Raw genomic sequence first — 72,089 nt, forward strand, 5'->3', positions numbered from 1 at the left:
CAGTGTTTGTTTAGGAATTGAAATAGTTTTTAGCAACGGAGATGGGAAGTAAAAGTATTGTTCTTACTTTTGGTAGCCCAAACCCCAATTTTCTTTAAACAAGAAGACAAACAAATCCTTCATGGCAAAATTTTTTTGCTGGTTTCTCAAACATTAAGCCATTTGAACTACTGCCCCTTTCTTTTTATTCTGTTTCATTTTGCAGTGTCTTTAAACATAGATACTTTGGTGAAATAGGTTGTGTGTGTGTGAAAGAAACAATCTGCTGCTAAAAGTATGCCATGACAAGACCTATGCAACTGTTCTTTTGTTTTGGTTTAGGTTTGTTTTTTTTCCCCTGTTAATATAGCACTAATACAGGGATGTTAGATTAGAAAGCCAACAAAAGAGGATATCTGAAAGCCCTAAACCCAACACTTTCCTAAACCAGAAGTATTTTATACGTTTTTCCTATGTTAGATAATTTCCAAATAAAGTGTAAAAAACAACACAATCAATAGAGACAAAGCAAAATGCTGAAATGCTGTAGAGAAGGAGATATCTTCAGCAGAAATTTTCAGGCCCAAGAGAACAATATAGGCTTACAGAAATAACATATATAAACCAATAATAGCTGAAATGATCCTGCCTAAGGGGCTTAAACTGTACGAGAATTAACTGTGGCTGTTGTGACTTCAGAAGCTCCAAAGGAAGGACGACAGCTGTTTCTAGCAGAGAAGCAGTGGCTGGATGTGAGAAAGAAGTATTCCCTGCTCCAGACACTGCCAGAGGAACAGAGATGCTGGCAGGTCTTGAGAGCTAAGGGACCAACAGTCACCTTCCTCCAACAGACTCAGCTGTCTGTGTCCCCAGGCTGGGTTAGGTACATTACAGCCCTGTGACCTTGTCTCAGTGTTGCTGGGAAACTGGTTTTAAAGCATGAGAAAGTATGTGATCTACAGCCATACAAAATAAGAAAAGTAAAACCCCAGAAGTGTCATTGCTGAAACATTATGAGCGGCTCACTTTCAAAAGGGAAAATACTGACATGAAAAGTTATAAACCCCTTGGAGCGGCATTTGAGAAACAAGACAAGGAGTAAGAAGATAGTACTTCAGCAATATCAAGGATCTCCAAGTAGCAACAGAGGCTGGTGATTGATGGCTGACTGGTCAACAGACACTCATCAAGTCTTCCATCAAAGCCGGTGAGCCTATTAATACTTAGCCTAGTAACTTCTCCATCAAGGTTATCTACTCTGTATTTGTTACACAATAAATAATTGTGCTTCACTCCCACACTGTGCATATATTTTCAAATTGCCTGACCTAAGTGACCCAGAGAAAGAGTGGAAAGGAGGGTTACTGAATGCAGGACTAGAAAGGGACCTGAGGCAGTGCTGGCTGCAGGCAGGAGAAAGTTGTGCCCATTCCCTTAATGCAACTGAGATCGAAGCATCAGCTTTAGAAAGAAAATTAGCATTTGGCCTAAGACATACTTTCATGTTCCAGCTTATTTTATTTAATGTAAAATCATGATATAAAAGAAATTCATTATTGAAAATTCATAAGTATGAAAATCTCAGGACTGGTAATAGTGTTCTCTCCCTTCCAAAGAGACTTTATAAAAATAAATGTAATGCGAGTGTCGAGAAGAAAGAGGAAGAATAATTAAGAAAGGGAAAAGAAGAACGGGATGAAAGGGAAAAGATAAGCAGCAGTAGCAAAAAGGGGGAAATAGAAAAAGAAATAGGCAGTAGAAGAAAGGATATATTACAAGGAAAAATAATAATGTTGAAAATGAATATTTTTACATTTTTGGTTGTTGGCTGCTATACTGTTATATCACTCTTTCGTTCACTGTAGGGTTTCAAAATCACATTCTCTGAATATTTTGCAGTACAGAAGATTTTAATGCATAAAAAAAATTAATGGCAGCTATCTGCAATTTACTGAGGCTTATGAATTCTGACAAATGACTCAATAGTAATCATACAAATGAGTGCTCTAAAAAGATTCATCTCTAGGAATTCCATGAAAATGTATTTCAGACATGAAAGCTTATCCTGTTGTGCTTATGGAACCCTTTTCTAAAACTTCCTTCAGAACAATCTTGTTCCTGTATTATTTATCATTCTATTGTCTCTGATCTATAATTCAAAAAGAAAAATCCCTTGGTTAATATATGTATGCAATATATTTCCAAACCAGTGATGAAAATTTCAGCTGATTCCTTTATTGTTATCAGACACAGAAATTTAAAGGTGGGGAATACTGATCAGGTAATTCTGTCCAAATTCCTGCCAATAAAGGACATACTCCGCCTATTTTAACTGCTGTTATCATAAAATAACAAGGAATGCAAGAATTGCTGTATTTTCTTACTACACAGCTCTAACTACTGAAATTAAAAGTCATACTCTCCCTCTGTAAACTTGTCCTGTCCTGCCTGAAACATGAATTATATCACAATTTGCTCCAGGGTCAGTCTCCAATCAGGTAGTTCTTTCAGTCTTCTCTGTGATTACATCCATCCATTAAATTACAAAAATTCCATAAAAATGAAGATAAGTATTCGTAAGTATACTACTGATGAGTTGAGCTCTAACATTCTAATAGGTATCATTATATTAGATTATGATATATTGCCTCATGTTTCTCATTAAGATTTCATTGCAAGTTTCTAATTATAATGGTGCTCCTTAATGCTACTAAAGTAAAGCATGTGCTACAGCTAAAAAGCTAAGTTTCTATAGGGGAAAAAATTGCAGTCACAGATGTGCTTAATTTGCTTTGAAATTCAGGAAGACTTAGCCACCTAACTGCTATTTGTCCCTTAGGAACATAACTAAGGTGTAAATATTCTTTGCAGTTGAGCATTTTGGGGGTTGGGGGGGTTATTTTCCTTAAAAAAAGAAAAAAATAAAGAAAAACAAATCCCTGAAATTTATATGACAGTAGGCAATGGCATAGTAATAACTCATTTTCTAATTACAAAACAGAGAATTTTTCCCTTCATTGCAATTCTAGCTTCATATATGTATGCAAACTGTATATGTTTGGGAATCTATGTTTATCTATATAGACATAATTGTGTATACGTATGTATCTACATACATGGACACATAACTATGAAATAGGTCTATTAAGAAACATGCCTGACTCATATTCCTCATATGGTAGCTGAAGCTTTCTTCTACACAACAATCTAGAAAAAAAAGGCTTATATCTCTTCAGCTGTGTTGCTCTTAACCCACATTACTCTTAAAATGGGGAGGGTGAAAAAAATCTGTTCTGTAGGGATGAGGGATATAAAAAGAAGATGCTAATGCATGGCTGATTGATAGGAAGATCCTGAGGACTGTACTTTCCCTGTAAGATAAAAATAATTAAAAGAGGGGATGGGGTGAGAAGCACGTAAGATTATGTAAACATTATCCTGTCATAAAACATGGCAAGTAGGAAGTGATAAGGAGAAATAACAAAATGGTAGGGGGGCTTAAAATCAAGGGCAAATATAAACTTTGGCCTTGTTTGGCCAAAAAGTCACATGAGGCATGTGGGATGACAGCTGTGTGACAGCAGCACAATAGCAATGGTCATTGTGTGCCACAGTATAAAGCTGTGACACAAACACTCTAACCTGGACACCCTGGGAAATATTGATGTTTTCCTCTCTCCTGTAAGGGTAGTTTAAAAAGGAATAGAATAGTCTTGTCTTCTTGCACAAAGGACATAGCTTATATTTCAGCCTTGAATTTCTCTTCCTTTTCTGTCCATAGACACTCTCTTACTTTTGTTTCATATGTATGTGATGATTTCTATCAAGTTAGAAAATCTGGATAATTTTTCAGGATAAAATCAGACAGAGAGTAATGCATGCTGCTACTGAATTATATCCTACAGGCTTCTGGGGAGTAAGAGAAAAATGTAAGTCCTTTAACAAAGAACTGGGAAAAATATTATGAATTTAATCTCCTGTATTTTAGAGATATTATGTGCTCAATTATTATTTTTTATGCTTTAATATTAAACCTTTTGCAATTACCTAAGGCTGTTTTTCAAGTGTTCTTCTAGATGATGTGAGACAATTCCTTTTCACTTTGCATTATCCACCTTTCTTCAGCTAGAGAAAAACAGCAGAAAAATAGCTTCATCAGTTTTGCACAGCATGTACATTTGCTTCATTTCTACCAGTATTTCACTATATAACTGACAGGAAAGTGATGACAAATTAGAAATCTTATGCCCACAAATGCATTTCTTTCTAAAATACAACAGCCAATATACTTGTTAAAAATACTAATGAATGATCACACGGCTTTTGCCCAAAATAAGAGTTTTAAGCATATGCATGTAGTATATATGCTATATAGTATAATATATAGTACACATATAGCACACATATAGCATACCTGATGTCCCAGTGGAATCCGGTTCACTAAGAAAAGTAGTTTTATCATTTAAAATAATTTATCATGGCTTTTTTTTCCTAAGTATGTAATCAAATATTAAAATCATGGGTATCCTCAAATACTGGAAAAAAATCAGGATATTTTATATGTATGTGAAGTTATTCACATGAACGTATATATTTAGGCAGCTGCATGAAAAACTGTTGCTGCTATCGAAGTCACAACTTTTACTGATAACAACAATCTGATATCTGAGGGGGGAAAAATGTACTAACTTTTATTGCAGTGCACTTCAAAATATTTTCCAACATTTTATTGCTACATAATCATAGAATTAGAAGTTTGTGATAAATATCCTTATATGATGTAGATGGGGGTGGTGGCAATATTTTAGATTGGATACTTATCTTTAAAAGCATCTTAAAAATTACAGGGTGTAACAGTAACCATCCTAACTTGAAGTACATACACTGGTAGATTCTTCAGTGCAGACTAATGGAATTTCTTTTCAGTTCTCTTTGTGCTGAAATTTCTGAAGATTTTTAGGAAAAGCTTTCAGAGGGGATAATGCTAAGTTGTGAATGTGTATCATGGTAATAAATCAAATTAAATGAAAAAAAAGATATAATTTGGCCTAGTTTTTGTTGTTGTTGTTGTTTTAAAGCATATGTCATGCCACAGTCTTTAATTATTTTGCTTCAGAGAGGCATCACAGTTTATTAAACAAGTGACTGATTGATGACTCATGAGATCTTTAATCTAGTCCTCTTATTACTTCTGGATGACCTTAGGCAGTCAGTGCACCTCTCTGTGTTTTAATTACTGACAAAACACGGTGGAACAGTCAAACACTGTTGAAGCAGTATCCTAGCAAAACTCTTGGCTTAGGTGCTTTGTTGTACTTTCTCTGGATAATGTTCACACCATGCAAAGATCCCTGTTTGTTACAGCAACACTTCCTGAAGGAAGCTTGCTTGGGGTCTACCAGCAGAGGCAATGGGGTTGTGCTATAGCTTTCTCTCTGCACCTTGTCCTTTGGGGATCATCCTGCAAAGAAAGGAGAGAGCACAGAGGTGTCTGAGCCAGAATACCTCCACGTGAAGTGAGCAGCTGCAGCAGAAGCTGTAAAAGGTATAAGAAAGAGATGGCATTGGCAATCCCAAAAGGATAAATACAAAAAGTAGGTGAAAGTAGTGATGTGCATGTGGGGTTGTGGTCAGCTGTTTTCTGGTGTACAGCCTTCCCATACTTTTGGGGGAATAGATAGACACGCACCTTTGTGACAGTCTAGGTACTATAGTCTGAGTTCTTCTGTACCTACATAAATGATTTTTTAATTAATTGGATGGTTATACCATGCTCAAAATCTGTCTTAAGATGAAATTGGTGTAACGTTGAGGATAGCTTAAGTAGGAATTCATCTCTCTGCAGGTAGCTACATCTCAACCTGTAGTTCCCGTTATATTCTGATATATTTTAGGCTTCAGTTTCACAATTTCCACAATTGCCTTTTTTCTTACCACAGACCTTAAAGAGAGCAGGGGTGGCTAGCTGAATAGTAGATTCCTATCATTCCTGACATGAATTCTGTGTACCTAGGAAGCACTTTTAACAGTGATCCCTGAACATGGGTGCTGTGCTCTAACATAACAGTGTGAATGCTCTCTCAGTTTATGTCACAGCTCACCAAATATAATTTTGTTTAAAGGTACATGAACATGTAGTCCAAAATATAATTTAGGTTTTTTGACTCTTAAGACAGCATAGATGACAACTGAAGAGCATCAGACTTTTAAACCAGCACTTTCACAAACCCGTTCATTCCTATTAGAGATAAGGCCTTTCTATTCAGAAGCAAAAAGCATAGATTTGGAATAAGAAAGAAGATTAACAGCTTGCCAATACAGCAGCTAAGGTAGAGGACTGAGTAAGGTATATATGAAAACATAAAATATATATGATTGTCTGCACTGTAAGAACAAAATGAATAAACAGAAAAACACAAATCAAAGTGATATTTTTACCACAACATTTATCTTAATATTTTTCTCAAAGCTTTTCCTCACATGAAAAAAACTTTCTCTTTCTCAAAGATCACAGTAATTAAGAAGACAGCCAAAACAAGCAGCAAAAAGAAGCAACATTTGTGAAATAAAATTTTTTTGGAAGATACTACAATATGTTTCCCAATTACATTTAGCTGCAGTCTTCCTTGCTTGTGTGTTCCCATGAGTTCAAATCTGCTGGATGTTTTAAAATCCAAGGTAAGAATCCACAGGTTTTTATATTCCTATTTCTTCAGCTAATATAATAAAAACTTGTAAATCCAAACCAACATTAAGGAGACAGATTGATAACATAATTAATTATACACACTGCCATCATTAAGTTAGATTAATTGTGTTCAGATGCAAATTCTGTCAGAAGAATACTCATGGGAGCTGTGCTAACACATACAGCAGGAGAAATTTGTTCTTTGGAAGAGAACTATTTTATCTCTCTATTTATGTGTATTTAAATGTATTTATGTGAAGCACACTGTTGCTACAATCTCAGGTGGTCTTTGAGATAAACGATTATTGTCCAAGATATCCTGTTCCCTATCCCCATATTTAAAGACTATTGACTAATTGTGGTGGGTTGACCCCCAAGCCAGGTGTCCACAAAAGCCACTCTGTTATTCCCTTCCTCAGCTGGACAGGGGAGAGAAAATATAATGAAAGGCTCATGGGTCGAGATAAGAACAGGGAGAGGTCACTCACCAATTACTATCATGAGACAAATAGACTCAACTTAGGGAAATTAATTTAATTTATTACCAATCAAATCAGAGCAGGATAATCAGAAATATAATGAGAAACTAAATCTTGAAACACCTTCCCCCAACCCATCCCTTCTTCCTGGACTCAACTTTATTCCCAAATTCTCTATCTCCTTCCCCCAGGCAGCGCAGTGGGGTGCTGAATGAGGGTTGCAGTCAGTTCATCACACATTGTCGCTGACGCTCCTTCTTCCACAGTGGGAGGACTCCTCACACTCTTCCCCTGCTCCAGCATGGGGTCTGTCCCCCGGGAGACAGTCCTCCGTGAACTTCTCCACTGTGAGTCCTACCCACAGGCTGCTATTCTTCATGAACTGCTCCAGTGTGGGTCCCTTCCATGGAGTGCAGTCCTTGAGGAACAGCCTGCTCCAGTGTGGGTCCCCTGCAAGGCCACAAGTCCTGCCAGCAAACCTGCTCCTGCCTGGGTTCCTCTCTCCATAGGGCCACTGGTCCTGCCAGGAGCCTGCTGCAGCATGTACTTCCTGGAGGGTCCCAGCCTCCTTTGGGCATCAACTTGTTCCAGCATGGGGTCCTTCACGGGCTACAGGTGGATATCTTCTCCACTGTTAATCGCCATGGGCTGCAGGGGAACAGCCTGCCTCACCGTGGGCTTCATGACGGGCTGCAGACAAAACTTTTTTCCAGTGCCTGGAGCAACTCATACCCCTCCTTCTTTACTAACCTCGGTGTCTGAAGAGTTGTTTCTCTCACATATTCTCACTCCTTTGTCTCCTGACTGTTGCTGGTGTTGCACAAGGTTTTTTCCCCCTTCTTAAATAAATTATTCCAGAGGCACTGCCACTGTGGCTGATGGGCTTGGCCTTGGCCAGCAGTAGATCTGTCTTGGAGCCAGCTGGTATTTGCTCTATCAGACATGGGGGAAGCTTCTAGGAGCTTCTCACAGAAGCCACCCCTGCAGCCCCTCTACTACCAAAAGTTTGCTGCCAAACCAAATGCACGGATATATAGGACAGTCTTGAGTCCAAGGCATCTATAAAAGTATAATTAATAAAAGAGGTAGAGATGGATGAGTTATAATAAAATTTTGAGATCTTCAGGCTTTAGACAGTAAGATTAACTTTTTTTAAGTTAAACCAAGATTACCTGTAGAAAAATGGAAAATATATATACAAAATCATAACAAATATTGAAGTCAATATACAACAACGAAAGCAATAGTATGGCTACAAATGCAATATTAAATATTTAGGAACAGTGTGCATGCAATACATAGAAGTCTGTTTCACAAGTATGATTATTTTTCTAAAATAAGCTTGATGCAAAAAGCAGGATTAAGATTATTTCTCAAAAGAAAAAATATGTTCAACTGAAGCACATAACTGAACAAAAAGCACATGTTCACAGAGGCATCATTCTAAATCAAATAAGAATGTCTAAATTGTAATGGAAAAAAGTGCATAGAAAGAGTGGAGATACAGACACACTTCACTATAACTTAGTTTTTTACCAGAGATCAGAAAGAAAGAAATGAAAGGACTAAGGGACCAGTTTATTTTCTGAAACCAGAAAATCAAAGCAAAACAAACTTTTGAAGGCAAAATGCACTAAATTAAACACTTAGAATATTTTTTTTTCTTCTGGAGAATGATATAATTCTGAAAAAAAAGAAGGTATTTTTGAAGTGAAAAATATTGTTGGGTTTTAAAAAATATATACTATTGAGTAAGTATCAGATTAATGTAAAGGACATATATTGTGCAAAAAAACCCTAACTGTTCCAAATTGACTTTTAAATAAGAACAATAAAAAAGAATATTTTATGTTTAGAAAAGAACTTTTAGAAAGAAAAAAATCTGTAAAAAAATCAAAAGTTTGAAAAGGTTTGAAAACTTGTCAAAATCAACTCTGAAATATGTTTTCACAAATCAACAATTTCAAAGGAAATTTTGTCCCTTCCATAGTTTTCTACTGTAAGGTCTCTAAGGCAAGAGATTCAGGAATTGTGATTTTACAAAATTACCAGACTTAAATAACCTGTCATGAAACCTCTAGACACTAAAGGAGTATACAGACTGTTTTTAGTATGCTATTTGTTAGAATTATTTAAAACAAGAAATATCTAAATTTAAAAAATGGAAAATATTTAATTTCATGTATACAGGACATTGTTCAACTTCGGCTTTTAGGTACATGTATATGAAGTGGAAGCAATTTCATTAGTGGATTGCTTCAAGATAGCCTTGACCAATATTCCAGGTTAGGTAAGAGCCCAGTGTACTGGCTATGATGTGTATTAACTAGACTCGAAAATAAAACAAGTAGCAAATAACTAATTTCAGAAACACAAAAGCAGAGTCAATCTCATCTTCAATTACATGGGTTAAGTTAATAAAAAAATAGAGGAGAGAGGCTGGAGAAAAAAAAAAAAAAAAGAAAGAATATTTTGTGTTGTGGTCAAAAGCAGATTGCAGATTTTTCCAGATTAATACCTAACATCTCATACTTATATGCTCTGTCAAAAGACCCTGTGATCACATTTTTTTTTCCTAAAGCATAATCACAAGGAGTTGTTTCAGATTTATTTCACTTTGACAAGGACTGCTGTCCTAACACTGCAGAAATTTTGAAGAACTTTGAAAAATAATTAAGATACAAGGTACAAGCAGCATCACAATAACTGACAAAAGGAAACAAGGTGCTTCAGCTATAAAATACTGAAGAAGTGCATGAGATGACCTAAATATGCCAGTAAAGTCTTCCATTATAGTTTTTTTCAGGAAGTGATGATTTTATACATGATTCACATTCTAAAGATATTCACAAAGTACTGGGAAGTAGCGCAGCTAGAATTGCATTGCCAATGATCTTCAGAAAGCGAACCATGGCAGTTGGGATCCATATTTAGCTTTACTGAACTTGCTTTTATCACAAGAATAGACTTTTCAGCTCATTTGGAAGAAGAGCTAGAAATCTTGCTCAAAAATACTTATTACTGTTAGAATCTGTGATGACTGAAAGCACAAATCTCTTCCTATGGCATTGAATATGGCTTTGCCAGCAGTTTGAACAGTTAATTTTTACAGCTTTTGTTAGCTTGAAGGAAAATCTCTAAAGAGAGGGAGAATTGCTTACCACAATTCATATAACTTCTACACAATTCAAAATCTTGCACAAGATTTTAAAACCAAATATTTCTAGAGCATAGGAAGGTAATGCTCATAGTCAGAAGTCTGCTTAGGGGCAACATTCAGCAGTTCATTGAAAAAAGACTGAGCCAATATTGCTGTTTTGTTGTTTGCTAATATTTTCCAACTATTCAACAAGATGATTGTCACATACAGGTTTTGCCTTTCTGACAGATGGAAGTGTTACTACTCTGTAGGTTACATAGTCACTAATGAAAAATGGGGAAAAAAAGCCAACCCTGGCAAGCAAAACGAAACTTATCCTTAAGCAGTTTATCTGAGAAGTTACCACCAGAACAGCAGGAGGCTTGAATGTGTTCTGCCAAATCTGCAACTCCTTAAACTCTGTTTCTTTAATTAGTGGCAGGGAAATAAAATTAAAATTAAAATTAAAAAAATTAAAAAAAAAAAAAAGGAAAACCAGCTAATAATATGTCAAAATTAGACTTTTTATGAGACACAATGACAGGACAGGAAAAAATTGCAATACACAGGAATATAAACAAGTATAAAAATAAACATTTGAAGAATAAATATATTATTCTAAAAGCAGACAAAGAAAGCCTAGTGGAGATGTCTTCAGAAGTAAAGGGTTGCTGAAATTAGGAATGACAACCTTATGGTTAAAGTAAACATACATATGGACTTTTGGTTTAAAATCTTTATCTTTTTAATTATTTTTACATATTAAACTATTATTTAATGCAGATCTACAAATAGGTCATTGACTTCTGTGGAGAAAACCATGTGCAACAAGCTCATTCTAACTTGCTGCTTAAGATTTATTGGTGCAAAGTGTCCACTACTTCAGTGAAGTCATAAAGCCTGGCTTGTAAGAGAATGAATTTTATGAAAATAGAAAGAGGGAGGCTCTTTGAAGAGTTCTAAGTTGCTGGGTTTTCTTGTTAAACTACACCATGTTTTGAAGAACAGAAATGAATGCCTAGGAAATTATTTATATGAAACAAATATTTTCTTATGAAGTGAAACCATGAAACTACTGACACATAAAAACATGAAATAAAAGATACTTTAAGATGTATATCAGCTTCTTTGCAGAAGAGAAAGCATGATCTGCCAACGAAGTGTGAAACATTATTTTTATTTTTTCTGTGTTTTAACTATATATATTCTTATTTATACCTGGTGCACCCCCTACATTTGACGTTTTTATGTATTTCAAGAATTTTAAGGTGCTACTGGTTTCAGAGGTGAAGGTTTCACTTAGAAAAACAGGTAATATGAGGCATGTGCTTACTGAAAGTACAGTACAGTCTTGATACACAACTATAAAGTTTATATACACATCTTTTCTAAACTATAGACTGTCTTTGAAACTTCTGGCCATTTCCATTCAATAGTATTTATGAAATTTTAATTAAAGTGTGTGTGTGGGGGAGTATGACCCTATTCAATAGATTATAATGTACACTTTAATGAATCTAAAATAGTAATTATATACATGTTAATAATTCACAAATCTAAGATTTTGACAGGACTATCAATGTACGCTGTACCAATGAGTCCACATACTTAGAAGCTTTTAATATAGAAATTGAACTGTTTTCATCTAAATCATATTAAAAATAAAATAGAAAACTACTTTTCCAGCCACTGTGAAAAATGGAAATGGTTCTGACAATCATTTATGAAGTTTTTCACTAGCTGAAAAAAATAATTTCTTGAACTATTTTTTTTTTTTTAGAGCACAGTAATTGTGTACTTTTCTTACAATACAACTATGGTTTCAATATACCAAGAAAGATTCAAAAAGAGTTCATACATACATTTTGGGTTTAAAACTTTAAAGGATTCTTAAAGGAAATTTAACACACAATCTTTGACGCAATGTAACATATTTATTAAAGCACGGAAATCTGAAATTACTATAAAAGTGAAACTTTGTAATTATTGTGAATGTTCCCTCTGTAGCAATGCCAAATGAAGTTTTAAGACAGAATATATCAGACTAAACTGAAATTAAAGAAGGGCCAAGTAATAATTAGTCATTTGTAAGATTCAACTCTGCTTTTTATCTTGAAGAAAATAAAAATGTGAAGTTATTATTTATATTTTTTAATCAAGGAATTACTTGTACACAATGAAACTTCATAAAGAATTTGTTATCCTTTATGTATGAACATTCTTCAAGTTCTGACAGAAAAAAATGAGCAACAGATGCTGGTCTTGGGAAAGCCTCCACAAAACCATTGATTCAAAAATCGTTCATTTCAAAAAACATTTGTATAACCCAAATTATCTAATTCATATATTAACCAATGTTAAATATGATCCCATGATGTATATGTATCATATTCCTTTGGATACTTATATTTACATGATTTCTGCAATAATAACATATTTGTATCCCATTAAAATGTTTGTAGTTAAAATGGTGCCTTAAGTGTCTTTTCAAGTTGTCCTTATTACACAAAGCTAAAATATACTCACTATCATGTATCTAAATATATCCAATCCCCTAAATACACACATTTCAAGGTTCACTGCCCATGATAAAAATAATAATAATAATAAAACCAATCACTCTTCTGCCTCAAAGGCAGCTAATTCCTATTCACATATCTGTTGTTCCAACCAAAAATGCTTTTATTATTCCCTTCTGGGAACCAGTTCCCTTCTCTGTCCACCACTGCAACTTTCTGCAATCAAAATATGTCATAGATTTTAATATAGAACAAGCTGAATTCCCTCAAATTGTTCTTGGTAAAAATGTGCCCCATGCTGTAGAGTTCACAATGTTATTATCATTGCTGTTATTTAACAGTTTAACAGCTGTGGCAGTAGCAGCCTGCAGTGGAAAATACCACTGTCACCAACCACAGATCCTGGTTCTGTGCCACGCTAAATATTACTTGAAAGTGTTTTTTGCACCAGAAGCATTGGCTGACAAGGGGGTTGGGAATGCTCATATGAGCCAAATACATTGGCGTTTGTGGACTAACTGCTAGCATGAATTGAACTTTGTTTGTTAACTGCATTACACCTTCTGTCATCTCTCTGAAGTATGCACTGCAGTGATGTATACCTTGACTAATATATTTGTTTCAGTGTCAGAAGTTCTAATGATAATGGAACATAGCTTTGGAGATATAAATCAGAATATATTTCATATGTAATGTATGATTCACAATGTAAAGTTTAATGAATCAAAGATTACTTTTGTTATTCAGAGATAAATGGTCATCTCCTTTCAACATCAAAACATCTTACCTGTCTCTTAAATCTAGGCAAAATGATAATGATGCTTTAATTCTAAAACTGTTTTTTTTTCAATATGAATTTAATCCAGAAATATATTTAAATAGACAAAAAAGGAAAGAAAAGCTCTGCAATATCTTAGTGAGAAAATCTTTTTTGTCAGAAAGGAAAATCACCTCATTTTATATAACATGTTGACTGCAACTGCTGAAACTAGAAATGACTATTTGAATATCTGGATCAATCCAAACAGAATACACATAAGTCTTGAAAAATTTCATATGCAATACTCTACACCTGTCTCATGGCAAATAATTTCTATCTAGAGCATAAGGAATCATTTGCAGAGGAAAGTATTCCCTGTATATAAAAGTTTGGGGTTTTGCTGTTGTGTTGTTTTGTTTGTTTGTTTTCTTTTCACAGAGTTGCTTCTCTACAGTCATCATCTTCAGCTTTTACGTTTTTGTCTTCCAATGCCCTTTTAAATCACCAATGTGCTTTGCTGCTTGGCAGATGACCTTCTGCTGTGCCTGGCATGCACACTCTTAAAGTTCTTCCCTTAGGCTACTTACTTCAGCTACTTATTGTGATTAGCCCCTGGCCATTCACCCCTCCTGACCCAAGCTCTTTTATCAACGATACCCCTTGTCTTGCCTCCTGCCCTTGTTCCCCAAGTGCTGATTCAAAATCTTTTCCAAAATGGCTGTAACCACAAGGTATTTACATGTCAACTCACGTGAACAGCCTCTAGTTTTTGTCTAACTTCATTACAGCATCTGTGGTGAATTATAAACTAAATATAAATCCGAGGAATTATAATTCAGCCATAAATCCAGGAGGGTTTTTTCTTAACTGTAGATTCTTTGTTTTCAAAAACAGCCATATAAAAATAGTGGTAGCTGGTAAATATTATGAGGTAAGAAAATAACTATAGAAATAAATTGATTCATGAACCCAAATGATGTGTAGATTGCTTTCTGTTTGTTTGTTTTTAAAGTGTGTGTGGGTTATTTCTTTTGTTTTCAAATGAAAATGACCTACAAACAAGTGCAGAACACATAATGTTTTGTCAAATACATGCAAAAAGGAACCATTGGAAATCAATTTAAGATGCCTAGTCATTTGCAAAAACATTTCTGCTGCCTGACAAACTTCTAAGTGAATTTCAGTATCCTGAAATCTATAAAAAATTGTCATGTTAACTTTGCTTCATCATTTCTCAATCTGTCCCAATATTCTTAAACTTATTTTCATCAAAGAGAATATTTAAAGGTTTCTGTGCCTCATGTGGTTTCCTTCTCCTATGTATTGTCAGAATCAAGAGAAAATATATGATAACAGAAAAACTGCTTATTATTCAGCTCTTAGAACAAGAATTGTAAGAAGAATTTACAAAGAAAAACATTTCTGTCATTTCATTTATTTCCAAAAATTACTAAGAAAAACACTCTATGTCTGAAATGAGAACAAAATCTGATTGAAAAACAGCATCTTATTAATGTAAACTGGAGGTAGAAAGGAGATGATCTAATCTGAGCTATTTAAGAGCTAGACTTGTGGTCAAAGCTAGTTCTTAGGTTAACTAGTGACTAGCCTAAGGCATCCTCTATGGTAAATGGGGAGATACCCTTTTCAGTTCAGCAGCCTACTGTAGCTGGAACAGAATATAAGTTGCAGATGCCCTCCTAAATACAGAAGAAGCCTGGATGACACAACTAGCTATAAACTGATAGTGAGAGGTGAGATGAAGTGAAATTATGACACCAAAGTCTATAAAGTAATTAATTCATATAGTGCAACTTCAGGATATCTTTCTTATAGATTTTGTCACCTTTTTACTCTGAATTTTTTACTTATATAAATATGAAGTGTTTGCTGATGTTATTTAAATTCAGTACTTTGGGAAAAAAAATGAAAGATGTGAGCCTACGGTCATTATTTTCTGTGGCATTTTTTAATAAATATGCCTATTAAGTACAAATTATTCATGCTTAACAAGAGTGATATGGCAGGTTTTCAGTGTACTTTCCTGTCATAGCAGATAGAATTCAAGGTCCTCAGATGCTTATACAAAACATGTTTGAAGAAATATGTATTTAGTTGTCAGGTATCAGTACATTGCATTATGCCTGGCTATTTAAAGAAGACAGGTTTTTACTGTTTCAGTTAATGTCTGACTGATTGTCCAACCTGACAGACAAGTTACTGTATCATTTACTGTACTTGTGTGGTAGCAAAATTAAACCTTATCTTTGTGTATAGCAAAATCTGAAATACCTTTAAAACAGTACATTAAGCTTTTCTTAAGGGTTTTTGAGACAGAAGGAGTAGATATCTGGTTTTCATACTTTGTTTCTAAGATTTACATGAATTAAAAAATATGCTGGATTTAGCTGAGGTAACAATTGAAGATATAGTTAAAATCTTTAAATTGTTTCATTCTTCTAATAAATACATCAACATAACCATTAACATTAAATTCTAGGATAGACAATTGAGTAGCAAGGGTTATAGAAGGGCCATAGTGAAATGTAAATGCATGATTTCTGATTTCCTACTACCATATAAATTGAAGCTCTTCTGCATACACTTGAAAACAAGTAGTCTCTGGGATCATTCCTAGTAATATAGAATTAAATATTCTTTTATTATACAATAAATAAAACTGTAAATACTTCTAGGACAATCTTCCTGAATGGCTACCAAGAAACAACCAAATATCTTTTGAAACCTTTGTTTAGAATATGAATTTTTAAGAAAAGGAATGTTGAATACCTGTTTGAAAATATTAAATATTTCTTCACTTCCATTGGTGTAGAAGATGTTATTTTAATGCTAATTGCAACAGGAGAGTTCAATGCTATCTATGAGGACATGAAGGGCAAATCTGCAGCCAGGTACACAAGTAAGAGCAGCTGCTTTGTTCTGGTGTCTGTTTAGGAGTACAAGACGAACAGATAATTATAATGATATATAAACTCACCACAACAACATCAAGAAAAAAGGAAATGCAAAATTGACCTTAGTACTGTAAAAACACAATAACAGAAAAGTCACGCTTATGCCTCTGTGTTTTTCTTTTTGCCCTGTTTGGAGCTCTGATTCTTCTTCAGCCTCGTAGACATTATCAGACTGACAGTGCTGCTTGACAGTACTTCTAGAAGTTCTGTGTCTCTTATTATGAAATACATAAGAAGTCATATAAAAGTAGACTTATGTTTACCATTAGCATCATACTTTTAACAAAATACTCCGGTGCTTGATGACTCATTGTAAACTGCTTTCAACTTTTGTTCTCTTCCAACTTATTGAGGAAAACTATGTCAATCTTAGGATCTAGATGAACATCAGAAGGATGAACATAACACCCAAGAGAAGATAAAGACACTACAAAATTAATGTATAGCAACATTAGGAATGTTATGGGGATTTTAAGTGTGCAATGGGGATTTTCTGTAACAATTACATGATCTGGGCTTTGACCATTCAATGCTAGCATCCTTGTAACTAGAGTAGTAATAGTAACTTTCTTGCATTTTGATTATCCTGTTAAAACATTAATCATACTAAAAATCGATTCCAGACATATAGCATGTGTTGTCTTTTTGCTTATAGTAAGATTTCTAGTGAAGTATTTGTCATACCAATGCTTTCCAGTTCTTTTTGTGTAACTTTTGCTAAAGAACTTCCATTGTACAACTGGAAAGATGATACTGAATTATCTTTTACTAATAGCTAAAATACCGTTTTGATAAGAAATGAAGCTTTATGTGTTACATGTATTGGATAAGTAATGGGTCAGAACCTTGCCCCACATGTTTCCCCTTGCATACATCTATTCTACAACACATATCTGCATCAGTGATGTCTCACCTAGGATATATGCAAGGTGCATTTAGAATGAGTTTTGTTTAATCCATCCACCGCATTCCTGGCCTGTAGTTCCAAAGAATTCTTTCTTGTGCCATATGTTAGTGGGAATGCTATTAACTTTGAGGGTTCATAGACAAGACCAGCCTGAATGCAAGAAATTATTCATTCTTCTACTGTTTTGGGTTTAAGACATACATACAGTTTCTTATAAAAATTGTTATAATAGAAATAGAGAAGCGTGTATGTGCACATTCACATGCAGACATGTTCACATATTTGTATGTATTTCATAACTGCAAAAAAGGATTCTGCTATGCTTTCAATTGCCTGTGGAACTGTCATACTGCACCAACAACCTTAATATTGACTTATGTAGTTGACTTATTGACTTATTCCTGCAGCAGTTCTTTTTCTAGCAAGATCTTGTTTCTTTCAGATTCTTTTACATTACATTTCAAAAATAGCCTGATGTGGGGAATCAAGTCAGCAGAAACCATTTTTGGACATGCAACTTAACATATGCAGTATGTATCACTATTATATATTTACACACACACACACACACACACACACATGAATTTTCATATAACTTTTACACACTTACTGGAAAGAAATCACTGCTTATGACAGAATTGATATGTCATGTGAAGGGTGAACAGAGGTATACAATCTAAAATCTGTAACATTACAATGAAAAAGTCAATTACTTTCTTTTCTTTTAGATTAATTTTGAATACTACTAACCTTATAAAGAAATTATATTCTTACAAATGTAGATTTCAGTTCTGTACCTCTGACTTACCTGCAAGCCTTAATAACGACAGTGAATTTTCTCTATACCGTTGGGTCACATATCCTTGTAAGGAAAACATAGGCTAAAGTTTCAGTGTCTGTTTTGTTCAGTTGTTTGAGGGTGGTTTTTTTTTTCCTTTCTTAAAACACTCTTCAAACTTTCTGTGATCACTAATATTCTTACTAGTATTGTAACAGATTTCCTGATAATTTTTTTCTTTGTGTATTTCAGATGCTTGTTCCTTAGAAGCTTGATAAACCTTTCCTTGTGCCAGACTGTTAGCTTTTTAAAGTCTTATTTTCAAACAAAAATAATATCAATATAATTACATGGATATAGTTAACATACTACAGTTACTTCAAATTGGCACAGCTGTTCTGCTTTACATATAAGCCAGTAGAGATGTTTCTTTAGGCACTGCTGTGTGACAAATTCTATAAATTATTTTATATTACTGGTTTTACTTGAAAATTAACAGTTTCTGTGGAAAATTGTACCCTTAACCGAAGTCATTACACCACAATGAAATCTAAGAATAGACAGTTATATTCTTTGGCTTCAATCCTGCAATAAACAAAGGATCAAGCTCTAAATTGATTACACAAAGGACTATATCCATAGAAATGAAATTAGTAGCATTGTGGGCAAAAATATTCTTATCAAAAGGAATAGGCTCAACCTTCTGCCATTATGAAATGTAACTGTTACGTAACAGTGTATATAGAGAGGTTTAATGTGATACCTCTGCAGTACTAAATGACAGTGTTTAGCATCTGATTGCAGTGAAGATGAACATGATTAATACTTCTTCACAGAGAAAAGACCATGCTAGAATCACATTTCACACTGAGTAATGAGTTCCCCCTTTAACTATGAGACAGATTTTCCTTATGTGTTGTATGGGAGACTTGGAGGCTTAAACCGTGATTCCACTGAGATCAGTCAAGGAAGCCTCTTCACCTCCCATGGGGCCAAGATTCTGCCCAATGTTTCTGTTTAATTACACTGCAGAAGAAATTCATAACCAACTGGCATATGTGTTTAGAAATTCATCTATACAATGAAGAGACATTTCTGCTGTACAGTGTTTTAAGATGGAAACATGTTTTCTTTTTAAAAATGTTTAATTCCTGTGATATTAAGATTTCAGTATAGATTTGATTGTGTTTAGTTTTCACCTTTATTAAGAGATTAATTGATAATGCTAATTAATTGTTTAATTCCTTTGAGAAAAATAGTTTATAACACAGAATCTCTAAGGAACCTGAGTACTTGAAAGAATTACTCTTTGATATATTTACATTAAAGAAGTGCTAACAAGTATTTTCTCCCCTGTTCTGGGTCTTAGTTACATTATGTTTTTGCAGGGCATTTAAAAATGAATGAATATAAAAAATATCAGAAATTATTTTTTAAAGAATATCAATTGACATTCTGAAGTATATTAAAGCTTTACATTATATCCTGCTGCTATGCTTTATTAGAGAGAGCAGATAGATGTTACAAATAATATTCATATAGCACCGTTGTTAGCAGGAACTTAGTAGTAAATAGTTGCTTGTCTTACTCAATAGATTTAATTACAAGCTGAAACCAGGACAACAAGTCATGAACATAATTCATGAGTGGTAAAAAACAATGAAAGGCATTTCTTTTTTCACACCTTTCAAAATTTTATTTTGTAACTTCTGTTTATTCTTAAGTATTATTAAGAACAAAGTAAACCTCAATATGTTAGGACTGGAATGAGTTTAAAAGTTAAATTAAAAGCCTAAACCATTAAAATTCATATAACAGACCGGTTATACTGTGAGTTCACAAATCCCAGAGGCACAAAACAGAGGAATTTAGGCCCTGTGACTTTTAGTGGAAAACCATCTTCAATGAGACAGTGTTTTCCTTATAGAAGACCCACTTCTCCAGAAAATTAGCAGGGGTTCTTGATAGAGGTTGGATTAGACTGACTAAGGTTTGTAAAAGTGTTCCCTGAGCAAGCTGATGGCAGAGTTTTAATCTTCTTAGTTTAGGCAAGAAAATAAACCATCAAATTTTATGGTGTTTGTATTTTAGTTTGTTTTACTCCCCTAAAGCATGGAATCAGAAATAAACAAATAAAGCTCCAGCTTTCGTCTTACATATGTAAAATCTATTTTCCTCTATTTTGTGGTAACATAAAGAGCAGCAAATACTCATCAATTTCTTTATGGTTGTACACCTCATAATAAGGAAACCATACGCTTGAAATGAGAAACTTATCTGCAAAATTTTATGTCTTGTGGGATCTGGGTCTGTTCCTTAACACAGTAGCAACAATTTTGAATTGAGATACAAATAATCTGTTTTGCCATTCTGCCTTGGAGTGACACATGTAGTAAATACTGCACAGCATTTGGAAATTCCAAAAGAAAAATAGGCTAAGGATTGGTGTAGTCTCCTATTTTCAGCCTGTTGGTAAAAGATTTTTATTTTCTTTAGATTCAGCTGTTATCATGGATTGTTTATTGCTCATACATGTAAAACTCTTCAAGGCCAATTGAAATGCAAACTAGTCAGTAAGGGCTCATCATTCATATTACATATTGGTGTTTTCAAAGTTTGTATAGTTTGCAGTAAAATCCAAGAACCAAGGGTTCATCCATCACCTGCTTAATTGTCTGTAACAAACATTCAGGCAGAAAGAAGTGGAAAGTGAAGGGATTGTATTATTAGCATAAATTGCAATCAGGCTGTTCTGTTATCTTTATATAATACAATGCCATCCATTCCTGTCCACAGATTTATTTAAGGAACAGACTGGGAAAAGAGAAATCTTTGAATGTTGGAAAGATTTTGCCCACATTCACACTCATGAAGTTTGCATATTTGGTACTTTCTAACAAGTATAGATTTTATGAGTTTTACTTGCAGTATTTCTTCTCTGTTAAGAATATGTGTAAGCAGGATGCTTCAACTAAAATAATAGCAAGTGCAAGTACATTGCTGATATAAAGTAAGTTGTCAATGGTTACTACAGTAATTGCTGTGGAATATTCAAGATGATGCAAATGAATACAGGTTCATAAGTACTGATTGGCTATGCTTAAAATGTCAACTGCTTGCTAGGAACAATAGTTTGCAATACTTGTGTGTTTTAGTTTTCCCAAGAGGACTAACAGAAGAAATTACTGCATGGAGCTTCAGGCACTCAGAGATACATAAGGAACTCCAGATAATTTTCAATTAGTTTTCATCATTGCTGTATCTCTGAAGCACTATGTGCAAACATAAAACACTGAAAATAACATATAATGCTTTTCATTCCTCTGTTCTTTTGTGATAAGAATGTGATGTGTTTGGTAGCACAGGAAGCTTTGAGGTCAGTAAAAACAAATAACAAAAAACACACCCAAACCCCCAGATTTATTAAAAAAAAAGTAGAAAACAGCTGTAAAAAGACTAAAAAAAACCTTCTGAAATAACTATTAACTTAAAGAAACTTTTTTTCCAATTATCACTATGTAAGTGTATTTTTAAAATGAAATAGAAAATGGTGAAATTGGGAATTGACATATATAAGTCTTGTTGATCCACAAGGACTTTCACTTTTGAAGTTTAACACTGTAGGTTTCTGAGAAAAAGTAGTCCTCCAGATAGCAGTCATTAATTATGCTGCAGTCATTAAACTGACACTGAAGGTTTTCTGTAATGTTGATAGCCTCAAATCATGTCATGGAAATTTCAATACTAATTGCCATTATTTAAATATGAATTAAGCATCCAGACTTTCAATTACTGTTGGAAGTTCCGATTTAAACTATAGCTTGTATCTTTTATGTTTGAGATAAACCAGAAGTCTATAAATCCAGAACTGATATAAAAAAAGTCGTCTATTTAGAAAGATTGTCAAATCATTAGCAGAATAATTGATTTATAGATATTCTAGCAGGACATTTCCCACTGCTGGGGAAAAACAAAATCCTTAAGACCAACTCTCTTTTTCATAATTTGTTTTCATTGTCTACACTTAATTTTACACATGACCACTAATTATTTGAAACAACAAAATAAAGTGTGCTAATCCAGTTTTCCTTAAATACGCAACATATAAAAGTTTCTAACAAAATTTGTCATTAAAATGTATATTGGTATGATATTGTTGAAGTTTATTACTAAGAATTTAAACAAAGATTTTAATCTTCCATATTTTTGGGCATACCTAAGACAACAGTTTTCCTTAACTGCCTTAATGTGAACCAGCCAAGATTTTTCCCTTCAGAAATGGGGTTTTTGACTTTTGAAAATATGTATTCCAAAAATGTGAGTGGGCATCTCTGATATAACCTGGAGTGACATAAAGGTAAGACTTAATAGTAAATTTTACAGTTCTTTGGTAGGGATGTAACAGTAGACTAGGGCAGCAGAACTGTAACAAAACCACTGAAAATACTCCTAGAGGAAACCAATCAAGTGAACATTTCATCTTTCCTTTCCTGATTCTTTTTTGGAAGTATAGATGTGAAATTTCTTTTGTTCATCCTTTGGAGAAGATGAATTACCTATCTACTTGCTTTTGACACTTTGTTGTTTGGTGTTACATACATAAAAAACCCCAAAACTACAAGTTAGCTTCTTGAAAATCTTTATCTTCCTCCGCACACCCAAAGATGAATTGTTTATTGAGATTATTTCTTCTTTACTAGAAGAGAAGAATTCTCTTGGGTAAGGAGATAATTGGCCATGAGGAGGTCTTTTAATATGAAGCAAAAGTTATGAAAATAAAAGAGTTGGCTGGGATACCTGCTTTTTTTTTTTAAATTTTAAACTTAATTTTGCAGAAGATTTCTCTTTGTAACATGTCTTCCGGGTGTACTTCTGCAAAATATTGATTCAATACAGATGATATAGTCTAAGGGTTAGTAATCTACACAACTTCCCAGATGTTCAGGACACCTTTTGCTGGGGATTCTCAGAGCAAAGAGTTGCCAGGGTCTAAGGTCTTTCCCGTATATGACATCCTGTAGTCGCCCTACAGGTCTACGGTCATTGACTTCCAACAGGTTGTTTTTGTAGGCTGCCCTTGGCTAGCTGCCAGATACCCACTCAGTCACTCTCTCACCCCCCTCCTCAAGAGGACAGGGGTGAGAAAAACAGATGGAAAATCTCATGGGTCAAGCTCAAGATGTGCACGTTATTTACTAATTACTATTACGGGCAAAGCAGCCTCAAATTGGGGAAAATTAATTTCTTACCAATTAAAACCAGTTTGGATATTGAGAAAGACAAAAGCTAAAACACCTATACCCCAAGCCCACCCACACCTTTTCTCAAGCCAAAATTCATTCATTTGTTCCTGATTCCTGTGCCTCCTCTCCCTCCCTGATCAGCACAGGGAGATGGGGAATGGGGTGCTATGGTCAGTCCATAACAGCTCCTCTCTGCTGCTCCTTCCTCCACACACTGCTCCTGTTCCTCAGCACCAACATGGCTGTTGTTCTTGAGGATAAACCTGCTCTGGTCTGGAGACCACCATGAGCGGCAGGGCAATAGCTGCTCCAGTGTGTGTCCTCCAGGGGATCCCCGCTGGGCACCTGCAGCCCCTCCTGCCCTCTCCCCTCGGGCCGGCCGGGCTGTTCCTGACCCGTTCCCCCTCAGCGCCGGCAGCGCTGCCCTCCCTCGCGCAGGTTTCCCCACGGCCATGGCGGCCATGGCGGCTGCTGGGCCCGGCCGTGCCCTGCGCTGGGGCCGTTGGAACCAGCTGGAACCGGCTGGAACCGGCTGTGCCTGGCATGGGGCAGCTCCGGCCGCTCCCCACAGGGGCCGCCCCCAGCCCCCTGACAGACCCTCCACACCTGTGCTCTGTACTCACACGCCACACACACACACACACACACACACCCCCCATATTAGTGTTTGTAGAATAATAGTGTAAATGAGTTTGGTGTTATTTTTGCTCATCAGACTTCAACTAATCATTTCACACAATGTGTGTGACTGCTTGTCACATGTCTTGTCTTGCTTACCATGTAAACGCAATACAATTCTGCAATATTTACCTTGAAAATATCACAGTTTATATGACACACATTTCTTCCAGTTTTCTTATGCTTAATTACACAGGCACACAGACATTCAGAGTACAGTGTCTCAGTAATACTAATTCAGAATGAGATGAGCCTCCAAATACTGGTCCTCATTTCATATCTAAACTGCAGACCACCTTTATATTTCAGTAAGTAAGCAATAACATAGGTTTTCACTAGTGCAGAGCATTTTTAGCATCACAAGAAAGCACACATGTGTATGTTTGCATTTGAATAAGCTTGTATACAAGATGTATGCGGTATAGATGTGTGCAAATACCAGGTCAAGAAAAAACCATGGCAGTTCACTACTAGAAAACAGTAAATCATCCTCTCCTACTCTATCTTCAGGTAGAAAATACACACCTACAGCTGTTCAAAATGGATAATAACTTTTCCAATTTTTAAACCTCATTTATAAAGGCTTTTTTCTTCCTTTGCATTTCCCTTTAGATCTGTGCATAAGTGTTCAAGTCTGCAGCATCAGCTTCAGGAAGGATTAACACACATTTGTCCTGTGCAGGTTATTACAAGTTTGTATTTACTTGATTTTTCTGCTCCCTGAAAAGTAATACATGCCATAATACAGAGGCAGCAACCCTGACTGTGAAAGATTATTCTGTCTTTGTTCATACTGCTGTTCTGAAGCATCCTGGCAGTTACTGAGAGTTTCCATTGAATTACCCAAATGGGCAACACCTGTATTAATAAAATATGGTCAGTTTTTCTTAATAACAAGATGAGCAGAATGAAGAATTTTGGGCTGGGCTAGCTGAACAGGAAAACATGAATTCAACATTTCTATAATAGAGCAGAATTTGGTTGGCAATGATTCATGGGGTCATCTCATCATTCACAGTATCTTAGCAATTTAATATCAAAGTACTTACCTGCTTCCCCCGAGTATATGAATAGGCCTCTAAAAATAGAGTGCATATGCAATTAAAACAGTTTTCCTAACTATATTTACCCCATTCTCATTTTTTCTTTTACATTTCTGCATCTGCTTATCTTGTAACTGCAAAACACTCCTGTGACTGCTGCCTCCTAGTCTGTTGCCGAACATCTAAGCTGCAGCATTTGCCTGTCATTATGTCTTCTTGATTTCCCAATTAGTCATGTTCTCTTGACAGCTTAATGCCTTGTTTTACCTACATCCTCCAAAAAAGATGTAGTATGCCTCTGGTATATTAGAATATGTAACGCTGGGATTTGCTTAAAAAAAAGAATCTTCAGTCACCTTTGGTATTAGTGATTTCCATGAACGTAAAATGTGGACTCAGAATATAGACCCACACTCTCCTTCCAAACCTCAAAACTACCTTTCCTGCTTCATCACCTGATATGAGTTAGCAATAGTCACATTCAGTAAGATTGACAGATGTCACCCCTGATTTATTAATTAAGTTTTCCAAGATTGGATGTTATCTTCATGTAGCTAAATTATTACCTGAATTTCTCTGGAGTTGTATAGTCTCTCATTTTATTTTCTCTGCAATCTATATTGTAAGCCACCTGAGGCAAAGTTTGGGGTTTTGACTTTGTTTGTACAATTCTTGCTACTACATGCCTCTAAACCTGATTTGCAGTTCCTGTGTGTCATCAAAGTAAAATTAAACTACTTTCTGTACCTTTTGAACAGGAAACATAATTTCTCACAGTGAACAATTTTCTGATGTTGATCTTGAAACTAGGGCAAATGCTAGGAGTTTAATTATTTTTCTGCCTTGTTGAAACACCAAAGTGTCTTCTCATGGTTGCTTGCTATGCCCATCTGTTTAAGCAAATATGACATAAAATTAGGCTCAATTAGACTTGTAGACCTTACAGGACACAATGCACAAAATGTAAACACTATTTCCCTTTCAGCTGCTTATCAAGTCATAGTTTAAAGAATTCAGAGACCTACACATCTTTTTTTGGATCTTAAATTCTCATTGATTTTCACAAGCCTAACACTCCACTCACAAACAGCATTGCTCAGTGAAATATCCTCTTCTTCTGCCAGTGTGGCTTTAAGTTGAATGAGATTTTTTGAATAAGGTGGGTAATTAGACATGAAGATATCTGTTTTGGTGACAAAAATTTGCCCTGTGATCCAGGAGGACAATCCACCTGTCCACAGCCCAGCCCTTACTATCATCACACTCAAGGTCCCTTAGACACATGCTAAATGGATGCCACAGGTTGTCACAGTCATTTGTTAAGGCTCTCTTTAAATGATATAGCGGGGAAAAAAACATAAAGATTTTTATTATTATATCCTCATTATATTTCACAGAGTAAGAACATGTTAGCTTTGTAATAAGTGACTGGGAGCAGGGTGAGATTTCTGTGCTTGGCCTGCTCCTGTATACATTACAAAGTAATGTATAATCAACCCTTGGTGTTAGTATTGTCTGATTTCTAAAGCAAGATGCTGGATGACCTGTGTGTAGCCTGTTCAGGTATAGTCAGTGCTACGTTCTTATGTACTCTCCCATGTGCCTTTTCAAGCAGCTTGCTGAAGCAAGAATAGAACTTCTAAAGCCTGAAGTGGCAATTTGGTAACATCCTCTTAATAAACTGGAAAAATTCAGATCATGTGGGACCAGTTTCAAGAAAAATCTTCTAGCCTTCCACTGAAGAAAACAGTGAACAGCTGTTGAAACAGAGCTGAAAATAAGAGTTGAAATAGCTGTTGAAGATAGGCTTATATAGGTTGTACTTTTCCTGTTTCTTATGGATTAACATTCAAGATTAATTATAGACTTGATACAAACAGTGAAATCTCCATTGTCCCAAACTAGTTGTTAATAAGTAATCAATCCCAGTGATATTTTTAATGCATTTTATTTGTAGAACCCTTTTTTAAATTAACAGAATACAATAACAAAATGTTGCCATTCTTTTCATTTGATTTAGATGTATTTTTTTATTTTCAAAATATGGCATATGGCCTCATTTGGAACTCTTACTTTTTGTGTCACGAAATTCACCTACCCATTCTGAAATTTCTATTTCAAAACTATCTTTGAAATTAATCTGAACAAATAATGATTTTAAAATATAAGCAACAGGCTTTTCTGTGTAAAGGTAAAAAGGTCATCTACCATTCATTTTCACCAGCTACAATCTCAAGATTAAGCAAGCTTATGTTCATGCATTTTATCATAATCTTCATTGGCCTAAGTGATTTTGCATCATTATTATTGGTAAAATGAAGGCACCTACTTCTGTGACCACTTTTATAAATGCTATATATGCTTAATGTTACAAGTGGTGCTACTCCAGAAGCAACAAAAAAATTTCTTATTAACGATCTGAATTTAGCTATATTTTGCTGTATATGGGAGGAATAAAATATTCAGTGTTTTTTACTTTATTGTTACATTTATGAGCTGGAGTCACATATGTTTGAGGGTAAGAAGGCTCTACAGAGGGGTCTGGACAGACTGGACCAGTGGGCCAAGGCCAGTTGTATGCGCTTGAACAAGGCTCAGTGCCAGGTGCTGCACTTGAGTCACAACAACCCCCCACAACACTACAGGCTGGGGGCAGAGTGGCTGGAAAGCTGCCTGGAGGAGAAGGACCTGGGGGTGTTGTCGACAGCCAGCTGAATATGAAGCACCAGTGTGCCAGGTAGCCAAGGCGGCCAACAGCAGCCTGGCTTGTGTCAGAAACAGTGTGTCCAGCAGGACTAGGGCAGTGATCGTCCCCCTGTACTCGGCACTGGTGAGGCCATACCTCAAACACTGCGTTCAGTTTTGGGCCCCTCACTGCAAGAAAGACATTGAGGTTATGGACCATATCCCATGCAGAGCAATAAAGCTGGTTAAGGGCCTAGAGAACAAATCTTATGAGAATTGTCTGGCTGAGGGAGATGGGATTGTTTAGGCTGGAGAAAAGGAGTCTCGAGGGAGACCTTACCACTCTCTGCAACTACCTGATAGTAGCAAGGTGGATGTCAGTCTCTTTTCCCAAGTAACAAGTGATAGAACAAGAGGAAACAGCCTCAGGTTGTGCCAGGGGAGGTTTAGATTGGATATTAGGGAAAATTTATTCACTGAAGGGGTTATAAAGCATTAGAACAAGCTACCCAGGGAAGTGGTTGAGTCAGCATCCCTAGAGGTATTTAAAAGATGTGTAGATGTGGTTTACTGGTGGACTTGGCAGTGCTATGTTAATGGTTGACTCAATAATCATTAAGGTCTTTTCCAGCCTAAATGATTATATAATTAAAAAGCTAAGGCTTTAAAAACACATAACATTTAGTACCACCCATCTAAACTCTATGCTGATTTTTATGAATTCATAGAATCATAGAATCATTTGGGTTGGAATGGATCTTTAAAGGTAATCTAGTTCAAAACCCCTTGCAGTGAGCAGGGACAAGTTCAACTAGATCAGGTTGCTCAGAGCCCCATCCAACCTGACCTTGAATGTTTCCAGGGATGGGACATCTACCACCTCTCTGGGCAATCTGTTCCAGTGTTTCAACACCCTTATTTTCAAAAAATTTCTTCCTTCTGTCTAGCCTAAGTTTGCCCTCTTTTAGTTCCAAAACATTACCCCTTGCCCTAGTGCTACAGGTCCTATGAAAATGTCTGGCCTCATCTTTCTTATAGGGCCCCTTAAAGTACTGAAAAGGTGCAACAAGTTCTTCCCAGAGTCTTCTCTTCTCCAGGCTGAACAATCGCAACTCCCTCAGCCTGTCCTCATAGGAGAGGTGTGTTCCATCCCTCTGATCATTTTTGTGGTCCTCTTCTGGACCCACTCTGACAGGTCCATGTCTTTCCTGTACTGAGGACTCTAGAGCTAGGCACAGCACTGCAGGCTGGATCTCACCAGAGCATGGTAGAGGAGCAGAATCACCTCCCCCAACCTGATGGCCACACTTCTTTTGATGCAGCTAAGCGTATGTTTGGCCTTCTGGGCTGCGAGTGTACATTGCCAGCTCATATCCAGCTTTTCATCCACCAGTACCCCTAAGTCTTCCTCTACAGGGCTGCTCTGAATCCTTTCATCCCCCAGCTTGTATTGACACCAGGGATTGCTTAGACCTAGGTGTAGGACTTTGCACTTGGCCTTGTTAAACCTCATGTTGTTTACATGAATCCACTTCTTGATATTGTCCAAGTCCCTCTGGATGGCATCCTGCCCCTCAGACATGAGCCGCACCACTCAGCTTGGTCTTGTCTGCAGACTTGCTGAGGGGGCACTCGATTCCACTGTCTATATCATTGATGATAATATTAAACAGTACTGGTCTCAGTACAGGCCCCATGAGGGACATCACTTGTCACTGACTCCATCTGGACATGGAACCATTGACCACTGCCCTCTGAATGCAACCATCCAACCAATTCCTCATCCACCAAACAGTCCACCCATCAATTCCATATCTCTCCAATTTAGAGAGAAATATGTCGTGGGGGACAGTGTCAAAGGCCTTACAGCAGTCCAGACAGATGACATATGCAGCTCTTCCTTTGCCCACTGATGTAGTCACTCCACCATAGAAGGCCACTAGGTTGGTCAGTCAGGACTTGCCCTTAGTGAAACCATGCTGTCTGTCTTGAATCACCTCCCTGTCCTCCATATGCCTTAGCATCATATACACCAATAGAATATATTTGTTTAGGAAATGCATTCAAAGGGAAGTCGATTGTGTCTTCAAAACTTTAAAACTCAAGGTGAGGAAAGTTTCTTTAATTTATACCCATCTTAGGTGCAGGGACAAAGAAAGTGACTCACAAGATTGGTTGGTGCTATAAATACAAGAGTTTAACACACTCCCTCATCTGAGTACCACACTCTTCTCACTTTTTCTACCTTTTGTCTTCCCTTGGCTGCAATCAATGTGGTACACAGCTTAAAGCAGAATGAGTGAAACACCTGATATTCTAAAATCACTCAGGTTAAGTAAGGTTAAGTTTTCTTCTGTAAATATATCTCAAAGATACTTCTCCTTATTGTCTTAATAGTATTTCTGTAATGATTTTCCTATGGTCTATTTCTTCAGCTGTATTAGAACTAAGTATATTGGTTCTAGCTCCATAAATAATCAAGTTACACTTTTTCCACATATACTTCTCATTTTTTAAACCCTTTTGTTTATTAGATCTCCTCCTCCTAGTTAACTGTCCCTTGTGTCTTTGATCAGTGCAGTTAGGTTGGTAGACTTCTGTTTTGGAACTTGCCTATATCATTCATTTTTTTCCTATTTCTTTCATGCTTCATGAAATGAGCTAGAAAGCAGCATTAAAAAAAAAAAAAAAAAAAAAACACAAACAAACAAACACCAAAATCAACAAAAAACAGAAAAGAAAAAAAAGAAAAGGAACTAGGTTATCTAAGACTTCTAAGGAAACACGTGTATATCTGTGAGCATTTGGGGCTTTTTTTGAAGTCCCATGTGGACTACTGATGTCATACAGAAAGAGTAGCACAATGACAGTGTTAGTGGTCTCTTTCTGAAAGCTTCTGGGACATTCAGTTTCTCCTTTACCTTACCAATCATCGCTATATACTTGTTCTCATATATATCTCATATATGATATACTCATCATTGTTCAAAAAAGAAAGGACTGTTTTGCTGTTAGATACACTCCTTTTATTCCATACAGGAAAGCCTCTCCCAGAGGGACTTTAAAAGAAAAAAAATACTTAACAAAGGGTTTAATTGTTTAGTAAGCCAGACTAATACTTCTCAGACTAAAACCTACTTAGGTTGGATAACAAATTAAAATTAACCTGATCATTATTAAACACTGAGCATTATTTCCTACCTCTCTTTTTTCCCTTGAAAAACATGCTGCAAACTATTGACTCTGCAGCTTGAGAAACCAGTGAAGTAAACATTAAATGAATAATGGTTCATGTTGTTAGTCTAGCTGGTCTTCAGGGCAAAGACAGCAAACTAGAATAACATGGTTTCTTTAAAATCTTTCTTTTGTATGAAGACTGGCATATGACAGCATTTTCAAACTTGAATAGTAGAATGTAATTGATGGGAACAACAACAACAACAAAAAAACCCTCCAAACAAAACCAAAACAAACCCAACCAAACCACCCAACACCAGAATTGAACAACTCACAAAGTTCAGCAAATGATGACAAAATGTCTGAGCCAGCTGTCTGCTTTATGTTCAGCACTGAAAGTAATAACAAACGTAATTTCCATATATTGACTCTTTACCTTTAAATGAATTGTTGCAGGAAAATATATCTTTAAAGAACATATATCTTCCTTAGTGAACACCTATCTTCTGACATGCAACACATTTCTGTACATTGCACTGTTGAAGTCCAGTAAGTGGATAATCATTTTTACCACACACAGACTAGAAATACCCTTACATTAGGAAAAAAGAAAACAAAACAAAACAAAACATCTTTTTTTGGTATTTTTAAGTAAAAATATGTAGGCAAAAGAAGAACTATCAGTGAGCAATATTCCTAAATATGGTCTAAAATATTTATCTGTCAGAGGTAATAATTTATAAAATAAGACTGTAGACGTTTTCCTGATAGATCTGAGGGGCATGTTAATGGAGCACAATGAAGATGGATAGCTCCATTCTAATACCATCGAGCAGACAGCCACCTCATGAAATGCATCTCTGCCAGTGCCCATCAATCTCACCATGATGGCTGCTTAGATTAGACACAGAAAAAGTACTCCTTTGAATCTTTAAAAGGCTATTCCTGTCTTTTGTGAAGTTGTTTAACTTTGTTTTCATTTTATGGATTTGACTGGGCTTTAATGCACACAGGAGCCTGCAGATTTACCCTTATAAAATCCCATTAAAAGCATTGTTTGAGAAAGATAAATTACTGGTTTACCCACTTGGGCTTGTCCTACTTCACATGATGAAATATTTTATTGTTGTTGAATCAGTTGTGTAAATCTATTAATAAAGAAGTGTAAGTTAACAGTCTGACAAATTTTAGATATAAATATGCAAAATTAGACTTTATATGCCCATGTTGTTTTTATTGCTACAAATGGTCTGCCATTTGGAAAAGTTTAAAAATCAGTGTCTTTATAAAAAAAATAAACCTGTACTTTGTCAGTTGTTTTGAAATTACTTTCATTTTCAGTGATTTCTCCTCTTTTTGTAGCACTGGGAGTTCCCTGAGTTGCTTGCGAAGAGCTAAATCCAGTTGTCTTGTAATGTGTGACAGGAAACTCAGCAGTGTGGTATCAAGTGCCATTAAATATGATGGTTTTTAAGTCAGAAAGTGAACTTGTTTCATAACATTCATATGAGAGAGGAACCTCAGACTAGGATTTTTAAATCAAGTTCATTGACTTTAACAGAATTTGACCAAATGCGGTTTTATCCTTATCTTTGACTTTAAATATGTGGGTCTATTTCTTCTAGTATCTTTCAGCTAAGTCACTTCCAATTTCAGGCACATCTGAACAGATAAACAAAGCTTTCCCTGGACACATTGTCCATGTTCTGGGCAAGGAGATGTACTATAGTTTCGTCAACTTGGAAAAATATTGCACACTAATAGAAAAGGTGCTGTGAGTGATACAGGTAATTTTTTTTTCCCAATTGACAAAGGAATTTCTACTGAGTAAAGTCACAGGAAAGGAAGTGAGCATGATTTCCTCCTGGGTAGGTTATCAAATAACCTATATCTATACAATCATTTTAAACCCTCAAAATCCTGAAATTGGTGTAATTATTTTGCTTTTGTATGTTAAAGCTCTGTAATATTCTTAAATCAGAGGATCAGTATCCTAGCTTAGACTCTACAAGAATGCTGGAGACAATGATCAGGGCCAAATTTTTGATATTTCACATTTTGGAATTTAAGTGAAAACAAACGTGTCTTGAGCTGGACTGTATTGTGTGGAACACACTATGGTAATCTGACAGCAAGATAGCTACTGCTTTTTTAATTTATAAAGGGAATTTAAGTGCTTGCAGAAAACTACATTTTTTTTCTTTAAAAAAAATATTAAGAATAAGTTTATCCATTCTTCAGAGGATACAAAACTGTTCTCAGTGCAGAAAACTTTGGTGTTCAGTTGTCATGGCCTGCAACAAAGCTGCATGCAGTATTTGACTTCTATTGCTTTAGAAGGCCATCAGGAAGACATATCAGCAATTGATTATGAAGAAGACAGGAAATACTGCCTGCCATCTGGACAGAGTTAACGTAGAAGACAGACCTGGACTTGTGATGATTGATTCTATGTCAAGTTCAGAGTTTGAATTTCAAAATTACCATGCAATAATCTTTGATTTCATGGTCGTTTTGAAAAAGTCTTAAGCTCCACTTTCATTCAGCTTCAGCAATTCCTTCCTATTTTTCCAAAGAGCTTTCTTTCCTTCATCTCTTTGTTCTGATCTGATGCTACACATTACAGAATTCTAGGTGTGTATATTCGTAATGCCATTTGAGTTAGTGGAATGAGCCTCTTTTCCACTTTAATGTGTAAGAAGTAGTGTATAACGACTTCCTCATCTTCCTCCATTTTGCTGTAACTTAAGTCTAACCAATGGTGACTCTCATTTTATTCTGAAAGCCCATCATATCTCTAGAGAAATATGGTGAGATGACATCTATGGTGGTGTGATTGTCATAAGAAGAGGTAATACAGAAATGACGAGTAGTCATGAGGAAAAAAAAAAAAAAAAATGTTTAATGACACAACTTGCCAGGCAGAACAAGGTCTTCTCAGAAGAAATCAAAGAAAGGAAGAGGGGAAAAAAGCATCACTGTAGGAATCTGAAAACATCATCAATATCATGATTACATCATGAGCACCAACCGAAACACTTCCTGCAGGGACAGAAGTCTGGTCAGCTTTGCTGTGTGGTAGCTATCTATAATATTATCCAGCATGTCTCTTGTTCATAGTAAAACTAAAGCCAGAACATCTGAGCTGCTATCATATTTTACTTGAACATTTTAACAACAATTGTAAGAAAAGGAAACATTCTAAAAATGAAAACAATTTAAAGGTAACTGAGTTTACTCAGCTTGCACTGACAATTCATTTTCACCCTGTGTTGCAAAAGTACTGCTGGGTAAAGTGGTATACCCTTTAGGACAGAAGAATAAAGAACAGTGGTTTGGGTTTTGGTTTTTAAATTTTATTTTCCTAATGTAACAAGACCTCTACTAACAGAACATTTAATCATATGTTTAACATTAAACAAGTGATCAGAACCAGCAGTGAAATGGATGCTGGAATATTTTATATAGGGAAGGCAACTCACATTCAGATATGGAAACAGGGAAAATGAATTAAGAAAGTGGATCTGCATGATTTATACTACAGAGGATGAATATCAGCAATTTCATTGCTCTTCATAGAGACAGTCCTTCAGGTGCTGTAGCAATTTTACTTTGTGTGAGTTTCTCAGGTTTCAGCATGTTTTCTAAATACCCATCTCAGCATATTAATCACTATGCTAAGATTTTTAAAGTTTAGTACATCTGTTTTGGCAGGAATATTTAAGTCTGTCAAATACTTACTGAAATAGTTTTTAATCCAAAATTGATATTTTGAAACATTTTTTGGAAACTGTGTATTAATTTTTTTACGTGTAAGTCAGGCAGACATTCTTGCCTACTTCATGGAGACTAACCCAAATCTTAGAAGATACTGCAGAAAAGAAAAATGGTCTTCTGATCATCTTTCATTTTCTCTGTGTTTATGTATGCGAGAGAATAAATAGTCAATAAATCTTTCCAGTAAATGAGATTTAATATGTTTATTTGCCAAATTAATGATTGCTTCCCCTTTGTGAATATAAGAACATTCTGATTTAAATGACAGAACAAAGACTTCTCCCCAGTCCCTGCTGCTTGTGTCAGTAATACATCTTGCAGAGGGGAGGGGTGACATGGAAAGGTTCATACGAGCTAACAGAGGTCTCCAGTTGTGCATTACATTGTGTTTTGAAAACATAAAACCACTGAGTTTTAAAATCCTTACTTCTTTGTAATTAAGAGTGCTTTTTTTCCAACTGGAATAAATGAGGACTTGCCTGGAAGAAGTCCTTGTAGGACAGGTGGAATGATATGCTCCAGAACAAGGACAGAATGAATCAACTGTATCATCAATTTCCATTGGCTGAACAGTGTCTTAACGAAGAATTTGTTCTCTGGCTTGAGATGTTTGTCTTCAAATTGTATACAAATAAATAGTGACGCTAGGTTTTATATGAGTAAAATCAGCATTTCCCTGTACAATTGAGCACTTTTCTCTTGCTAATATCCAAACACTTTAAAGCTATATTTTAACATGAATGACTGTGTAAAACCTCTGGGGCAGGTACATCCCACAGTTCTGATCTCTTCTATACAATTAATTATTAAAGTATACCGGTGGTTAGAGACAAATTAGCTGTAAGAACAAAGAGAAACACTCCCTATTATTATCCCCAGAAAGTAAGTATATTCATAATTATAAATATATTCTATATTTATGTTTTGTAAATACAAAACTAGTGCCAACAGACTAAAAATCAGCTGTCACTATCTCCCATTTCTTCTCTTTAGTCCCTATGATAAAGGTGAAAAATATAGTTGCAGTTCTCTGGAAGTTGTATTTCCAATGAGGAAAAAACCCTTTGTTTCTAGTCTTGTGCCACCATCCAGAAACTTTCAGACTGAGTTGCATCATTGCTGGGAAACCAACTTTTTGTCACTGCCATTGAACTACTAAATGAAAAACTAGATCTTCTGCTTTACATTATCTTCTGAACAGTTTCCACTTTTGTTTTATCATTGAAAGAAGAAACTAAACCCACAGTGATTAGGAGCTTGAGCATTGCTTGAACAATGTCTGTTAAGATACAAGATGTAGAGAAAGGCCTGGCAAACTGCACAAATAGAGTGGCCATTTCCTGAGATTTATCTTGATTATGGAATGGTGATGCAGTATATACTCTTCTCTCTTTATGTAACTCCTTCATCACTGTTATATGAGTTTTACCCAAGTACATACAGTTTGGCTACATCAGATTTCACTGTGCTTGGCACAGTGAAAGTGGGAGTGGTAGGCCTTTCTCCACCACATGACAGATGAATATCAGGTACAAATAGATCAGGATGACTGCAGCAGGATAATGGTAGCAGGCAAAAGTGTGATCTCATTGAGACAGCAATTATACCACATTGCATGCCAACACTTTTCAGATACACTGTGGTTATCTGTTACAGATTTCCACTATGAAAGAGGGAGAAGCAACATATGGTGGGGTGGAACACAGGTAGGAGGAATATTGAAGAACATAACAGGGTCACCTCTGCTACCCAGAAAAACGGAAGAAAGATGTTAAAAACCTAAAAATAAAAATAATACCTCTTCTAGCAGTCAGTCTTTGAAATGTCGTTAAAATGGTTCAAGGCTTAAAACATGGATATACAACAAAACATGCACATTCACTGGGAGCCATATCAGAGCACAGGCTAGATGACTGAAAGGAGACAAGTTATGTCATTATGGTTGGGGAATATTATAACTGTGTACATTGATATGTGGATAAACAGAAAATGTTCAACTAGCAGCAACTAGATGAAAACAGGGTATCACTATTTTATTCATGTATTAACTGAAGCTGGGCTAAATACTAATTTATTCCATTTGGAGAAAAAATACTCTTTTGAAAATATAGTTAATACTGTAAAAGATAAAAGTGCGTCTGAAAATTGAAGATTTTAATACAGGAAGAACCCCCCCAGATATTTCTAAACCAGAAGAAATAGGAATACTATGACAGGGTTCCATCTGTTTACACATCTAAACATCTGTTTCACAACTGAGTTTTCCAATATTAGTCAATCATAAATGTAATTGCAATTGTCATCAGGAAACTGGTAGGTGGGATCCCATGGGAAGCAGCTCGGAAACGCAAAAGTATTCAGGAAAACTGGCATGTCTTTAAAGGCTGTATGCTCCAGTTATAATAGCAGCTAATCCCAATAGTCAGGATAATAAGTAAATTTATCGGGAAGCTGGCTTGGTAAAAGAGACAAGTCAAGTCAGAGCTCCAATGCAAAAAGGCAGCATACAGAAGACTGTAGCAGAAATAAGTAAAAAGGAGGAATTTAGGAACAATGCCTGTGCATGAAGAGGTGGTGCTATAATAGCCAAAACTCACCTGCATATGATACCTGCAAGGTAAGTTAAAGTCAAGAGTTTCTACTACTACATTAGTAGTGAGAGATTGAACAAGGAAAATGTGGGTCAATTGCCAAATAGGTTTGGTGATTTAGTAACAGCAGACACATCTAAGGCTACCTTTGCCTCAGTCGTCATCAAGAAAGTCTCTTGCACCCCTGCAATGGATGAGGATCAAGTCAAGGACTACTTTTGAGAACTAAGTCTGTAAAAGCCCATAGGACTGAACAGGCTGCACCATAGGGTGTGAAGACAAATGTCCTATGTCCTTGCCACTTTTGTAACCTTTGAAAGGTGAGGGAAACTGGAGATGAGCTAGTGACTGGACAAAGGCAGATCTTTATGCATTTTCAAAAAAGTCCAAACGGGTGACCCAGCAAAGTGCAAGCTGGTCAGCTTCACATCAGTCCCTGGGCAAATGTCTGAGTCTCTTTGGTGAACATTTCTCAGCACATGTGGGAGAAAGCAGCAACTGACAACAGTCAACAGGGACTGATCTAGGATAATTCATTCCAGAACAACCTAATTGCTTCCTAGGATATAACAACTGGATTTGTGGATGAGGGTAGAGGCAATGAATGTAATTTACTGTGATTTTTACAAGGCTTTTGACACCATCACCTGATATATTATTGTATCAAGTTAAGATGTTACAGTCTCAGTGCACAGACAAACTAGATGGGTAAAAAACCCTGATTGGACAGTGAGTTGCTAGTGGGTCAGACTCCACTGGAAGCCAGTTACATGTACAGTATTGAATGATTCCAATTTGGCATCTGTCTTGTTGAAGACCATTATCTGGAAGAGGTGATAGAGTGTATGCTTGCATAGGTTGAAACCAGAAAGGCTCAGACTAGACGTAAGTAAAATATTTTTTCCCTGTGAGGACAAGCAAGCAGTGGAGCAGGTTACCTAGTGAGGTCATGCAATAACTATCCTTGGAGGTTTTCAAGACCCAACAGGTAAAGCCCTGAGTAACAGTCTGATCCCAGAGCTTATCTTGTTTTGAGCAGGAGTTTGAACTGAAGAGCTGTCAAGGTCCCTTCCAACCTGAATTATTCTATGATCCTATAATCATTTATAGACACCACCACATACTTGATTCTGAATCTATCAGCATTAGTGAAATACTTCCCATTGATTTTAATGGCCTTTAAAATAGTATTCTAACCTGATAGCTGCAGTATTATTTATTTTATTATTATTAAATAATTTTATTATTTAACTGATTCAATAAAAGTAAGTGGAAAGATCAGTGGAAAAATCATTCATTTCATTAGAAAATGGTCCAAGCCTGCTTCCTGAGGTAAATATGAAATAACTAACCAATAGAACCCAGCATAATATATGTAAACTGTTATGGAAGATCTGAGCAACACTAAATAACCCATAGCTTTCCTACTCAGCTAAGTTACCAGCATCATGCATTTTGAAACTCTGCTAGACAGACCTCTGGGAACATGCTTCACTCAGTAGTATTTCACCCTTCCTCAAGAGGTTTTTATTTTGTGTGCTTTGCTTTTATTTTTTTAAAGCAAAGGGGGCTTAGCTGAGTGAACTGATGATGGTGTGAAGAGTTGGTACAAAGGCACTCAGTTGTCTTTTTTAAGAAGCTTGTCCAGCTTTCAATAACTCATTCAGAATTTGGTCAATAAACACACTTTATACAAAACCCAGTTTCACCCATATTGTCTGGAATACTCCATTGAGTTTCCTCACACAGATAGTACCAATAATGTCTTTTACTGAATTATATTGTGCTTGTTCCTGAACAGTGATGGGCTGACACTCCATATGACTTCGCTGAAACCTTTGGCACTCTCTGCTCAGTGTTTAAATGAATGTTGGACTTACTGTTTGCTGAAAGACATTTCTTTTAATGAAGAGATAAATGTGTGGTCTTCAGAGCACATAACATAAATTCAAACCTGGTTCTGTTTTATAATGTATTAATTATGTAAAACAGGCTACTTCAAGCTATTTAAAATATTTGGAATGCTTCATGTGATATATTGTTTCTTACTATATCATCCCATATTTATATGGTTGGAAACTAATATATTTTGGTTTAATATACTTAAACTGAATACTTCACACTTTTATTAACTAATAAAACCACTACTTTATGCTTTGCTGAATGCTCCATTCTCAAGATGTGTTAATAAAATATATTTAATCTCTTTCTAATGTTTCTCATGCAAAATTAACTTTAGGATTCTTATTCAGTTGGATGTTACTCTGCATAATATGACTAGCACAGTGCTACAAACAATTTATCTAAGCAAAACACTCACCTTTTTTTCTTTTCTTCCTATCCTCTCTCTAAAAAAATACAAAAAATAAAGCTCTGGTTAGTAACCATTTTTGGAAATAAATCTCATATCACTTATCTGTAAAAAGTTCAACTTATGTGTAAAACATGACCATATAGGAGACTTGTACAAAACTATCATGGATTGTAGATGAACAACATCTTTTCTGTTGTATCTGAGTCTGTTATCTAAAAGCTTGCAATACTTTAGCAATCTACAACAGTGATCACTTGATATACATTTGCAAAACCATATAATACTCTTAAGATTCTAAGAGTGCTAAAGGAAGCTGAAAGTGTTAGTGACTCACAGACAGGGATTGTTCATACAAAACTTTACTTTTTTTTTTTTTTTTTTTTTTTAAAAAAAAAGTTTTATGTTGTCCTTTTAACATTTTTGCCAGTGTCTAAGTGTTTCCACTGATTCTGTTCCACCTTTTGACTTCGGAACTACATGAATTCCACATCAAACTTGGTAAATGAAGCAGAGCCACTGCAAAACCAGCAGGGTAAGGGCCTAAGGAGGGTACTCTTCCAAAGAAATAGCATTCATATTTTTGAAGAAGACTTCCTCTGTAGCACAATCTGCAACACACAATAGACATTTTTTCTTAGTACCTAGCTGTGTTTTTCATGCTGTGCGCTGCTTTAAGTTGTTTCCATGGGCACAGCAAGTTACTGTCTTTTTAAAGAGAAAAAATATTTTTCTTACCCTTTTTCTTATGCTTTCTAGCTCCTGAGATTTAAAACTTTATTTTTCTGTTGTGGACAAACCAGGAATTTAATAACCCTTTATTATATATATATATATATATTTGTATACATAGACATTTATTGAAGTTTGTAGTTGGTTTTGATACTAGATCTATTGACTTAATTATCCTTTGCTGACTTTGAAGTTTTGAGGAACTAGTTTGCCTCTCAGCTACATCTGATGTAGTTAAGGAACAAGCACAAATATTCTCTGCTCAGCATGAAAACCATTCTGGATAGTGATTGTTCACACTGAATCATCTTGTAGAGAACTTCAAAACTTCACAGAATATCAGGAAACTAAGATTAGACTCAAAGTTAATGCCTGGAAAAGATAATGAACATGAAAGAAAATACTGTCAACTGGGATAAAAGGGGGGAAAAAAAAGGTAAAAACCAAACCAAAACAAAAACAAAAACAAAACCAAAAAAAAACCACACCAAACCAAAAAGGTGTTTTTATCATGTAAAGCAGATGTTCCTCCACTGGATCTGGCTCTGAAGACTTCTGTTGGAAAATTCTAAAACACTTGAAAGCTGCTACAGTCACAAGTCCTTTGTCAAGGACCAAGCATGAAGCATGCTGGACTTGAACTGCAATGTGGTCATTATGTCCTTACATTCAACTGCTGACTTATAAGCAATTATTTGAAAGTGTAGAGATCATCTTACCTTTCTATAATTATGAAGAATTTACTTATAATTATTCCTCAGTGGGATCACTTGGGTAAGATTTATTCATATAAACTAAGGCTACACACACAATTCTTTCATTCATACAGTAGCTTCCCAGACTGGATATTAAGCAGTCACTTGTTAGGCTCTGAAATTTTCAAAATTAGGTGAATGGGCTACAGTGATTCTTCCAGAAGGAAAGAGTCCATATTCCTTTCTTCATTCCTCTCTTCTAGCAAAGAAGCAAAAACAGAAAAGGATTTTCTAACAGTTCCATAGAAAACAAAGTTGCACAATTAGCAGGTTTGCTGTTTGTTAAAATATCTGTATTTTTATTTTTAATTGAAAACAGACATTCAAAAGCTCTTTGCTACATTACATAGGTAATGCAGTCAAAAAGGAAGAAGTCAGGGGGAATACGCAGTGATATTCAAAGGATTACAATAATAGCACAAGTTCTTTAGTATGAGAGTTTATTGCAGATGTCCAGACTTTGAGGAGTCAGTTACATAAATGGGAACCATCTCTTAGTACAAGTGAGATTAAGTGGATTTAACAGCTGTGTGATATATTTTAGCACCATATTGCAAGCAGCAGCTCTAAAATTATCTTCTTAAAGCAGTCAATAAAATATCTAGTGCTTTATTTATGTACAGTTCGCTTAAGATACTGCATTTATAAATGACAAGAAAGCCTATACTTTCATGCACATAACTGAATGACAGATTTTGATGAGTCTTTTGCAAGACCATGAGTGTGTGAAAGCAGAGAACAGATTTCTGATGCTCCAGGTGAGGTTCTGCAAAAGCAGAGCAATGCCTTTCGCCACTGAAATTACTAACAAGAAGTGGAAAATATAAGTGTGGTGGCATGACAGAAACCAAGCATCAATAAATTATGAGAATATGTAATTGCTTTTATTCCAAACATCTGGAATAATGTTTTTGGCTGTCTTACATCCAGAAGAAAATAATTTATTCAATATTTTTGTTGTACTTATAAATACAATGCCTGATTCAACAGTTTAGGATGTTGCCTGACTTATCAGAAACATCAGTGTAACATGCCAACAAAAGAATACATATCATATGTTATCGACTGCAGTGAAAAATAAAGTGTAAGCTAAAGAAGTTATTGAACTCAGTGCAAGATCTATGTATATGTATGCTGCACGACTGGAGAGATGGGGCTATTTCTACTTACTATCTTCTACTAAACAAAACACTTCTAATGCTAATGTGACTCTTCATATGGCAATATATCTGACAAAGGTTGTCTGACTTTTTTCTTTTCAAGTCTTGCAGGAAAGACCAGTTCTCTGAGAATAAGAAGAAAGGAAAAAAATCACAGTAGCTTGTTGATGTGAAATTTTGTACCTGATAAAATATAATAGTGCAACCAAGTTAAAAATTAATGTATAGGTGTTTTGCTGGAAAATAGGTATGGGAAGGGATAATGACTAAATTATTCTGTTTGGATGACTACTGCAGCTGCCAGTCATTCTAGAACTAATTATTAAATGGCTTTTTAAAATAAAATAAATAAATATTTTTTAAACTAAATAATTTGTTTTCTAAGCGATAGAACTAAGGAGGGCTGAACATTAAAACCATAAGCATATAGTGGAAAAAGGTGAATATGGTAACACTGGTAAAACAAAGGTATGCCAACAACAGCCTTTACATACTCTTAACTACAATAAACTCTACTCCATAGCACCTCCCAATATCAAGAAGTCTGACATTCTCTTACCTTCCTTAAGTTTCTATTTATGATCTCCTGCTTCCCCAATTTCTATCCTGAAATACTCACTCACTCATATAATCCTTCACATATATGTATGCAAAGGGAACCCATATTTAGATGATCCAAAAAATAAATCTTTCAGGTTTCCATCCCAATTTAAAATGTAGTTAGCACTGATGTCAGCTTAGGGTTTCTTTAGGTAGTTTCAGCATACAAAGAAGTTCTGAGTGCCTCAGATAAAGTCTAGTCAGTGCTGGCAAAACATTAACATAAAACAATAAGGAATTTCAGGCTTTCTTTCTATTCAAGTGTAGACCCAAGACATCTTTTGGGCGTTTATTTTGCAGATAGTCTTGGTTTTAGATGTATATGTAACCATGAGAAGTTAAGAACAAGTGCTTATTCAACTTGGCATGTTCCATGATGGTTTAGAATTTAGTTCAAATATTTTCATGTTTTTTGAACACACACAGCTAATCTAAATGAGGTAACAGTGACTAGCAAAAATGTGGTGGTTTATTTTTTTTTCTGAGAAGTAATCCTTTAGATAATGTAGTGTTCAATTGGAGAGAAATGCTAAAACCCAGACTTGGCTGCCTCCCAGTTTACGAAAAGAATCCTAAATCCAGATTTACAAGGTCAAGGTCTAGCTTGGGTATCAGTGAAAATAGGTTTTAATGTAAAATTTAAACAAAATTAAGAATAATTTAGAGCCGTTTAAAACATATCTAAAATTTAGATACATAAATAGGTTTGGAGAAATGAAAACAATACAATAATTATTGCTTGGTTTTCCATATGAAAAAATCTGATATTTTTGGATATTAGTGAATATGGTCATTATTCCCCAAAATATAACATTAACATAAGGAAATATCATTTACTGTTCATAAAGTGCTATCAATTTTCTTCCAGTCCCTTTTAAATGTCAGTAAGTCACTTAAGAATAATACCATAATAATCACGTGCTTCAGATGGTCAGACAGGTTCTGGAAATAAGAGCCTAAGTAGTTGGAGCAAAATGAAATTTAAAGTATCAGTATCAGAAAAATGTCTGAAAAAGCAATACCTTTGAAAATATCTAGCAAAAGTTCAGCAAATCCATTACTCAGATAAAAATAGAATATAATCATAAAACATATTGTAATTAATAATCAAATCTCTGCAATAATTTTTTGTTTTAAAAGTGTTTTTATGTTTACTTATATAACCATATATCGCAATATAGAAAATGACATAAAGACCTTTGCTCACAGTCAGAGGAGGTGCTTGTAAAGTTTTGAAAAGACATCAGATTTCAAACGTGGTAGCTTTAACATTCAACACCTAACATCATTTAAGTAGGACTGAAAAGCACAGGTAGGTACCTATTCCGTGTGTACGATAATGTGCCTAGAGCATTAATTAGGTTATGGCTACTTTGATGGCTCAATGGAATAAAAAAAATAACAGTATTGGCAAACATTCCTACCAATTACTGAGTCATCACATGTAAGTTATACATATACAGAATTCTTTGCACAACTTCATAACTTTTGCATTTTACAATTAATGTGAAATTAATATTTTAGCAATTATCTTGGTGCTACAATAGAAGCATCTTTTAAGAAGAAAGTGTCTTATTTCTAGAACAAGAAAACAAGGCCTCCCTAAGAGTAAAACAGTTTTTAATTTTCGTTTTCAAATTATAATATATACCCATAAGATTACCAACACATTATCATTCTCAAGCTATGACATTTTTAAAAATACAAAACATTTTACAATAAATTCATGATCAGCAAAGTAATTTATTCACTTACGTTTAATCAGTTTACTTTTCATAAGCTCATTAGACTTTAGTTCTACATTAATCATGATTAGCATTTTGTATTTTTGTTTTGATTGCATAGATAACATTTTAAAATCATAACTACAGCAATAATTAATTAACACATAGACTTTTAGATGTGCAAAAGATTTTTAGCTGTGACAATTTCCTGTTATGTTTAGGTTTGGTTTTAAGTATGACTGATTTTGGAGTACTATTCAATTTATAACTTAGTCTTTCATTTGAATTTGCTGTTTCTAGAGGAAATTCCATATATTCAGGCCTTGGAAAGATGGTGGAAACAGGTGAAACACAATCTTTAGTGAGTGATTTGAAAGTAGAAAACAGAAATTGTATGAGAACTATGATGAATTCCATCTTGAAGTTTCCATTAAGAAAAACTCTTAAGTAACATTTAATTTCAGAAAAAAAAAAATCTAGAAACATGTCTCTAGTATTTTTTAAAACAATATTTGCAAGGAAACAAAAGGACAGGACAGAGAACATTAAGAAAAAAAAGAGGGTTAAGAGTATTTTTTGTCAAATGGAAGAATAAAATTTGTCCAGAAAGAGAAGAATGGCACCAAATACAAAGTCATAGATACAAGGCACAGTCTGATGTTTTACAGATTTAAAAATATTAGCTTTGTTTCTCAGCTAATAAACTATTGCTGTTTTGTCTTTTGCTCTATCTGTGGGAAGCAACAGCTACCTATTAGAACTGTAAAACAAGTATGCTATGATTTTTGTTATTAGATTTTTCTGTCATTACTGGATTGAACTAGAAGGTTGCAGTAGTACAAACAGAGCTAGACATCTAGAGACAATTGTTTTAAAATTTAATCTATACCAAATTAGTTCTAAGGGATTAAGATCTAAAAAAAAAAAAATTCTCTTACTGATTTTCTTTCCTGCATAGTTTGTGTTTTGCACTTTTAACATAGTTTATCTCCCAGAAGGAGGGCATGTTTTCAAAAACCAGGTGATTGGAGGAAAACCATTTTTTTTCTGTATGTTATTCAGCACAAACAACATAGATGAAAAATGAAAGGACATGAACAAAAAACAGAACAGCATGGTCCAATAGAATGGTGACGAACCACTTAATACTGTAAAATTTCCTGTAGCAACACAATGTGAAATATCTGTACTGTTAGTCCCTGATATTATTATAGTACTGTCATATTTATGATATGAGTTTGGGTCCACTTTGTCCTGCTGAAGATCATATTCCACTTGAACTTCAACCATGCCTGAACATCTCAAAGGACAGGGCCTTAATTGTAAAGCATCTGAGTCTTTGCAGTATCATAAGTGTGCTTTGATGGAGAAATGGAAAGAAAGATCTGCATTGTTTCATTTCCTAACACCAGAGAAGTCTGAAGTAAGAAACCTGCCTATCCTGGAGTCTAAACTTGGCCAGTTCCCTCATAATTTCATCTTTACCATCTAAAGACATATTTGACAGCTTTGTGAAACAACGTGCCCAACCACCAAAGACGGGATTCATCACCCCATCAACATTTATTGTCTATCTAAAGGAAAAACATCCAGCCTATAAGGAAAGAGAATATACTTGCCAAAGTATTGAAATAATAAATCTCTGATTGCTAATTTCTTATTCCAACTGCCACAACCTGAAATGTCACACCATAAAATGTGAATTTGACTTTTCAGTTTTGATCCAAAACAGGCCTGAAATGTGTACCTCGGTATTTCACTTTTTCCCTGCCATGAAAATCTGTCTGAAATTATCTCCATATTTTTAAGGAAATCACCAGAATAAGTAAAAAGTTGTTTGCTTTGGATAATCAATCAAAGCGGAGAAAGACATTTAACAAACAATACCAGTGTCCTTGATTAGGAAATTCAACTGGTTATAAGCCCTCTCATTAAATTTTTGGCAGTAGGCTGGAAATTCTATGAAGACAATATTTTCCTCACAAAATTTCTCAGTTCTGTTTGTGCAGAAAAACAAAATTAAAATTTGACAAGTATTGCATCAGTCTTATGTGATCTGGATGCATTTCAAGACTGCAGTAATTCTTGTCTGAGCCTTTTGATTATGTGTTTAATTATCACCTAAATAAATGACTAGCAACAATAGAAAAATCTATTTCATTTATGAGTTTCTATTGTAATTTTTATGGAGATAAATTGGAATTAAGCAATACTACAATGTATTGTGCTTGCATTTGCATTTTTGCATTTGGTTTTTATTGGGTTGGTTGTGGGGTTTTTTTGTTGGTTTTGGTTTTTTTTTAATAAAAGGGATAAAAGCTCCAGTTATATATGGAAAGCAGTGGTATAGAACACTATTTGCAAAGTAACGTAAAAAGAATGAGCAATTTTGGAAGAGGAAGAAGGATAAGCAAGTTCAGTGACAATAAAATCTACTCTGCTACTTTATTGATAGCTATTTTACTTTCATTATCTTTAGCAGCAACTTCAGGTTTACATTAAAAAAATGCTAAAACTGTAATTTAAGAACAACATGTGCATGTCAAATTTTAATTATTTAGGAGTAAATAGTAATGTTTTTTCCTTACTAATCTGTAAAGATGAAAACAAATGTAATTTGGAAAAATAGACGATGACTATGTCAAATTTCTTCCAAAGTCTTAGAGTTCTAGAAGAATGTCTGTTGTTAAAAAAAAATAAAAAAAAAAGAATAAAAAAAAAGAAAAAAATGAAAGAGATTATAAACTTGTTGCTGTTTAGATTTGTTGTGGTTTAATCCTGCTAGGCAGCTGAGCTCCACCTAGCCACTCACTCACAGGATGGGGAAGAGAATTGGAAGTGTAGAAGTGTGAAAACTTGTGGACTGGCATAAAGACAGTTTAATAGGTAAATCAAAAGCTGCAAAAACATGCAAGCAAAGCAAAACAAGGAATAAATTCATTTTTTCCTGTTAACAGGTAGATGTTCAGCCATCTCCAGGAAAGCAGGGCTTCATCACTTGTAAAGGTTGCTCGGGAAGACAAATGCCACAACTCCCAGTGTCCCCCCTTTCCTCCTTCTTCCCCCAGATTTTATTGCTAAGCATGATGCCTTATGGTATGGAATATCCTTTTGGTCAGTTGGGGTGAGCTATTCTGGCTGTGTCCCCTCCCATTTTGTGCACCCCCAGCCTACTTGCTGGTAAGACAATGTGAAAAAGAGAGGAGGCATGAATGCTGTGTAAGCACTGCTGTGAAGGACAAAACAACCCTATGTTATCAGCCCTGTTTTCATCACAAATCCAAAACACAGCCCCATACGAGCTACTATTAAGAAAATTAACTCTATCTTAGCCAAAACCAGTACAAGATTCCATAGCCAAAATATTATTTAAAATGTTATTTCTTTCCTTATATCCATGACCATAACCTTGATGCTATCATTACAAACATGAATAATCACACATATAACGAGTACACCTCATGCTAAGCTACTTAGAATCATAATTGTTTGCATACTGAGACATACGAACAACAAAATATTTTTTAAATAATCCTGTAACACTCTGATACCATCAAAATGTTGCTGGATTTAACACATAATACAATCCAGCACAACGTTCTACTGAGTCAATGCATTAGTTTTTATCAAACATATTTTTTTTCCTTCATTTCCTCTTCTATTTTATAAGCAATGTTAATGTGGTAAAGATAATTAACATAATCTTTTTTACACACTTCACCAAAGTCTTGCCAGATTTCTAGGAAAGGTCATGGTTATTTAACACTGCTTAAAGGGCATTTTTCTCCTCTTCTTCCATTCGCTTATATGTTTCATACTGTTTTCTGCTGCCCTTTACATTGTTCACTTGGCTTTGCAGTAATTTAGAAAAAAATAAATTAAAATGCTTGGCTAAAGATGTCTCATAAAAAATCCATTTACTGCCAGATGCAGCTTTCTCTGTTCATTGAAAGAAGTTAAGCCAGTTCAATGCGCCTTTTTTTTTTTTTTTGGCTTAGATTTCTAGGTGTATGAGAAAGAATATTAATTATAAAAGAATCCCTAATCCCTCTTATTAGTTTGAGACACAACATCAAACCCTCTATTCCATATGGTTAGTACTATTAGTATTTCAATGATATTTCCAGGTAGGTATCATATTTCCTTATTGCTGTTCACAACAGGAAATGGTTAATTTATGTACTGTGGAGTGTTTGTGTTGAGCTGTGCAAACAGAGACATGATTAGTATTCTTATTGTTACCAAGACCATGAGAAACACATTGTGCCAATTGCAGTAATTTTAATATATAACTTTCACAATTATTTTTGTTATTGTCTTGTTGAAATATCACCCTGGCATCCTGTCATGGTTTAACCCCAGCTGGCAATTAAGCTGCCACACAGCCATTAACTCACTCCCCCAACAGTGGGATGGAGGAGAGGATCAGAAAAATAAAAGTAAGAAAACTCATGGGTGGAGGTAAAGACAGTTTAATAGGTAAAGCAAAATCTGTGCAAGCAACAAAAGAAAAAAAAATAGAAATTCATTCAGTACTTTCCATCTGCCGGCAGATAGGTGTTCAGCCATCTCCAGGAAAGCAGGGCTCCATCACGCATAATAGTTACTCAAGAAGACAAATGCGATAAAACTGAATGCCCCCCCTGCCGCGCCCCCCCCCCCCCCCCCCCCCCCCCCCTTCTTTTTCCCCCAGCTTATATACTCAGCATGATGTTATATGGTATGGAATAGCCCTTTGATTAGTTCAGGTCAGCTGTCCTGGCTGTGTCCTCTCCCAGTTTCCTGTGCCCCTCCAGCCCTCTAGCTGGCAGGGCCCAAGAAACTGAAAAGTCCTTGACTTAGTGTAAACATCACCCAGCAACAACCAAAAACATCAGTGTGCTATCAACGTTCTAACATCAAAGCCAAAACACAGCACTGCACCAGCTACTAAGAAGAAAATTAACTCTGTTCCAGCTGAAATCAGGACAGATCCCAACTACAGAAAGTCAAGATCATACTTATGCCATGGTTGCCCACAGCCTCACTGGAGTCACAGAAATTAGCAGCAGTGCCAAGTGCACCTTTTGCCACTCCTTGAGAACACCCAGTAGAATACAGCTGCCTTCTGCATGGCCTCATGAGAACACAACTCATTGTACCCTTCCTAATATAGTCCTGCCGAGACTATACTGGCTGTAAACAGCATAGGTCACAAGGGAAGAGTGAAGTTTATTTATAGGCACCAACAGAAAGCAAGAAAGAATAATGAGAACCACAGGAACTCTTAACATAATTATGTAACATCCAGCAGAGCCAGCAAAACATGAAAACCAATTTCAGGAACAAAAGCTATAAACCTTAATATGATCTTAAAAAAAAACTAGGAAATGAAGCAATTCCTCACTTCCATGATTTTCAATAGAGAAATAATACTTCAGAGCAATTAAGTACTCAGATCTTTATCTAGAGCTTATTACTTAAAGTGTTTCTGTCCAGATGCTGAAAATAAAACTTCTAAAGGGAAGCTAGGTCATAGAGTAGTACACGTTTACTTTGCCAGCTGAAGGAGTATCCCTTCTCATTGACCATTGCCTCTTCTGTCTAGAGCTCCTGCCTGGATGAGGGGGACAGGGAGGAAAAAAACCAACATATTTGAGGTTACAGGTACATTATTAATGTTTTCTCTTCCGCTGAGCAACATCATGGTGCCTGTGTCTCTCCTAATGCAATATACAGTATGGGAAGAGGAGAAGATAACGCAGGAATAAAAACACTGTATGACTTGCCAGAAAGGAATAATGATATTTAAAGAAAGACAAATTTGGTGGCTTTAGTGTCCCAGGTGACTCCTCCCAGCCCAGACAAATAAATGCATCTGGTTTTTTTTCCCCACTTGTAGGGAACACTCACAGAGTGCAGACACAGCCAACCGCACAGATCAACACAGAGAGTGCAGTGCCTTTACTGACATCTGAGTAAACACAAACATTGCTCATATAAACATGGAACAACAAATATGGCCCAGCCTTGTACCTTTTTTTCCAACTGATCAGACTGGAAATTCACTGGTGACATGCATACACCTTCACTGTCTTGATTCACAAAAAAATCATGAATTCATGGATCCCTTAAATATTAGGATTCACTTCATGCCTACCTTATAGCTGTTCCCAGACTGCAGGACCCTCATCGATTCACCAGCTCAGATCTCTACTATTATGAGATGCAAGTATCCTCCTACTCCTCAGCTAGTCTACTTGGTGGCCCATCAGCTAATAGATACATATATAACTCTCCCTACATGTCCTGAATAGAGTGAGATCACACTAAAATATTTAGTAACAGTGTTTAATAACTCATAGTGATTCCTGTGTGTTACAGGAGGTGAGACCTTGGGCCTGGGCTGTCATCCACCTGCATACCATCACACCCAAGAACTATGTGAGGTGGATGGCGATGACTTGTGGAGGAAGAGAGAGGAGGAAAAAAGTGAGTACTGCTATACCAGAGCAGTACAGCCATGGTGGTGGGAACCCAGCAAGTCTCCTTTCCTTGTTTGGACCTTTAGGGTATGGGGTTATGAACATTTTGAGCATGGTAGAATGGGGGCTGCCCTGAGAATGGCAATAGGACCAGGAGCCGGGGTGATCTGGGCATAGACAAGGCCCTGCCCTCTCCCTCAAGCCGCTGGACATGATGGGCAGAGTTGAGGGTGCAGGCCCCTCAGCAGCCCCAGGAGCAATGAGGGGTTAGACGGGGGCTGGGTCGAGGGCCAGATCTAGGCACAGACTGCTTGCAGGTCCAGAGCTGAGGTTGGGCTACTGGGCCTTGGGCAGGGACAGCCAGCAAAGCCAGGAAGACAAGGCAGGTATGGCTGCATCCTCCTACAGAGCCGCTGCTGTCATAACATGTGTCCTCTTTCTGGTTGCAACACCAGGTACAGAGAACAGCTACCAAACCAAAATGATCCTTTTCCAAGGTTTTACATGTTTCTACTTCTTTTTTTATATTGAAACACAAAGAAATGCTAGAAATATTAAAGTGGCCTGGGAAGCTTTGCATTTTTGAGGGAGTGAGGGTGGCAATAGAACAATCACTTCTATTTGTCAGTTTGATTCATAGCACACACACACAAAAAAAACCCTCTGAAAAAGTCATATCATAAGGGAAAACAACATAAACCTGATTTTGATAACAAAAGAATACTTAATATAATCTGTCCTCAGAAAGTTGTCCCCTCTGGTCCTTATGTTTGTGTAAGACTATAAAGGAATCATTCAAATAGCAGCATGGTATTCACACACCTTGAAAATATTCAAATATTAAAATGATTAAAATGACTGCAAGAAAGGTCTGAGGTCTGGAAAATCTACCTGCTGTGAAAAATCAAAATAGATCTATTTTCTTTCTTCAAGACTACTTTGTGAAGCAACTGTTATGATACTCTGGAACTATCTACATTTAGAACCATACAGATTTCTGGGAACAAAAAAGATATTTACAAATATACCAAAACAAAATAAATTAATTCAGAATCAATTAGTTTACCTTAAAAATAATAACATGACTATGCATTTTAAAAAAATGTTAATATCTACTGCAAAATCTTATAGTCATGTTTGTTTATACTCGCCTGAAATATGCCTTGACTACTCAACTCTAAACCTGAGCAAAAACCCCGAAACAACTCACACCCAAGTCTGTCCTCTAACATTTTTTTATTGTCATACAGTAGAACAAGTTGTTTTGTAAACAGAAAATGATCTTCCGGCATATTATTGGTATGTGTACTAAGTTAGAAAGGTGAACAATATTGAGACTCTCCAGCTGTGGATTTATGAAATGAAAATCAATAGTAGTGTCAAGTGTCACTGCATGACTGACTATAATGAGCATGATTGTCCATAATATTTCCATTGGACTTAATGGATAATGTTGATACACAATTTTGGAGTGGCTTTTTATTGTGCAGTTGTTGTCCTACGAAAAATGAAGATGCTTCTACCACTTATGGTGCACTGGAGTGTTCCGTGGAAGCCTCAGGCAGCTGAACTCCTATCATCTACAAAACTGTGTTCAAACAGTAATCCTCTTTGTGTTGCATTTTGTTGTAATGTCAGTTTTATAAATATTACAGCCAGCACTTTACCTTGCAGCTATGTGCTAAAAGCAAATGAAAATACTATAAAAACTTTCACTTCTTTTTTTTTTTTAAATATTCTTTTTATTTATTCTGTCACCAGTATTATGCTTATGCTAAAGTTACAGATGAATATAAAAGGAGTTAAGTGAGTTAAGATCTTTGTATTGTGTTTGTGTGTGAATTTCTGTGCTCCTGTTGGAACAAAAAATATATTTAATAAATATTTTTATTTTAGAGTAAATTATAGAAATATACTGTACACTTTGAGAAAAGGCAAGAAATAAAATTTTATATTATAGTTAAAGCTTTTGAAAATTTAGTATATCAGTCTGAAATTGCCAGAAAAAAAGACATCACAATTTAAAACAAATACATTCAGTGAAAGTAATTTGTTATTGGAACTCCTAAACTCTTCATTGAATAGGATGAGTGTCCTTTAATTTCTCATTCTGCAATATTAACAGTAACATGAAAAAATACGCTTGGATAAATACAAATTGGTCTTTATTCGGTTTCTACTTCCTTCAACCCAGAAATCTTTGAGGATTTGCTATCATTTCAGGTACTTGTGGAGGTATAGTACCTATGGGGATGTTAAAGGCATGGAACAACTGTGTTTCAAAGGACTCAAAATGACACCAGTGCAATGGACTGACAGCATACTCCTACTGAAGATCTTTGCACATCAGTAATTTTAAAATACTACTTTTTTTGTGTGTTTTAAGAGCAAGTAGACTCCACTTTCTTAAATCACAGAATCATAGAATGTATTGGGTTGGAAGGGACCTTAAAGATGGGCAGGGACCCCTTCCACTAGACCAGGCTGCTCAAAGCCCTATCCAACCTGGCCTTGAACACTTCCAGGGATGGGGAATCCACAGCTATACTGGGCAACAATTTCCAGTGTCTCACCACCCGCACAGTAAAAAATTTCTTCCTAATATCTAAACTAAATCTACTCAACAAAGATGTTAAGCAGCACCGGTCCCAATGCCCTGAGGAACGCCACTCATCACTGGTCTTTGGACATTGAGTCATTGACCACAGCTTTTTGAGTGTGATCATCCAGCCAATTCCTTATACACTGAGTGGTCCATCCACCAAGTCCATATCTCTCCAGTTTAGAGACAAGGATGTTGTGTGGGACAACATCAAATGTTTCGCACAAATCCAGGTAGATGACATCAGTTGCTCTTCCCTAATCCATCAATGCTGTTATCCCATCATAGAAGGCAACCAAATTTGCCAGGAATGATTTGCCCTTAGTAAAGTCATGTTGTCTTTCACCAATCACCTCTTTTTTTTTTTTTTTTTTTTTTTTCCCCATATGCCTTAGCACTGTTTCCAGGAGGATCTGCTCCATAATCTTGCTGGGCAGAGAAGTGAGACTGACCAGCCTGCAGTCCCCCGGGTCTTCATTTTTAAAAATGGGCATTATGTTTCCCCTTTCTCAGTCAGCGGGAACTTCACCAGACTGCCACAACTTCTCAAATATGATGGGTAGTGGCTTAGCAACTTCATCCATCAGTTCCCTCAGGATCCTCAAATATATCTTGTCAGACGCCATGGACTTGTGCATCTTCAGGTTCCTTAGATGGTCTTGAACCTGATCTTCTACAGTGGGCAGTTATTCATTCTCCTAGTCCTTGCCTTTGACTTCTGTGACTTGGGCAGAACGGCTGGAGCACTTTTCAGTGAAGACTGAGGCAAAAAAGTCATTGAGTACCTCAGAGTTCTCTGTACCCTGGGTAACCAGATCTCCAATCTCCTTCTAGGGAGGGCCCACATTTTCCCTACCCTTCCTTTTACCACAAATGTACCTATAGAAGCTTTTCTTTTTCCCCTTGATGTCCCTGGCTAGCTTTAATTCTATCAGGGCTTAAGCTTTCCTAACCTGATCCCTGGCTGCTTGGAGTTTGTCCAGGAGCTCCTTGTTCATCCACACAGACCTCCTGGTGTTTTTGCCTGACTTCTTCTTTGTTGGGATGTATCACTACTGAACCTGGAGGAGGTGATTGTTGAATATTAATCAGCTTTCCTGGGCCCCTCTTCCTTCCAGGACTTTATCCCATGGTACTCTACCAAACAGATCCCTGAAGAAGTCCATGTCCACTATCCTGAAGTCCAGGGTAGCAAGCTTGCTATGCACCCTCCTCACTGCCCTAAGGGTCTTGAATTCCACCCCTTCATGGTTATTGCAGCCAAGGGTGATCTTGAGCTTCAGATTCTCCACCAGCCCCTCCTTGTTAGTAAGAACAAGGTCCAGCACAGCACCTCTGCTCATTGGTTCCTCTATCACTTGGACAAGGATGTTATCATCAACACATTCCAGGATTGCTTATGCCTTGCTGTGTTGTCCCACCAACAGGTACTGGGGTGGCCCTCCTCCATGAGGACCAGTGCTTGTAAACATGAGGCTGCTCCTGTCTGTCTACAGAGGGCCTAATATGCTCAGTCTTCCTGGTCAGGTCACCAGTAGCAGACCCCCACTGCCAAGTCACCTGTTCCTGCCCTCCCTTTAATCCTAACCCATAAGCTTTCAGTTAGCTCCTCATCCGCCTCTGGACAGAGCTCCATACACTCCAGCTGGTCATTGACATAGGGGGCAACACCTCTTCCTCATCTCTTCTGCCTGTCCTTCCTAAAAGCCTGTATCCTTCCATTCCAGCTCTGCAGTCATAGGAACCGTCCCACCACATCTCCGTGATGCTGATAAGAGCATAGTCTGCAGGTGTGGACATGTCTTCAACTTCTCTTGTTAATTTTCCATGATACATGTATTTGCATAGAGGCATTTAAACTGGGCCCCCAGTGAAGCTGACTTACTGGCTGTAGGGTCTGGAATTCCTTTGTGCTGCTCTTCAGGTGTTCTCCTGCTGACCTGTGATCTCTCTCCAGGCTCTGGGCATTTCTTACTGGAACTGGCATTAACTGGTAGGAGTGGAATGGATTGAGATTCACCTCCCCCAGCAACTTCAAAGCCCTCTTTACTAGCCTGGCAAGCCCATGACAAAGATGTCATGCCCTTCCCCTTCTCTGACTATTGGAACTCCTAGTAGACCAGGTTTCTTAAAGTGAGTCCCATGGTCTAAGTAGCTGAAGCCCATGCCATGGCAACAGGCTTGTAACCATTTGTTGATTTGACAGATTTGACTGGACCTTTCAAACCCTTTCCCTTTGACCAGAGGAAATGATGAAAAAACAGCCCACACCCCAGAGTCCCATACTGCTACTGTCAAGGCTCTGTAATCCTTGGTACTCTTTAGACTGCTACTGGCTGTATCACTGATGCCCATGTGAAACAACAGCAATGGATGTGGACTATATAAGGCTTGATTGTGTCTTGGTGACATCCCTGATACGAGCCCCTGCTAAGTAGCACACCTCTCTAAAGAGCGTGTCAGGTTGGCAAATGGGTGCCTCTGTGTGCCTCTGTACCTTTCAGAAGAGTTGCCTACTATCATCCATCACCTTTTCTTAGTTGCCCTGGTTGTCATACAGGGAGCAGAGTGGGCTGCCTTACTCAGCTTCAGCATGTCTCCTGATGTGACAAGTCTTTCCTCTTCAGTCTGCAGAGTGGTGAAGCGGTTCTGGAAGGGAACCTCAGGCTTCAGGGAAAGTCTCTTCCTCCTGCAGGTCCTTGCCATTACAAGCTTCTATTCTTCTGTGTTATTGGCCCTCTTCCCTCTGTGTGTGCACCGGTAGGGGAGATTCGGGCTGTTTGGCCATGGGCTGTGGGTCTACCACAGACTGCACTTGGGACCAGCTACCTAACTCCTCAGCATCCCTGATGTTACACAGCCTTCTCACCACCTCCTGCAGCTCAGCCACTTACTGCAGAAGGTCCTTCACCTAAGCATACCTTCTGCAGGCAGGGCTGATCCCATCCCTTCCGCAGGAGAAAGGGCTAGGCACCTCCTGCAGCCTGAGGTCTGCACTGCAGCCTCTCCCCGTAGCAGCTCTGCTTGGATGGAGGCACTGGCCACTGCTGGGGTAGATGGTGCAGACCCCCCATCGAGAGCTGCAGCCTTTGCTCTCAGACAAATGCTCACCATTCTGCCTTGAGGGTCAGGTAGGATAAGTGCCCTTGATCTGTGCAGAAGGTCACAGAACAGTGTCCAGTTGCTGGGTTATGTGTACTTCAAATGTCTCCACTCATCCAGTAGAATATCTCCCTTTCAAAGAGGCACCCTCCTGTGTGAACTGCTGTGCAAACTGCCATGCCATGGTCTGGCTGACACATCTCATGCTGTTTACTAGTCCTGGTCACAATGCTCCTGGTCACTAGTGCTGCCTAGGACTGCCTTTTGTGGAGGTAGGGGGTGGTCAACGTTATTCCTGGACCCACTGATGCCTCATTCAGCTGCCCTCATGTGAGCTGCTGGCAGGTCTCTGAGCTCCCCTGAGATTTACTTCACTTGGGAAAACTCACATGTACCCTGTTATCCTCCACTGCAGAACGTACCTGCACTGGAGGTGACCACCTCAGTAAATGACTGTTGGCAACAATTACTCCTTGTTTAAACCTGATGCTGTTACTCCTGGCCCTGCCCACACCTTGTCAGCTGCTCTCCTGTGAGCTACTGGCTTCTGGCAGGTCTCTGCACCTCCCTGGGGTTTTCCAAATTAGAATATGAGAAAGGACATTTTACTTCTACATTGGGGTAAGACAGGAAAATCGTGATAATCTGCTAATAAAGGGCACAGAGCATCATGAGGAAATTTTCTAAATGCAGCTCTGAAAGAACTAGCACTAACCTGCAGTCAGCATAGTTTTGGTCAGCTGCCAGTAGTTAGCTACTTAAACTCACTGCAAAGCATCACAAAGAAAACAGGTGGAAAAATCTAATTTTGAGGATGTCTCATTGACTTCAACATGCTTAATTAAGAGTTGAGGAAGACAATATTAAAGTAAAAATGGACTCATAGTACGTGAACCAGAGAGAACTAGGGAAATGTCACTTAACAGAATTTTTGGCAATGAATGTGTCTGCGAATCATACAATTTTTGTATTCAAATAACATTACAAAAATATTAGGATCATTGCAAAACTCAGAAAGTGGAACAAATGTTTAATATATGACCCTATTCCATGTAAAAAAACCCAAACAACAAAACAACAAAAAACAACAAAACAAAACAGAAGAAGTTACTTTCTTAGAAAGACATAATGGTAACTGAAAAGTTTTGGTTGCTGCTTTTTGTTTTGTTTTGTTTTGTGTTTTTTTTTTGAGGTGCCAGTTTTGATCTTCTTTTCTCCTGAAAGGTCGTTCACAAATAAAACTGCCAGATTTCATGAAACAGCAAACAAGTTTACTTTTATATTCCACAGTTATCATAGAATCATAGAATTTATCAAATGGCAAAATATTTCAGGGTCTATAATCTAATCTCTGCCCCTGAGAACTTCCACAAAATCCAGCACCTAAGCAGTATGAGTTAAAAAAAAATTGTATTATATATTCAATTAATAAAATCATATAAAGCTTGATGTGTTGCTTTTTAAAGTACTTAATTTTGGATGTTTAGAATCCCTATTTATTCTAGATTGTCTGTTGCTACATCTGTAACAATAAATTTAGCAGAAACAACAAAAAAAAATCCTGCTCTTCCCACCCCTCATCCCCAATTATCTGATGGGCATTATGCTGGTTACCAAGGCAAAATAACTTCTAAACATAAAATCATTGCCTACATCCCCTACAGGATAATCATGTCTATTTTAAGACTTTTTTTTCCAGGACAGAAGCAGTACAAAAATAGATAAAACAATCCTTAAATATTATACAGAAAAAAGTTACTAATCTAAAGTTGCCCAGATTGCATTTTATGCTTTCATTGCATTTACTTTAAAATGAAAAAGCAATGGGACACTATTTTCTGTTCAACTGTATGCTGCATTCAAAATCAATAAGAGTAAGTTTTCTGCTAGTAAAAGGAGAATTTACAGTTGACTCACTGTTCACACCCCATAAGCATGTGAACTGTTTCCTGTACACGGTAACTGTTTACCCAAGCTTTTCATAATGAATTTTTAATTTTTCTCTGTCAGTGTCATTAAGTCATTAAACATTTTTGTTGTTATTTTCTAAATTCACTCTAATGTCAATTTCTTTTTTCTGGTGTTATGAACATCAAGAAGTATGAAGTTATTACTGCCAATATTCATTGAATCTTCACTGGAGCACAATAATGTGTGACATAATGCTTTTTTCAGTTCGTTTTTGTTGTGGTTTGGTTTTGGTTTTTTTTGTTTGTTTGTTTGTTTGTTTTTTTAAAAAAACCAATTAATTTCTCCACCAAAAAACTTTGGTAAATGGAGAAGCCCTGGTAATTACCTACTGAAAATGTAATGTTTCAGACAGATATAACTACTAATAGTACAATGCAGTGATGATGAACCTATGACATTTCAGTCAAAATCAGCTAATGAAACTACTGTCAGTACCTTGTGAATATACTTTCTTCATCCTGTTCTGAGCTAACATTTTTAGTGTTGTAGAAGAAGCCTTAATTTATAGGGAAACTGCAATTAAAAAAAATGTTTTAAGAAGTAACTGAAGAGTGATGGGATATAGAAATGAAAACGGTTTGTTAACTTATTCTAAAGTGCACCTTTGTTCTCAATGTAGGAAAATAAATTCAGCATTAGTCAGTCTTTTGAGAGAAACAAGCATTTGATACTGTAGACATATACTTCTAACTCCAAGAAGCCAAAAATGTGAACAGAAGTGCTCTAAAATTCAGGGGGGGTCTTTCAAAATGGAACCACTGGAGTCAGTGCAGGGAAAGTTTCTAGTAGGTTGAGACCTGTATATTTCATCAAGATTTTTTTTTTCATTATTGTATTGAACTACTGATAATACAGTTCATGATTCACATGTAGAAGCAACAGTACCATGCAACTGACACCAAGACTGATACTCTTATAAACCCATAAATAAACACAGTGTTCAATTTTTCATTAATTAATTGCATCTACAATTGTATTAGACAGAATTCTTGAATATATAGGTTATCTTAAAACCAGCCTCCTTAACAATACCTGTATTTGTTTGACCCAAAAATAACAATGAGAAGACAGAGCTTCTTGATGTGCAAACAACAGTAGTAATATTCCTCTGGAAATTTTAGACTGTAAAGTTTTATTACTGTAGTAGACAGGAACTATGGACCTCAGGTCACAGCTCCAAGCAATAATAACTGAAAACAAAACTAATTTCCATAGTTCACCTTGCCATCAATTATTTCCTTAGACTAACAATGTATTATAAAAATGTCATTTTGGATCTTTTGAAAGCTGGGAAATAAAATATATTGCTATTTTTACTTTGGTAAAAGTGGAAACCTTCTGAGGTACTACACGGATGAGAATAATTTCATTATTTAGCTAAACAGAGTAAAGAATATTATCAATTTACCACTAATTATATTCATCTGTCCCCACTTCAAAAAGAACAAAAAAGAAAAAAAATATCTATATTTGGAATCCAAGTTTCCATGCAGTAAATTGTTGGAGGCTTAGATGTAAAAGTTGTAGTGAGAATTTCATAGGTTCATGAACTACATAATTTAAAAAACAGGTACGTTTATCTCTAGTAATACTAATACTAGTACTAATATAAATAACAATAACAACAACAACCTTTTAAAGGAAACTATTTGCTGTTGAACATGAACAAAACCATCTGTGCTTCTTTGGTTAAGCACATTGAAACTGCATTTCTTGTCAAATTCAGTAATTGTGTGGATTTTCATGATTGGTAAATTTATCAGCTACTGGTCTCTTTTTTCCTCAGGTATACATGTTTCTCAGTAGTCTGAGGTTGTTTGGGTTTTTTTTTTAACTCTTTTTCTTTCCGCAGAGACTGTATGCTGTTTCCAAACTCACATAAAATTTACTGATGATTATTAAAAGACCTTCAGGAATCCTGTCCTATGTCACAAGTGTGGGCTGGGGATGTCTAAAAGTATATAGGTGTCCCCATTGCATGGATTTTAACTGAATTTTAAGACTGTACGTAGGAGTTAGACATTAAATATAATTATTTGTTGGTCAAATAATATTGCAAATTACCAACTAAAAATCAATATCCCCAAAAGCACAACTAATATGAATAACCTGAAGAATATATTCTTGTGAGTTTTGCTGTAGCAGTAGCAGCGCAATTATATATAAATGACAGACTTAAAAAAAAGCTTGAAAGCATAATATGAAAACTTTATATTTGAAGGCACATCCCCATTAGTTTAATTTTTTGGAGAATGTTTTGGTTATAACTGAAAATCCTGGATAAAAACTTCAAATGTTAAATTTTGCCCTTTGGACTGCAGAACTCATATTGATTTAAATCAGAGTTATTGTTTTACCATAAACAACAATCAGATTGGAACTGTATATGCTAAATGCATTTTAATTTTGAAAAATGTCAAAATCGTGTCTAACTTGATCAACCTTTTGTGTTTGAGTTTCCCTTGATTATTGCTCTGATTTTTTAACTTGCCTTTGTTTATGGTAGTTCATTTGAAATAACTCCACTAACCAATAGATTAAGACAATGTAGTCCATCTAGCTTTTGACTTTGACGAACTGTACTTCATGTTCCTAAATTATAAAGTTTATATAGATTACTTAACATTTTCTAGATTATAGTAATTATTTATATTTTAGATCAATATAGAGGGTAAATTGTAGCTCTGCTTATAACTGCCTGCAGCACCTACTCTACATATGCTTTTATTTTATCTTGCATAATATCTGTATCTATACTGTGCTTAAAGGACATGTAAATTATTGGTCACCATTTTATGAAATATGTAGAAAAGATTTATTTCTGCTTATAGAGAATATTTATATATAAAGGTTGCTGCTTAAGTTTTACACATATGATTTATGGGTTCATCTTCAAATATAATTGAGGACTGCATAATTTAAGAAAATAAAAGTAAACCCACAAAGAATATATTTAAAATAGTGACCTCTAGGAAATATTATTTTCTTACATAAGGCACTTGAAAGAAAGTTCAAATTTTTTAGCACAGTTTCATTCAATCTCTAACTAAAGATGGATTTTATTAGAAAAATATTTCCTTTCTTTGGATTTTCTCCTTAAGCTATAATAATGCTATGGAATAAAGCACGGTCAAAGAATGAACACAGTCACTGTTCATTGCTACAGATCACTACATCTTTTGGAAATTATTCCTTAAGCATGTGGTGTTACTCCCTAAAAGCATGACATATGTAGGCCCTAGATTAAAAATAGTTTCCTTGTCATAAGTTTTGCTAACATTTCAGCCTCCATTCCATGTCATGAATATGCTTTTGAATTGGCCTGAGCATTTTTATACAACCAAACTTAGTGGCATTTCTACTTCCAAGACAGAGACTTTGAGTGTCAGCATCTTTTTATTTTCCATCTGTTACATGCCGGTCTGAGACTGGAGCGTGGTTCTGTTTGCATTCTCGGGAACAGAATTAAGACTCAAAACAGAGTCAAGAGCCAAGGAACTTTATTTTCCCAACAATAAATCTGCAAATGCCAAGGGTGAGAGAGCAAGAGATAGAGAGAAAAGAAGGAAAGAAAGAAGGAAAGAAAAGGAAAGAGTTCAGAGCAATAGCTACCACCCCGAAGCTGCGGTGTCCCGACAGTTCGATTCATTTTCATGTCTGGTGAGGAAATGTCCCGTCCAATGTTAGTTGGTTCCATTTGTTATAGGGTTGTTACAAGCCATTCTGCTCAACCACACCTTCCACCCGACAATGGTGTACGTGCCCAACATCAAGGGGCCTCAGGCACCTTGACCCGCCTGACCCCAAGTCTGGGTAAATGCACAGGGGTTTGGTTAAGTTTTGCAGGATCAGCCTTCCCCGTTGCTCCATGGCATCACTCGGTTTCCTCCTTTAACAATGTATAGATAAGTCTCTGTGCTGGCAGTGGTGTTATCTTCCTGCCTTAAATCTCTTCTGTGGCAGTATTCATTCACAGTGATGATGGCATGAGTTTCTTGCCATAGCAATGTTGAGACAATACATCTGCTGTGGCAATGGTGGGTCTCATCAGTGCAGTTTCTCACACCATCCCAGAAGTGAATCTGAAGTAACTTAACTCCATACAGAGAGGCACTTTGATTTGAACGAGAGCAATAAAATTAGAGAATCAGGAAGCCCATCTAAACAATTTCCAGCTAAAGAATCCAACTAGCAGTTGGATTAGTAAACTAATCCAGAAGTAGTTTACAGCATTCAGAGTTCTTATTTGATAAATATCATAAGACACAGTTTATATCAGCAAGAACAATAGGACCATAGGCAGTAAACCTCGGGAGATCCTGTTTGAATTCTCCACAGCAAAAAATCCACTCTTACCTCTGTGGTTACTGATCATTAAAAGTCACTGTCTCAGTGCTGCGTTCACTGTAGTCATTTTCAGAAAGACAGCTCTATACAGTTCTTCAAGGACATTTAATGTCACCTCTGTGCTATTTAATTTACCGTGTCTTGCTTGCTTTCACTCAGAGCTGAGTAGCACTTACATTTACAGAGTATTAGCAGTAAGAAACCTCAGTATACATATCACTCATAAAAACACCAGCTGAGAATTTTGACATTTTCAATAAGAAGCTTGCTTTTTAACATCTGATAGGATGAAAACACATGCAGTACATATTATGTTATAGTTTGGAGAAGAACACTTGCAGTCTTTTCTTTGTGTTATAAATTCTAGTGGGAGGGAACTGCAGAGTTTTTTGATTGGGTTTTAACACTTGCCTTGCAAACCTGATTACACAAAACAAGTCTGAAGACACAAGTCCTGCAGGAGGTGATGCTCTAAGAATGTTCAGTTCCTCTTCAGATTCATTTCTGGCTGTGAAAAGGACTTTGGCCCATGGAAAGTTTATTTTAACCATTACAACTGAGAGCTCTTTGGGACCATATTTGGGAAAATCCTTTGTTATATTATCCCCATCATCTAAATATGCTGATCTATGTTATACATCCTTTCATGACAAGGATCAGGGTTCTGAGCTTGTTTGAAGATTTTAAGTCAATTAAATAAAAATATCAATAAGTACTTTATACCAATAGAGTACTTTAATACATATCTTTTCATATTAACAAAAAATTTATGTCAACACAATATATTAAATTATGTTAACACATCGTCATATATAATCAAGTTACATATACTTGTGGCAATCCTTCTAAGTGATGTGTCCTCCTAATTAAGAGCATATAGTTTCATGACCAGATTCTTAACACTGTTGTAGTTAAACTGGGGTGTGACAAAGAGAAACAGATTTGTAGCCAGCTGCCCTGGTATGTTAAGATTCTGCCACCCCACCTGCCCATCTTCCCCCAGCTATTACTCCCTGTATGTCTTTCAGAGTTTATATTATCTGTCTCCTTCATGGACAGGTTCTCACTCTTTAATCTCTACTGACTGATCACAATTCTCCCCTGCTCTCTCCGCCTGCACCTCTCCTCTCACTCTTGGTGAGCAGACCATGCTCTCCACAGGTGTTCTAGCTCTCCACTACTGAACAAAATGATGAGTAATAGAGAACACAGTGCCAGGTGTTCCTCCTTCTCATCTTTCTTTTTATTTGGGAAGCAAAACTCCCTCATCAATAGAATGTGACTTCTTACAAAGGCAGCAAGGTCTTTAGGTCTGAAAGGCATTTTCCTGACTGGGAATGTCCTTAACGAGGGTTTTCCTGCTTCAGGCTTTCCTCAACCAGGGCCCATAATTAATATCACAGTTATGTGATATTTTATATAACCAAAAATTTAAAAATATTACAAAAATATCTTCATTTTGACTCAAAGTATATTGTAGGAATTATTCAGATATTTTACGTTGTATTTTCCATAAACTTACTAACTCAGCAGAACTGTGGGTGGTTTTTTTTTTTTCTTTCAGTAATTACTAAGTTCAACCACAGGTTTCTTCAAATCATGAACAGAATTCAGAACCTGATAACCCCAAGTCAGCATGGACAGTAATCCAGTGTAACAGCAGTCAAACCAATGTAAGGAACCAACATATCAGGGATGAATTTTGAAAGGGTCTGTATTTCCTACTCCTTGAGAGCCAGATGTTAGTTACTAAGTTTTAATAGTTTATTACATATTGATTTTCGATTGAAATGCTAGCTTAAAAATTAGATGTTGTGCAAGTCTCGATTAAAATTTGTTAATGTTTCAATTTCATTTTTTGAGTAGACTGAAACCTCATTTTGCTAATTTAAAAGTGATTCTTCATGTCCAGCCAAAAACTGTAATATATAAGTACATCTGTTGTCATAGTTGGTAGGAAGTGACCAATTACTTATATTAGAAAGTAATAACCAAAGTACACATACTGACAGTATACAGCAACAATTAAATTAGGTCAGATATTTTCTAGGAAAAAAATGAATGAACCATCCTAATAAATCAGTTTTTTAGAAATGTCCTTGGGTAGATTTCACTGTCTGTATCAGAAAAAGCTTGAATTTTAAAATCCCTTCCCAACCACTTGTCCATATTTCTAACACTAGTTTAAATACTTTTTAAAATGAATGAATGAAGTAATACTATTTTTCTTGGCAAATAAATCCAAGATAATTATATAATTTATATATTATGATGATTATACCCTGTCACAACACAAATCTGATCCATATTATATTATATTATCATAGTTAGGGAAGATAAAAATTGAAACTTTCTATTGTTTGTTGAGAACATATTAAAACACAGTTTCCATCCTTTTTAACAACTCTCCATTTCAATGTCTGTTTTATTTCTTCAATTCCATAAGGCAGTAGCAGCCTGTTTATACAGTGTCAAAAACCCCAAGGTTTTGCATCGAAATTTCTGGAATAGATTGTCATTGACTAGTAATGAAAACCATTATTTTCTCATGCACATGTTTGTCAGTAACAAAATAATTACACAAACAAATAGATGTGCTTCCTACAATATGTAATTTTGTTTGGATTTGTTTTTGAACACAATATGTCACTTTTTAAAGTAGGTCTTTTCAATTCCATTGCAAGTGTTATTCATTGGTGCCATAAACAAAAATGTTACCAACTCTTAAAACAATTTGAGTGGTAGTAGACTTAGAAATTTGATCAGCAATATCACATTATTCTATTACTAAAACTTGATAGAAGTGATACTGGAAGCCCTATATCTAAGTTAAGGAATGGTAAAGTACCTTTTTTTCTCTACATTTATTCATGGCGCCTCCCACACATTGTGAATGGCAGTTCTATGATAAAGAGTTGCAAAGTGAAAAAGCAAGAAAGAGAGAGCAGGAGACAGAGATGAGAAAGGAAAATAAATACCATGGGTATCACATTTTATTCTGAGTCATGCAAAAAAAGAATGGATTTCCATTTTAAACCTGTTTGGGGGGTGGAGGAAAAAAAACCAAACCAACAAAACAGTGGAGAAAACTGAAGACCTTTCTTCCATGTCCATATTTATGCATAATTTCACCATGCACCCTCTGCATGCTTCAGGATGCTGATGATCCCAGTTGCTACTGACATTCCCAACATTCTGTCTTTCACAGATGGAAAGAGATTCCATAGTATATGAGTAAGATATCTGGGATATTCTTCTAAAATGTCAGCATGAGAAAAGGGCATCCATTTTGTGGGCATTTGATAAGCTCACACCTATACCACAGAACCGGGGAGGGGCGGGGGGTAGAGAAGAAATTGTTTATTCCGCTCTGTGTAAGTCCACCCATCTAAATACTATTTTCCCAGCGATTATAGGTTGCTTTTTTGGTGTGGGAAAAAAAGAAACTTTATAATCACTGAGACAAATACCAATCTGGTCTAACTCAGCAAACCAAATGTCATTAATCTTAGTAGAATTGTTTTCTGTTCTGTTTGATGTTTATCTTTATGCTTGATATTTAATATATTTTGAAACATATTTACATAGCAGGTAAAGCAGAGCAGGCAGCAGGCATAAACTAGTTTCATGTCAACTTTTAATCTTGGCTAATATCACCTCTATTAGCAATGTTCTAAAACAGAAGAAAAATATATTCAAAAGTAAAATTTGCTGGGATTTAGCTGTCACACCATCCTTCTGTCTGTGCTGGGCTCCCACCCACCTTGTGTTAATTGAGCTAATGGTTATAAGGAAAAAACAGTTTTATTGGCAAGGGCCAAAGACGTTGAACAATAAGTCACAACACTGAAATTAAAGGAGAGGGTAAGTTATAAGCTATGAAAAACAGACAAGTTAAACAAGCAGAGTATCTGTCAAGTGAGTTGTAATCACTGTGTGCATGGCTTCAGTGCAATTGTGCAAGTGATAAGAGGAATTGGTTCTGGCATGACTGAAATCACAAGAACATCTGCCACAAAGAAACAAACGAACAAAATACCCCAACAAAACCTTCAAAGACATCTTTTTTTAGCAAACTGTAGTTAAGCTGCTGAATAGGACTTAATCGGTACATAGACTTTGTGCTACTCACTGCAGAAGTGAACTTAATTCCTAATTAAGCCATTCATAAATTTAGATTTATATATAACTAGTTTAGTCATTCCTGCTAATCTGCAGTTGGAATTTGAATTCAGGTGGCAAATGGCACATTGTGCCATCTTTGGCATTCTGTAGATACGTTCTTTTTCAGCATGACAGATTTGCTTGTCGCCTGTATTAACACTAAACAGCTTCTTAAAACTTAGTTTTTTTAGTTTTTAAATAACATTTGGTGTTCCCATATTGGGTAAATATCTTCAGATGAACCACCAGCAGAATGACTTCTTATTGAACAGTGTGCTATATGTCCAGCTTTGCAAAATATCACTTAGAAGATGCAATATAGAAAGATACCTTGGGATAAAAAATGTGTTTAAGTATTCATTCCTGTTACTTAGGAAACCACAGGCATTTTATATTGCTGCCTTCTTTAATAAAATAATCAGAAATAGTAGGGATTGTTTTTTGTATTCTGGGTCCCTGATTAGTTAAAAAATCTTTTGTACAAATAAAAAACAAAAAAACCCCAAACAACAACAACAACCCAAACACAAAACTGTGTAACATAATGCAAAAATATTGTAAACCAAAAAGGGCAAATTTATTTATTATCAAATAAAAATAATGTAAAAAACAAATGCTACAGACCTTCTACCTGTGAGGTTGGAAAGTATTAAAGATAACAAGCCTTGGCACAGGTACTAAATGAATGCCCAAAGTTAACACATTTAAATTGGAAACAAAACTCAAACAACTGAATTTTGACATGCTGAGCAAACATGTAATGCAACAAAAGAAGCACTGAGGCATAACATTGCAAAGTTAATTTCTTTGGTTTTTGGAAAGGAAAGAAGCTTAGAACTGAGGATGGGGAAGAACCTTAAGCCACATTAACGTAATCTTACACATGTGTGAGATTTCAAACAAATTCAGACAGGAAAAAAAATCAGAAAAATGAAGGAAAATCATAGGAAAATATGAAAAAACGCCACAAAATTTTGAAAAAGTTTAAAAGTTAGCATGCCAGACCATTGCAAAATCTTTTTTTCAATAGCTTGTTCTAGGAATAGAAAGTTCTGTTTATCTAACCAATCTGGATGCCAATAATTCATATAATATTATGCACCATACTATATTATTAGACAAATGGGAGAAAACAGAAATTGATAGGAAGTGGGACAAGCTGCTAGCAAAATGCGCCATAGTTGATAGAAGAACTGTCATAGAAGACGCAGATTATTAGTACAATTTCCCAAGAACCTGCAATGACTTATGTGATATTTTCATTACTGTCTTTGATCTAAAAGATACGTATGTGCAGTGGGGGTGTGTGTTCTGTGTCTACCTTGCCCCCATGCCCCAGCACACAGAGTGGTAAAATGTGCCAACAGGAAACATCATCAATACACAGCAGGATCAAAGTACAGGAAGGTAGGAACAACCTTGAATCCTGGAGTCACAGCAATGGAATGAAGTGTAAAGTACAAGAGAATGCATTAATGCATTGAAACTAATAACAAGAATTTCTGACCTATGATGACTAATCATCATGTAGAAATGATAGATAAAAAAGATTTAATATATTGCTTCATCCCAAATTATAAAGTATCAATGTATTACAGCAAGACATAGGTGAATTTAATCTTACAATACATCAGAATGTGTCCTGTTTAAATCCTCAGATTGTGATTTGGACAGTTTTGCTTAAATACATGGAATTCCAAGTCTATGTTACCATATGAAAACACAGGCAGATAAATAAGCAGATTATTTAATCAGATTATTATTAAAAAAAAAAAAAGGAAAATACTGCTTTTTAACTAGAAGGAAAAATTAGGTTGTGTTATATAATTTTCATTAGCTAGCTCACCTCTTGGTGCCCATTTTAAATACTAATTCTGGATATTAATTACAAAGTGTTCACGCTATGTGTCGCATTTCTGGGGAACTTGATACTGTTATTTACTCCCATCAATGTGGCTTCTAAAACAGAATTAGGACCCTAAGTGTGGGGACAGTTAAACAGAATAAATACCATGGAATGCAAGAAAGCTGCTTTCTTCTCATAGAGTGGACTAATCAACAGAGAACTAAATTTTCTACTTCATTTTTTTGTAGGCCTCTCCTAAAAATGTAGCTTTTTCCTCAAAAACCGAAAAGGAATGTTTTTCCTTTGGAGATCTAGTTGAAAGAGGAACTGGACATTTTCTGTTTCAATCTCTAGAAAGCAGTGAGATCTTGGAGGACTGATTAGAGAGAATTCAGCTGGTGAGAGAACTGTATTTTCTGTCTCTAGGACTTAGTTCATGTTTTCCTTTCCCTGAAGCCTTGTGGAGGGTTGACTTTGGCTGGCTGCCAGACACCCACTCAGCTGCTCTCTCATTTTCCCCTCAGGCAGGACACAGAGAGAAAATAGGATGAAGAAGCTCATGGGTCAGTATAAACACAGTGAGATTACCATCAGGGACAAAACAGACTCTACTTGGGAAACACTAACTGAATCTATTGCAAATTTTACTAGGTTTGAATGGTGAAAAACAAAGATAAAAGCTAAAAGACATTTTTCCTTCCCCTGATTCTTTGCTGTCTACACTCCACTCCTTCATTGTGCAAGCAGTGCAGGGGCATGAGGAATGGGGGAGTTGTGGTTGGTCCATAACAGCTGCTCTGTGCTTCATCTTCTTCCTCACACGTTTCCCCTACAGCAACATAGGCTTTCAAAATGCTGCACTCCATTAAGATGAACCTGCTCCAGTGTGGGTCCTTCCCAAAGGCTGCAGTTCCATCAGGGCATATCCTGCTCTGGCATGGAGTCCTCCACGAGTGCAGTGTGGATATCTGCTCCACCATGGTCTCACCAAAGGCTTCAGGGAATTACCCACTCCACCACAGTCTCTCCAGGGGCTGTGAAGAAAGCTCTGTTCCAGCAGCTGCAGCACCTCCTCCCCTTCCTCCTCTCACCTCATTGCTTGCTGGGCTGTTTCTCATACTCCTTCCCTCACTTCTCACACCTTTTCACCCTTTCTTATACAGATTTTCCCCAAGGCCCTACCAACTTGGCTGAGAGGCTCAGCTGTGTCCTATGGTGGGTCTGCTGGAGCAGGTGGTGACTGTCCATTTCCAACATGGGGCAGCCCTAGCCTCTCCTCACAGAAGTGGCCCTGCAGCTGCCCAACAGCAAACACTTGGGCATGGACACCCAGAGCTGTTCCCTGTGGACAGTGAGCTGGAACCTGTTTTGATGGCTGGACAGCAACTCCCCATTTCACTAGCCAGTCATTCCTGCAGCTGGCTAGCTAGAGCATGTATGTCTGGTTGGTTAGACAGAACTGATTAACATGACATCTGACGTTCTGCCAGAGATGAGCCAGAGTCAATCTGCCCAGCTGGTGAGATAAACCCTCTCTTCCCAGCTGGTCAGCCACAACCTCTAATCCTGATGGCCAGCCAGAACCTTTTTCTCTGGCTGGCCAGCCAGGGCCCAATACCCCAGCCAGCCAGAGCACTTCTTCGGTAGCTGGCTAGGCAGAACCTTCTTTCACTGAGACGGCCAGTCAGCCAGAACTCATTTCTGCTGGCCAGCCAGCCATAGCCTTCTTTACCCCAGCTGGCCCACCTGAGACCTCTTTCCTTTGACCAGCCGGCCTGATCCTTCTTTCCCCTGGCTTTGCGGTCTGAGCCCTCTTTACGCAGTCACCTAGCCAGGACCCAGATCTTCTGCCAGCCAGCCAGAGACCAATTTCCTCTGGCCAACAAGCCAGTGTCCTTTTTCCCCCAGCCAGCCAGCCAGTTTTCTTTTTCCCTTTGCCAGCTAGCCAGGGCCCAGTTCCCTCATTGGCGAGCAAGGGCCAAATTCGTCCAGCCAGCACGCAGGGCCCTCTCACTACTGGCCAGCCAGACAGAGCCCTCCTTGCCAGCTGACCAGCCAGAGCTCTTTTTCCTCTGGCTGCCAAGCCAGAGCTTTTTTTCCCCATCAGACCAGCCAAGGCCAATTTCCCCTGGATGCCAAGCCAGAGCCCCTTTTACCTGGCTGACAGGCCAGGACCCAAATTCCTTGCCATTCAAACAGGGCCTGAATCCCCCAGATGACTGGCCGGAGTCCTCTCTCCACTGGCCAGCCAGCCAGAGCCCTCTCGTGGGTGATCAGCCAGAGCCCAATCCACGGGCTAACCAGGCAGTGTCCCCTCTCCCCCTAGTCGGCCAGCTAGAGCCCTTTATACCCTGTCAGCCAGGGGGAAAACAGCTCTACTCTTGCCTACTCCATGTCCCTCAGGGTCTTGAGCTCCCACTATGTCATGGTCTATACCAGGGGTCCTCAAACTTTTTAAACAGGGGGCTGGCACGCAGATGAAGTGGCAGGCAGTCATCTGCGGCTGCTTGGCTTCCCCCCCCAGCCTCCGGGGGGGGAGGGGTGGGGTGTGGGGTGGGGTGGGGCAGGGGGGTGCTGTAGATACTGGGGGCCGGACCCTGGGGGGCTGTATCTGGCCCGCGGGCCGTAGTTTGAGGACCCCTGGTCTATACAGCCATGGTTTCTGTTAAATCCGTGACCGTCTTCCATAATTTTATTACCGCATTTGGTACCTCTAGTACTGGTGCTGCAGTAATTTGGGTACCTTAGAGCTGCAAATAGCAAGCACTTAGCATTGTTATAACTTTTCTCTGAAGCTGCTGAGGCAGTATTTCCCAAAGTCTTTTAAATATTCCTCCTTCAGTTTTCTCATGCCATGCTTTTCATACCATTTTTTCTCATGGTCATACGCCTG

The sequence above is a fragment of the Falco punctatus genome (assembly GCF_963210335.1).
Source record: "Falco punctatus genome assembly, chromosome: 2".
Classification (NCBI taxonomy): domain Eukaryota; kingdom Metazoa; phylum Chordata; class Aves; order Falconiformes; family Falconidae; genus Falco; species Falco punctatus.